Below are 72,089 nucleotides of genomic sequence, written 5' to 3'. Positions count from 1 at the left end.
CATTGTGTACAAACACCTACCAAAAACATGAAGTTGTGTAGGTCAAGTATAGAGAAAATGGAAGTTCTGTAAATACATATTACAGCAATTGTTTAATAGGCAGACCTGACATGTAGAATTTGCATGATATAACTTCCAGCTACTTTATCTAAATTAGAAGCAAATTGTTTGACGTTTACTTCTACCTAAATGGTAGAAAACACACCTATCTAGGTGATGGATAGGACAGCTTGAGGGGATATGGAGGAGGCTGTTTATTAGATAGGTGTAATTTAAACATTTTGCTAATTATGGAAAGTTTCATATTTTTCTAACTATTAGATGCACCTAAATTTAAAACACACCACAAGTTTCAACAGTAAAAAATTAAAAACACTTTTGCAACTAATTAAGATTTCCTGGAGGTGTAAATTTGTGGAGGATTTGACAACACTAACTTTAGTGCTGTAGAGTAGAATAGAGTGGATAAGGATAAGATATAGAAAACATAGATATAGATAAAATATAGATAAGATATAGATAAGATATAGATACTGTATAGATAACTTAAGATATAGATAAAATATAGATAAGATATAGATGAAATAAGGTTTATATAGGATATAGATAAGATAAGACATAGATAAGATATACATATGATATAGATAAGATATAGATACTGTATAGATAACTTAAGATATAGATAAAATATAGATAAGATATAGATGAAATAAGGTTTATATAGGATATAGATGAGATAAGATATAGATAAGATATAGATAAGATTATATAAGATATAGATAAGATAAAGTATAGATTAGATACAGATAATATATAGATAAGTTAAGATATAGATAAGATAGATATTGATAAGATATAGATAAGATATAAATATGATAAGACATAGATAACATATAGATATAAAAGATATAGATAAGATAACACATAAGCACTATATACATGATGACAAAGGTCCTTCAGCTACATAGGACATGCAGTATCCTAGCAGGTCCCTATATCTTTTTCTCCTGTACCACACCGATCAGATAGATCAGTGCGGGTCAGTCACAGAGAGAACAGGTCTCTCAGTGATCAGGAAGGATGGTGTCAGCATCTCTTCATTCAGAATAAGCTGCCTCCGGACAGTAAGACGCATACATTATTTAGCAAGATTTTTTGCTAAAAATGCATCTTATTGTCTAATTGATACTAGCGTTAAAGAGTACATTTGTTTACAGTGTATTTTTGCCTTGTATGTTGTCACAGGTCAAAACCAAGAGTTTTACCATGCTGGGTTCTTTTGTGGTGTCTTCATCACTGATAAGTTGTCACAGTCTTGCATATAATTTTAGTATTCTTCCAGTAAACTTTATAAGCCTGACAGCCTATTTAAAAGGCATATTGAGATGCACTTAAGTAATTTGGGCCTGTTAAATACCAATGATGGTGCCCAGTTCAGGAAATGGATGGCGCCTATAGATGAAAGGCCACGCCATTGTGTACAAACACCTACCAAAAACATGAAGTTGTGTAGGTCAAGTATAGAGAAAATGGAAGTTCTGTAAATACATATTACAGCAATTGTTTAATAGGCAGACCTGACATGTAGAATTTGCATGATATAACTTCCAGCTACTTTATCTAAATTAGAAGCAAATTGTTTGACGTTTACTTCTACCTAAATGGTAGAAAACACACCTATCTAGGTGATGGATAGGACAGCTTGAGGGGATATGGAGGAGGCTGTTTATTAGATAGGTGTAATTTAAACATTTTGCTAATTATGGAAAGTTTCATATTTTTCTAACTATTAGATGCACCTAAATTTAAAACACACCACAAGTTTCAACAGTAAAAAATTAAAAACAATTTTGCAACTAATTAAGATTTCCTGGAGGTGTAAATTTGTGGAGGATTTGACAACACTAACTTTAGTGCTGTAGAGTAGAATAGAGTGGATAAGGATAAGATATAGAAAACATAGATATAGATAAAATATAGATAAGATATAGATAAGATATAGATACTGTATAGATAACTTAAGATATAGATAAAATATAGATAAGATATAGATGAAATAAGGTTTATATAGGATATAGATAAGATAAGACATAGATAAGATATACATATGATATAGATAAGATATAGATACTGTATAGATAACGCAAGATATAGATAAAATATAGATAAGATATAGATGAAATAAGGTTTATATAGGATATAGATGAGATAAGATATAGATAAGATATAGATAAGATATATAAGATATAGATAAGATAAAGTATAGATTAGATACAGATAATATATAGATAAGTTAAGATATAGATAAGATAGATATTGATAAGATATAGACAAGATAAGATATAAATATGATAAGACATAGATAACATATAGATATAAAAGATATAGATAAGATAACACATAAGCACTATATACATGATGACAAAGGTCCTTCAGCTACATAGGACATGCAGTATCCTAGCAGGTCCCTATATCTTTTTCTCCTGTACCACACCGATCAGATAGATCAGTGCGGGTCAGTCACAGAGAGAACAGGTCTCTCAGTGATCAGGAAGGATGGTGTCAGCATCTCTTCATTCAGAATAAGCTGCCTCCGGACAGTAAGACGCATACATTATTTAGCAAGATTTTTTGCTAAAAATGCATCTTATTGTCTAATTGATACTAGCGTTAAAGAGTACATTTGTTTACAGTGTATTTTTGCCTTGTATGTTGTCACAGGTCAAAACCAAGAGTTTTACCATGCTGGGTTCTTTTGTGGTGTCTTCAGCACTGATAAGTTGTCACCGTCTTGCATATAATTTTAGTATTCTTCCAGTAAACTTTATAAGCCTGACAGCCTATTTAAAAGGCATATTGAGATGCACTTAAGTAATTTGGGCCTGTTAAATACCAATAATGGTGCCCAGTTCAGGAAATGGATGGCGCCTATAGATGAAAGGCCACGCCATTGTGTACAAACACCTACCAAAAACATGAAGTTGTGTAGGTCAAGTATAGAGAAAATGGAAGTTCTGTAAATACATATTACAGCAATTGTTTAATAGGCAGACCTGACATGTAGAGTTTGCATGATATAACTTCCAGCTACTTTATCTAAATTAGAAGCAAATTGTTTGACGTTTACTTCTACCTAAATGGTAGAAAACACACCTATCTAGGTGATGGATAGGACAGCTTGAGGGGATATGGAGGAGGCTGTTTTTAGATAGGTGTAATTTAAACATTTTGCTAATAAATTATGGAAAGTTTCACATTTTTCTAACTATTAGATGCACCTAAATTTAAAACACACAAGTTTCAACAGTAAAAAATTGAAAACACTTTTGCAACTAATTAAGATTTCCTGGAGGTGTAAATTTGTGGAGGATTTGATAACACTAACTTTAGTGCTGTAGAGTAGAATAGAGTGGATAAGGATAAGATATAGAAAACATAGATATAGATAAAATATAGATAAGATATAGATACTGTATAGATAACTTAAGATATAGATAAAATATAGATAAGATATAGATGAAATAAGGTTTATATAGGGTATAGATAAGATAAGATATAGATAAGATATACATATCATATAGATAAGATATAGACATATATAAGATATATACAAGATTTAATATATACGAGATAAGATATAGATAAGAAAGGATATGGATAAGCTAAGATATAGATAATAAATATAAGATAAGATATAGATAAGATAAATTATCAATTACATATAGATAAAGATAAGATATAGATAAGATATAGATATAATATATAGATAAGATATTGATAAAATAAGGTATAGATAAGTTACATATCTAGATAAGATAGATAAGATATAGATATTGATAAGATATAAATAAGATAATATATAGATAAGATATAGATATGATATATATATAGATAAAATAAGATATAGAAATAGCTAATATATAGAAAAGGTATAGATAAGATATAGATAAGAAAAGATATAGGTATGATATGGATAAGCTAAGATATCGATAAGATATAGTTAAGATATATAAGATATATAAGATATAGATAAGATAAAGTATAGATTAGATACAGATAAGATATTGATAAGATAAGGTATAGATAAGCTATTGATAAGTTAAGATATAGATAAGCTATAGATATTAATAAGATATAGACAAGATAAGATATAAATACGATAAGACATAGATAACATATAGATATAAAAGATATAGATAAGATAAAACATAAGCACTATATACATGATGACAAAGGTCCTTCAGCTACATAGGACATGCAGTATCCTAGCAGGTCCCTATATCTTTTTCTCCTGTACCACACCGATCAGATATATCAGTGTGGGTCAGTCACAGAGAGAACAGATCTCTCAGTAATCAGTAAGGATGGTGTCAGCATCTCTTCATTCAGAATTAGCTGCCTCCGGAAAGTAAGATGCATACATTTTTTAGCAAGATTTTTTGCTAAAAATGCATCTTATTGTCTAATTGATACTAGTGTTAAAGAGTACATTTGTTTACAGTGTATTTTTGCCTTGTATGTTGTCACGGGTCAAAACCAAGAGTTTTACCATGCTGGGTTCTTTTGTGGTGTCTTCAGCACTGATAAGTTGTCACAGTCTTGCCTATAATTTTAGTATTCTTCCAGTAAACTTTATAAGCCTGACAGCCTATTTAAAAGGCATATTGAGATGCACTTAAGTAATTTGGGCCTGTTAAATACCAATGATGGTGCCCAGTTCAGGAAATGGATGGCGCCTATAGATGAAAGGCCACGCCATTGTGTACAAACACCAACCAAAAACATGAAGTTGTGTAGGTCAAGTATAGAGAAACTGGAAGTTCTGTAAATACATATTACAGCAATTGTATAAAAGGCAGACCTTACATGTAGAGTTTGCATGATATAACTTCCAGCTACTTTATCTAAATTAGAAGCAAATTGTTTGACGTTTACTTCTACCTAAATGGTAGAAAACACACCTATCTAGGTGATGGATAGGACAGCTTGAGGGGATATGGAGGAGGCTGTTTTTTAGATAGGTGTAATTTAAACATTTTGCTAGTAATTTATGGAAAGTTTCATATTTTTCTAACTATTAGATGCACCTAAATTTAAAACACACCACAAGTTTCAACAGTAAAAAAGGAAAAACACTTTTGCAACTATTTAAGATTTCCTGGAGGTGTAAATTTGTGGAGGATTTGACAACACTAACTTTAGTGCTGTAGAGTAGAATAGAGTGGATAAGTATAAGATATAGAAAACATATAGATAAAATATAGATAAAATATAGATAAGATAGATACTGTATAGATAACTTAAGATATAGATAAAATATAGATAAGATATAGATGAAATAAGGTTTATATAGGATATAGATGAGATAAGATATACATATGATATAGATAAGATATAAATATATATAAGATATATACAAGATTTGATATATACAAGATAAGATATAGATAAGAAAGGATATGGATAAGCTAAGATATAGATAAGATATAGATAAGAAATATAAGATAAGATATAGATAAGATAAATTATCAATTACATATAGATAAAGATAAAATATAGATGAGATATAGATATTATATAGATAAGATAAGATATTGATAAGATAAGGTATATATAAGTTATATATCTAGATAAGAGAGATAAGATATAGATATTGATAAGATATAAATAAGATAAGATATAGCTAATATATAGATAAGATATAGATAAGAAAAGATATAGGTATGATATGGATAAGCTAAGATATAGATAAGATATAGTATAGATTAGATACAGATAAGATATAGATAAGCTATAGATAAGTTAAGATATAGATAAGATAGATATTGATAAGATATAGACAAGATAAGATATAAATACGATAAGACATAGATAACATAGATATAAAAGATATACATAAGATAACACATAAGCACTATATACATCACAAAGGTCCTTCAGCTACATAGGACATGCAGTATCCTAGCAGGTCCCTATATCTTTTTCTCCTGTACCACACCGATCAGATAGATCAGTGCGGGTCAGTCACAGAGAGAACAGGTCTCTCAGTGATCAGGAAGGATGGTGTCAGCATCTCTTCATTCAGAATAAGCTGCCTCCGGACAGTAAGACGCATACATTATTTAGCAAGATTTTTTGCTAAAAATGCATCTTATTGTCTAATTGATACTAGCGTTAAAGAGTACATTTGTTTACAGTGTATTTTTGCCTTGTATGTTGTCACAGGTCAAAACCAAGAGTTTTACCATGCTGGGTTCTTTTGTGGTGTCTTCATCACTGATAAGTTGTCACAGTCTTGCATATAATTTTAGTATTCTTCCAGTAAACTTTATAAGCCTGACAGCCTATTTAAAAGGCATATTGAGATGCACTTAAGTAATTTGGGCCTGTTAAATACCAATGATGGTGCCCAGTTCAGGAAATGGATGGCGCCTATAGATGAAAGGCCACGCCATTGTGTACAAACACCTACCAAAAACATGAAGTTGTGTAGGTCAAGTATAGAGAAAATGGAAGTTCTGTAAATACATATTACAGCAATTGTTTAATAGGCAGACCTGACATGTAGAATTTGCATGATATAACTTCCAGCTACTTTATCTAAATTAGAAGCAAATTGTTTGACGTTTACTTCTACCTAAATGGTAGAAAACACACCTATCTAGGTGATGGATAGGACAGCTTGAGGGGATATGGAGGAGGCTGTTTATTAGATAGGTGTAATTTAAACATTTTGCTAATTATGGAAAGTTTCATATTTTTCTATTAGATGCACCTAAATTTAAAACACACCACAAGTTTCAACAGTAAAAAATTAAAAACACTTTTGCAACTAATTAAGATTTCCTGGAGGTGTAAATTTGTGGAGGATTTGACAACACTAACTTTAGTGCTGTAGAGTAGAATAGAGTGGATAAGGATAAGATATAGAAAACATAGATATAGATAAAATATAGATAAGATATAGATAAGATATAGATACTGTATAGATAACTTAAGATATAGATAAAATATAGATAAGATATAGATGAAATAAGGTTTATATAGGATATAGATAAGATAAGACATAGATAAGATATACATATGATATAGATAAGATATAGATACTGTATAGATAACTTAAGATATAGATAAAATATAGATAAGATATAGATGAAATAATGTTTATATAGGATATAGATAAGATAAGATATAGATAAGATATAGATAAGATATATAAGATATAGATAAGATAAAGTATAGATTAGATACAGATAATATATAGATAAGTTAAGATATAGATAAGATAGATATTGATAAGATATAGACAAGATAAGATATAAATATGATAAGACATAGATAACATATAGATATAAAAGATATAGATAAGATAACACATAAGCACTATATATGATGACAAAGGTCCTTCAGCTACATAGGACATGCAGTATCCTAGCAGGTCCCTATATCTTTTTCTCCTGTACCACACCGATCAGATAGATCAGTGCGGGTCAGTCACAGAGAGAACAGGTCTCTCAGTGATCAGGAAGGATGGTGTCAGCATCTCTTCATTCAGAATAAGCTGCCTCCGGACAGTAAGACGCATACATTATTTAGCAAGATTTTTTGCTAAAAATGCATCTTATTGTCTAATTGATACTAGCGTTAAAGAGTACATTTGTTTACAGTGTATTTTTGCCTTGTATGTTGTCACAGGTCAAAACCAAGAGTTTTACCATGCTGGGTTCTTTTGTGGTGTCTTCAGCACTGATAAGTTGTCACCGTCTTGCATATAATTTTAGTATTCTTCCAGTAAACTTTATAAGCCTGACAGCCTATTTAAAAGGCATATTGAGATGCACTTAAGTAATTTGGGCCTGTTAAATACCAATAATGGTGCCCAGTTCAGGAAATGGATGGCGCCTATAGATGAAAGGCCATGCCATTGTGTACAAACACCTACCAAAAACATGAAGTTGTGTAGGTCAAGTATAGAGAAAATGGAAGTTCTGTAAATACATATTACAGCAATTGTTTAATAGGCAGACCTGACATGTAGAGTTTGCATGATATAACTTCCAGCTACTTTATCTAAATTAGAAGCAAATTGTTTGACGTTTACTTCTACCTAAATGGTAGAAAACACACCTATCTAGGTGATGGATAGGACAGCTTGAGGGGATATGGAGGAGGCTGTTTTTAGATAGGTGTAATTTAAACATTTTGCTAATAAATTATGGAAAGTTTCACATTTTTCTAACTATTAGATGCACCTAAATTTAAAACACACAAGTTTCAACAGTAAAAAATTAAAAACACTTTTGCAACTAATTAAGATTTCCTGGAGGTGTAAATTTGTGGAGGATTTGACAACACTAACTTTAGTGCTGTAGAGTAGAATAGAGTGGATAAGGATAAGATATAGAAAACATAGATATAGATAAAATATAGATAAGATATAGATACTGTATAGATAACTTAAGATATAGATAAAATATAGATAAGATATAGATGAAATAAGGTTTATATAGGGTATAGATAAGATAAGATATAGATAAGATATACATATGATATAGATAAGATATAGATACTGTATAGATAACTTAAGCTATAGATAAAATATAGATAAGATATAGCTGAAATAAGGTTTATATAGGATATAGATAAGATAAGATATAGATAAGATATACATATCATATAGATAAGATATAGACATATATAAGATATATACAAGATTTGATATATACAAGATAAGATATAGATAAGAAAGGATATGGATAAGCTAAGATATAGATAATAAATATAAGATAAGATATAGATAAGATAAATTATCAATTACATATAGATAAAGATAAAATATAGATAAGATATAGATATTATATAGATAATATATAGATAAGATATTGATAAAATAAGGTATAGATAAGTTATATATCTAGATAAGATAGATAAGATATAGATATTGATAAGATATAAATAAGATAAGATATAGATAAGATATAGATATGATATATATAGATAAAATAAGATATAGAAATAGCTAATATATAGAAAAGGTATAGATAAGATATAGATAAGAAAAGATATAGGTATGATATGGATAAGCTAAGATATCGATAAGATTTAGTTAAGATATATAAGATATATAAGATATAGATAAGATAAAGTATAGATTAGATACAGATAAGATATAGATAAGATATTGATAAGATAAGGTATAGATAAGCTATTGATAAGTTAAGATATAGATAAGCTATAGATATTAATAAGATATAGACAAGATAAGATATAAATACGATAAGACATAGATAACATATAGATATAAAAGATATAGATAAGATAAAACATAAGCACTATATACATGATGACAAAGGTCCTTCAGCTACATAGGACATGCAGTATCCTAGCAGGTCCCTATATCTTTTTCTCCTGTACCACACCGATCAGATATATCAGTGTGGGTCAGTCACAGAGAGAACAGATCTCTCAGTAATCAGTAAGGATGGTGTCAGCATCTCTTCATTCAGAATTAGCTGCCTCCGGAAAGTAAGATGCATACATTTTTTAGCAAGATTTTTTGCTAAAAATGCATCTTATTGTCTAATTGATACTAGTGTTAAAGAGTACATTTGTTTACAGTGTATTTTTGCCTTGTATGTTGTCACGGGTCAAAACCAAGAGTTTTACCATGCTGGGTTCTTTTGTGGTGTCTTCAGCACTGATAAGTTGTCACAGTCTTGCCTATAATTTTAGTATTCTTCCAGTAAACTTTATAAGCCTGACAGCCTATTTAAAAGGCATATTGAGATGCACTTAAGTAATTTGGGCCTGTTAAATACCAATAATGGTGCCCAGTTCAGGAAATGGATGGCGCCTATAGATGAAAGGCCACGCCATTGTGTACAAACACCTACCAAAAACATGAAGTTGTGTAGGTCAAGTATAGAGAAAATGGAAGTTCTGTAAATACATATTACAGCAATTGTTTAATAGGCAGACCTGACATGTAGAGTTTGCATGATATAACTTCCAGCTACTTTATCTAAATTAGAAGCAAATTGTTTGACGTTTACTTCTACCTAAATGGTAGAAAACACACCTATCTAGGTGATGGATAGGACAGCTTGAGGGGATATGGAGGAGGCTGTTTTTTAGATAGGTGTAATTTAAACATTTTGCTAATAATTTATGGAAAGTTTCATATTTTTCTAACTATTAGATGCACCTAAATTTAAAACACACCACAAGTTTCAACAGTAAAAAAGGAAAAACACTTTTGCATCTAATTAAGATTTCCTGGAGGTGTAAATTTGTGGAGGATTTGACATCACTAACTTTAGTGCTGTAGAGTAGAATAGAGTGGATAAGGATAAGATATAGAAAACATAGATATAGATAAAATATAGATAAGATATAGATGCTGAATAGATAACTTAAGATATAGATAAAATATAGATAAGATAAGGTTTATATAGGATATAGATAAGATAAGATATAGATAAGATATACATATGATATAGATAAGATATAGACATATATAAGATGTATTCAAGATTTGATATATGCAAGATAAGATATAGATAAGAAAGTATATGAATAAGCTAAGATATAGATAAGATATAGATAAGAAATATAAGATAAGATATAGATAAGATAAATTATCAATTACATATATAAAGATAAAATAAAGATAAGATATAGATATTATATAGATAATATATAGATAAGATAAGATATTGATAAAATAAGGTATAGATAAGTTATATATCTAGATAAGAGAGATAAGATATAGATATTGATAAGATATAGATAAGATAAGATATAGATATGATAATATATAGATAAAATAAGATATAGATATAGCTAATATATAGATAAGGTATAGATATAGATAATATATAGATAAGAAAAGATATAGGTATGATATGGATAAGCTAAGATATCGATAAGATATAGATAAGATATATAAGATATAGATAAGATAAAGTATAGATTAGATACAGATAAGATATAGGCAAGATATTGATAAGATAAGGTATAGATAAGCTATTGATAAGTTAAGATATAGATAAGCTATAGATATTGATAAGATATAGACAAGATAATATATAAATACGATAAGACATAGAAAACATATAGATATAAAAGATATAGATAAGATAAAACATAAGCACTATATACATGATGACAAAGGTCCTTCAGCTACATAGGACATGCAGTATCCTAGCAGGTCCCTATATCTTTTTCTCCTGTACCACACCGATCAGATAGATCAGTGCGGGTCAGTCACAGAGAGAACAGGTCTCTCAGTGATCAGGAAGGATGGTGTCAGCATCTCTTCATTCAGAATAAGCTGCCTCCGGACAGTAAGACGCATACATTATTTAGCAAGATTTTTTGCTAAAAATGCATCTTATTGTCTAATTGATACTAGCGTTAAAGAGTACATTTGTTTACAGTGTATTTTTGCCTTGTATGTTGTCACAGGTCAAAACCAAGAGTTTTACCATGCTGGGTTCTTTTGTGGTGTCTTCATCACTGATAAGTTGTCACAGTCTTGCATATAATTTTAGTATTCTTCCAGTAAACTTTATAAGCCTGACAGCCTATTTAAAAGGCATATTGAGATGCACTTAAGTAATTTGGGCCTGTTAAATACCAATGATGGTGCCCAGTTCAAGAAATGGATGGCGCCTATAGATGAAAGGCCACGCCATTGTGTACAAACACCTACCAAAAACATGAAGTTGTGTAGGTCAAGTATAGAGAAAATGGAAGTTCTGTAAATACATATTACAGCAATTGTTTAATAGGCAGACCTGACATGTAGAATTTGCATGATATAACTTCCAGCTACTTTATCTAAATTAGAAGCAAATTGTTTGACGTTTACTTCTACCTAAATGGTAGAAAACACACCTATCTAGGTGATGGATAGGACAGCTTGAGGGGATATGGAGGAGGCTGTTTATTAGATAGGTGTAATTTAAACATTTTGCTAATTATGGAAAGTTTCATATTTTTCTATTAGATGCACCTAAATTTAAAACACACCACAAGTTTCAACAGTAAAAAATTAAAAACACTTTTGCAACTAATTAAGATTTCCTGGAGGTGTAAATTTGTGGAGGATTTGACAACACTAACTTTAGTGCTGTAGAGTAGAATAGAGTGGATAAGGATAAGATATAGAAAACATAGATATAGATAAAATATAGATAAGATATAGATAAGATATAGATACTGTATAGATAACTTAAGATATAGATAAAATATAGATAAGATATAGATGAAATAAGGTTTATATAGGATATAGATAAGATAAGACATAGATAAGATATACATATGATATAGATAAGATATAGATACTGTATAGATAACTTAAGATATAGATAAAATATAGATAAGATATAGATGAAATAAGGTTTATATAGGATATAGATAAGATAAGATATAGATAAGATATAGATAAGATATATAAGATATAGATAAGATAAAGTATAGATTAGATACAGATAATATATAGATAAGTTAAGATATAGATAAGATAGATATTGATAAGATATAGACAAGATAAGATATAAATATGATAAGACATAGATAACATATAGATATAAAAGATATAGATAAGATAACACATAAGCACTATATATGATGACAAAGGTCCTTCAGCTACATAGGACATGCAGTATCCTAGCAGGTCCCTATATCTTTTTCTCCTGTACCACACCGATCAGATAGATCAGTGCGGGTCAGTCACAGAGAGAACAGGTCTCTCAGTGATCAGGAAGGATGGTGTCAGCATCTCTTCATTCAGAATAAGCTGCCTCCGGACAGTAAGACGCATACATTATTTAGCAAGATTTTTTGCTAAAAATGCATCTTATTGTCTAATTGATACTAGCGTTAAAGAGTACATTTGTTTACAGTGTATTTTTGCCTTGTATGTTGTCACAGGTCAAAACCAAGAGTTTTACCATGCTGGGTTCTTTTGTGGTGTCTTCAGCACTGATAAGTTGTCACCGTCTTGCATATAATTTTAGTATTCTTCCAGTAAACTTTATAAGCCTGACAGCCTATTTAAAAGGCATATTGAGATGCACTTAAGTAATTTGGGCCTGTTAAATACCAATAATGGTGCCCAGTTCAGGAAATGGATGGCGCCTATAGATGAAAGGCCATGCCATTGTGTACAAACACCTACCAAAAACATGAAGTTGTGTAGGTCAAGTATAGAGAAAATGGAAGTTCTGTAAATACATATTACAGCAATTGTTTAATAGGCAGACCTGACATGTAGAGTTTGCATGATATAACTTCCAGCTACTTTATCTAAATTAGAAGCAAATTGTTTGACGTTTACTTCTACCTAAATGGTAGAAAACACACCTATCTAGGTGATGGATAGGACAGCTTGAGGGGATATGGAGGAGGCTGTTTTTAGATAGGTGTAATTTAAACATTTTGCTAATAAATTATGGAAAGTTTCACATTTTTCTAACTATTAGATGCACCTAAATTTAAAACACACAAGTTTCAACAGTAAAAAATTAAAAACACTTTTGCAACTAATTAAGATTTCCTGGAGGTGTAAATTTGTGGAGGATTTGACAACACTAACTTTAGTGCTGTAGAGTAGAATAGAGTGGATAAGGATAAGATATAGAAAACATAGATATAGATAAAATATAGATAAGATATAGATACTGTATAGATAACTTAAGATATAGATAAAATATAGATAAGATATAGATGAAATAAGGTTTATATAGGGTATAGATAAGATAAGATATAGATAAGATATACATATGATATAGATAAGATATAGATACTGTATAGATAACTTAAGCTATAGATAAAATATAGATAAGATATAGCTGAAATAAGGTTTATATAGGATATAGATAAGATAAGATATAGATAAGATATACATATCATATAGATAAGATATAGACATATATAAGATATATACAAGATTTGATATATACAAGATAAGATATAGATAAGAAAGGATATGGATAAGCTAAGATATAGATAATAAATATAAGATAAGATATAGATAATATAAATTATCAATTACATATAGATAAAGATAAAATATAGATAAGATATAGATATTATATAGATAATATATAGATAAGATATTGATAAAATAAGGTATAGATAAGTTATATATCTAGATAAGATAGATAAGATATAGATATTGATAAGATATAAATAAGATAAGATATAGATAAGATATAGATATGATATATATATATAGATAAAATAAGATATAGAAATAGCTAATATATAGAAAAGGTATAGATAAGATATAGATAAGAAAAGATATAGGTATGATATGGATAAGCTAAGATATCGATAAGATATAGTTAAGATATATAAGATATATAAGATATAGATAAGATAAAGTATAGATTAGATACAGATAAGATATAGATAAGATATTGATAAGATAATGTATAGATAAGCTATTGATAAGTTAAGATATAGATAAGCTATAGATACTAATAAGATATAGACAAGATAAGATATAAATACGATAAGACATAGATAACATATAGATATAAAAGATATAGATAAGATAAAACATAAGCACTATATACATGATGACAAAGGTCCTTCAGCTACATAGGACATGCAGTATCCTAGCAGGTCCCTATATCTTTTTCTCCTGTACCACACCGATCAGATATATCAGTGTGGGTCAGTCACAGAGAGAACAGATCTCTCAGTAATCAGTAAGGATGGTGTCAGCATCTCTTCATTCAGAATTAGCTGCCTCCGGAAAGTAAGATGCATACATTTTTTAGCAAGATTTTTTGCTAAAAATGCATCTTATTGTCTAATTGATACTAGTGTTAAAGAGTACATTTGTTTACAGTGTATTTTTGCCTTGTATGTTGTCACGGGTCAAAACCAAGAGTTTTACCATGCTGGGTTCTTTTGTGGTGTCTTCAGCACTGATAAGTTGTCACAGTCTTGCCTATAATTTTAGTATTCTTCCAGTAAACTTTATAAGCCTGACAGCCTATTTAAAAGGCATATTGAGATGCACTTAAGTAATTTGGGCCTGTTAAATACCAATGATGGTGCCCAGTTCAGGAAATGGATGGCGCCTATAGATGAAAGGCCACGCCATTGTGTACAAACACCAACCAAAAACATGAAGTTGTGTAGGTCAAGTATAGAGAAACTGGAAGTTCTGTAAATACATATTACAGCAATTGTATAAAAGGCAGACCTTACATGTTGAGTTTGCATGATATAACTTCCAGCTACTTTATCTAAATTAGAAGCAAATTGTTTGACGTTTACTTCTACCTAAATGGTAGAAAACACACCTATCTAGGTGATGGATAGGACAGCTTGAGGGGATATGGAGGAGGCTGTTTTTTTTTAGATAGGTGTAATTTAAACATTTTGCTAGTAATTTATGGAAAGTTTCATATTTTTCTAACTATTAGATGCACCTAAATTTAAAACACACCACAAGTTTCAACAGTAAAAAAGGAAAAACACTTTTGCAACTATTTAAGATTTCCTGGAGGTGTAAATTTGTGGAGGATTTGACAACACTAACTTTAGTGCTGTAGAGTAGAATAGAGTGGATAAGGATAAGATATAGAAAACATATAGATAAAATATAGATAAAATATAGATAAGATAGATACTGTATAGATAACTTAAGATATAGATAAAATATAGATAAGATGTAGATGAAATAAGGTTTATATAGGATATAGATGAGATAAGATATACATATGATATAGATAAGATATAAATATATATAAGATCTATACAAGATTTGATATATACAAGATAAGATATAGATAAGAAAGGATATGGATAAGCTAAGATATAGATAAGATATAGATAAGAAATATAAGATAAGATATAGATAAGATAAATTATCAATTACATATAGATAAAGATAAAATATAGATGAGATATAGATATTATATAGATAAGATATCGATAAGATAAGATATTGATAAGATAAGGTATATATAAGTTATATATCTAGATAAGAGAGAAAAGATATAGATATTGATAAGATATAAATAAGATAAGATATAGATAAGATATAGATAAGAAAAGATATAGGTATGATATGGATAAGCTAAGATATCGATAAGATATAGATAAGATATAGATAAGATAAAGTATAGATTAGATACAGATAAGATATAGATAAGTTAAGATATAGATAAGATAGATATTTATAAGATATAGACAAGATAAGATATAAATACGATAAGACATAGATAACATAGATATAAAAGATATACATAAGATAACACATAAACACTATATACATCACAAAGGTCCTTCAGCTACATAGGACATGCAGTATCCTAGCAGGTCCCTATATCTTTTTCTCCTGTACCACACCGATCAGATAGATCAGTGCGGGTCAGTCACAGAGAGAACAGGTCTCTCAGTGATCAGGAAGGATGGTGTCAGCATCTCTTCATTCAGAATAAGCTGCCTCCGGACAGTAAGACGCATACATTATTTAGCAAGATTTTTTGCTAAAAATGCATCTTATTGTCTAATTGATACTAGCGTTAAAGAGTACATTTGTTTACAGTGTATTTTTGCCTTGTATGTTGTCACAGGTCAAAACCAAGAGTTTTACCATGCTGGGTTCTTTTGTGGTGTCTTCATCACTGATAAGTTGTCACAGTCTTGCATATAATTTTAGTATTCTTCCAGTAAACTTTATAAGCCTGACAGCCTATTTAAAAGGCATATTGAGATGCACTTAAGTAATTTGGGCCTGTTAAATACCAATGATGGTGCCCAGTTCAGGAAATGGATGGCACCTATAGAAGAAAGGACACGCCATTGTGTACGAACACCTACCAAAAACATGAAGTTGTGTAGGTCAAGTATAGAGAAAATGGAAGTTCTGTAAATACATATTACAGCAATTGTTTAATAGGCAGACCTGACATGTAGAGTTTGCATGATATAACTTCCAGCTACTTTATCTAAATTATAAGCAAATTGTTTGACGTTTACTTCTACCTAAATGGTAGAAAACACACCTATCTAGGTGATGGATAGGACAGCTTGAGGGGATATGGAGGAGGCTGTTTTTAGATAGGTGTAATTTAAACATTTTGCTAATAAATTATGGAAAGTTTCATATTTTTCTAACTATTAGATGCACCTAAATTTAAAACACACAAGTTTCAACAGTAAAAAATTAAAAACACTTTTGCAACTAATTAAGATTTCCTGGAGGTGTAAATTTGTGGAGGATTTGACAACACTAACTTTAGTGCTGTAGAGTAGAATAGAGTGGATAAGGATAAGATATAGAAAACATAGATATAGATAAAATATAGATAAGATATAGATACTGTATAGATAACTTAAGATATAGATAAAATATAGATAAGATATAGATGAAATAAGGTTTATATAGGGTATAGATAAGATAAGATATAGATAAGATATACATATCATATAGATAAGATATAGACATATATAAGATATATACAAGATTTGATATATACAAGATAAGATATAGATAAGAAAGGATATGGATAAGCTAAGATATAGATAATAAATATAAGATAAGATATAGATAAGATAAATTATCAATTACATATAGATAAAAATAAAATATAGATAAGATATAGATATTATATAGATAATATATAGATAAGATATTGATAAAATAAGGTATAGATAAGTTATACACTCACTGGCCACTTTATTAGGTACACCTGTCCAACTGTGTGTTAAGACTTAATTTCTAATCAGCCAATCACATGGCGGCAACTCAGTGCATTTAGGCATGTAGACATGGTCAAGACAATCTCCTGCAGTTCAAACCGAGCATCAGTATGGGGAAGAAAGGTGATTTGAGTGCCTTTGAACGTGGCATGATTGTTGGTGCCAGAAGGGCTGGTCTGAGTATTTCAGAAACTGCTGATCTACTGGGATTTTCACGCACAACCATCTCTAGGGTTTACAGAGAATGGTCCGAAAAAGAAAAAAAAACCAGTGAGCGGCAGTTCTGTGGCCGGAAATGCCTTGTTGATGCCAGAGGTCAGAGGAGAATGGGCATACTGGTTCGAGCTGATAGAAAGGCAACAGTGACTCAAATTGCCACCCGTTACAACCAAGGTAGGCAGAAGAGCATCTCTGAACGCACAGTGCGTCGAACTTTGAGGCAGATGGGCTACAGCAGCAGAAGACCACACTGGGTACCACTCCTCTCAGCTAAGAACAGGAAACTGAGGCTAAAATTTGCACAAGCTCATCGAAATTGGACAGTAGAAGATTGGAAAAACGTTGCCTGGTCTGATGAGTCTCGATTTCTGCTGCGACATTCGGATGGTAGGGTCAGAATTTGGCGTAAACAACATGAAAGCATGGATCCATCCTGCCTTGTATCAACGGTTCAGGCTGGTGGTGGTGGTGTCATGGTGTGGGGAATTTTTTCTTGGCACTCTTTGGGCCCCTTGGTACCAATTGAGCATCGTTGCAACGCCACAGCCTACCTGAGTATTGTTGCTGACCATGTCCATCCCTTTATGACCACAATGTACCCAACATCTGATGGCTACTTTCAGCAGGATAATGCGCCATGTCATAAAGCTCGAATCATCTCAGATTGGTTTCTTGAACATGACAATGAGTTCACTGTACTCAAATGGCCTCCTCAGTCACCAGATCTCAATCCAATAGAGCATCTTTGGGATGTGGTGGAACGGGAGATTCGCATCAGGGATGTGCAGCCGACAAATCTGCGCCAACTGTGTGATGCCATCATGTCAATATGGTCCAAAATCTCTGAGGAATGCTTCCAGCACCTTGTTGAATCTCTGCCACGAAGAATTGAGGCAGTTCTGAAGGCAAAAGGGGGTCCAACCCCTTACTAGCATGGTGTACCTAATAAAGTGGCCAGTGAGTGTATATCTAGATAAGATAGATAAGATATATATATTGATAAGATATAAATAAGATAAGATATAGATAAGATATAATAATAATAATAATAATCTTTATTTATATAGCGCCAACATATTCCGCAGCGCTTTACAGTTGAACAGTTTCAAACACAACAGTCATAAGTAACAACGTTAACAATACAATAATTAAAGCGAAATAAGACGACCCTGCTCGTGGAGCTTACAATCTACAATGAGGTGGGGGGGATACAAATCACAGGTTTGTATTTACAATGATGTATTTACAATGACGGTCCAGCCATCTTCAGGGGGTGGGGGTTAGATGGAGATAGTGAATGGGCTACACACACACAAACATGACTTTGATTACTGAATGTGATAGGCCGCTCTGAACAAATGTGTTTTGAGCGAGCGCCTAAAACTATGCAAATAGTGGATGGTCCTAATATTTTGGGGTAGAGCATTCCAGAGGATTGGCGCAGCACGGGAGAAGTCTTGGAGTCGGGAGTGGGAGGTACGGATTAGGGCAGAGGTTAGTCGAAAGTCTTTTGCAGAGCGCAGCGGTCGGTTAGGCCGATAGACAGAAATGAGGGAGGAGATGTAAGGGGGTGCCGCACTGTGGAGAGCTTTGTGGGTGAGAACAAGTACTTTGAATTGTACCCTGTAATGAATTGGTAGCCAGTGTAATGACTGGCGAAGAACGGACGCGTCTGAGAAACGATTAGCCAGATGGACAACCCTGGCTGCTGCATTAAGGATAGACTGGAGAGGGGAGAGTCGAGTGAGAGGGAGGCCAATTAATAGAGCATTACAGTAGTCTAGGCGGGAGTGGATCAGGGCGACAGTGAGAGTTTTTGTTGTTTCCATGGTGAGAAAAGGGCGGATTCTAGAGATGTTCTTTAGGTGTAAGCGCCATGAGCGGGCAAGAGATTGTATATGGGAGGTGAAGGAGAGATCGGAGTCGAACATAACACCCAGACAGCGCACCTGCTGTCGGGGTGTTATTATGGTGCCACCCACAGAGAGGGAAATGTCAGATTTAGGGAGGTTAGTAGATGGTGGGAGCAGAAGAAGTTCAGTTTTGGAGAGGTTGAGTTTCAGATAGAGAGCAGACATGATGTTGGAGACTGCAGACAGACAGTCAGTGGCGTTCTGTAGTACAGCGGAGGTAAGGTCAGGGGATGATGTGTACAGTTGTGTGTCATCAGCATAAAGATGGTACTGAAAGCCAAATCTGCTGATGGTCTGTCCAATTGGGGCTGTATAGAGAGAGAAGAGAAGGGGGCCAAGGACTGAGCCCTGAGGTACCCCAACAGTGAGAGGAAGAGGAGATGAAGTGGAGCCAGAAAACAGAACACTGAAGGAGCGGTCGGAAAGATAGGAGGAGAACCAGGAAAGAGCAGTGTCCTTAATGCCTAGTGACTGGAGCCTAGAGAGTAGGAGAGGATGGTCAACAGTGTCGAAAGCTGCAGAAAGGTCGAGAAGAATGAGCAGAGAATGGTCACCATTACGTTTTGCTGTCAGAAGGTCATTGGTCACTTTGAGTGCAGTTTCTGTCGAATGTAGGGGGCGGAAACCGGACTGTGAAGGGTCTAGGAGGGAGTGAGTGGAGAGGTAACGGGTAAGGCGTGAGTATATCAGGCGCTCCAAGAGTTTAGAGATGAAGGGGAGATTGGAGACTGGTCTGTAGTTGTTTGTGCAGGATGGGTCAAGGGTGGGTTTCTTTAGTAATGGAGTAATGATAGAGTGTTTGAAGGAGGAGGGGAAAATGCCAGAGGAGAGGGAGAGATTAAAGATTGTAGTTAGGTGAGTTGTGACGACTGGGGAGAGAGACTGGAGGAGATGTGAGGGAATGGGGTCGGTTGTGCATGTAGTTGGACGAGAAGAGGAGAGGAGCCTGGAGACTTCTTCTTCTGTGATGGGAGCAAATGTGGAGAGTGAGCCAGGGGAAATGCAGGGAGGGATGGGAGTCACTGAACTTGGTGATTGGGAGCGGATTTCCTGACGGATATTGTCTATTTTCTCTATAAAGTGGGAGGCCAGGTCATCAGCGCAAATGTCTGTGATAGGGGCTTGTGCTTTTGGCCTGAGGAGGGAGTGAAAGGTGTCAAAAAGTTTCTTGGGGTTGTTGGATAGTGAGGAGATCAGGGTGGTGAAGATATAGATATAGATATGATATATATATATATATAGATAAAATAAGATATAGAAATAGCTAATATATAGAAAAGGTATAGATAAGATATAGATAAGAAAAGATATAGGTATGATATGGATAAGCTAAGATATCGATAAGATATAGTTAAGATATATAAGATATAGATAAGATAAAGTATAGATTAGATACAGATAAGATATAGATAAGATATTGATAAGATAAGGTATAGATAAGCTATTGATAAGTTAAGATATAGATAAGCTATAGATATTAATAAGATATAGACAAGATAAGATATAAATACGATAAGACATAGATAACATATAGATATAAAAGATATAGATAAGATAAAACATAAGCACTATATACATGATGACAAAGGTCCTTCAGCTACATAGGACATGCAGTATCCTAGCAGGTCCCTATATCTTTTTCTCCTGTACCACACCGATCAGATATATCAGTGTGGGTCAGTCACAGAGAGAACAGATCTCTCAGTAATCAGTAAGGATGGTGTCAGCATCTCTTCATTCAGAATTAGCTGCCTCCGGAAAGTAAGATGCATACATTTTTTAGCAAGATTTTTTGCTAAAAATGCATCTTATTGTCTAATTGATACTAGTGTTAAAGAGTACATTTGTTTACAGTGTATTTTTGCCTTGTATGTTGTCACGGGTCAAAACCAAGAGTTTTACCATGCTGGGTTCTTTTGTGTTGTCTTCAGCACTGATAAGTTGTCACAGTCTTGCCTATAATTTTAGTATTCTTCCAGTAAACTTTATAAGCCTGACAGCCTATTTAAAAGGCATATTGAGATGCACTTAAGTAATTTGGGCCTGTTAAATACCAATGATGGTGCCCAGTTCAGGAAATGGATGGCGCCTATAGATGAAAGGCCACGCCATTGTGTACAAACACCAACCAAAAACATGAAGTTGTGTAGGTCAAGTATAGAGAAACTGGAAGTTCTGTAAATACATATTACAGCAATTGTATAAAAGGCAGACCTTACATGTAGAGTTTGCATGATATAACTTCCAGCTACTTTATCTAAATTAGAAGCAAATTGTTTGATGTTTACTTCTACCTAAATGGTAGAAAACACACCTATCTAGGTGATGGATAGGACAGCTTGAGGGGATATGGAGGAGGCTGTTTTTTTAGATAGGTGTAATTTAAACATTTTGCTAGTAATTTATGGAAAGTTTCATATTTTTCTAACTATTAGATGCACCTAAATTTAAAACACACCACCAGTTTCAACAGTAAAAAAGGAAAAACACTTTTGCAACTATTTAAGATTTCCTGGAGGTGTAAATTTGTGGAGGATTTGACAACACTAACTTTAGTGCTGTAGAGTAGAATAGAGTGGATAAGGATAAGATATAGAAAACATATAGATAAAATATAGATAAAATATAGATAAGATAGATACTGTATAGATAACTTAAGATATAGATAAAATATAGATAAGATATAGATGAAATAAGGTTTATATAGGATATAGATGAGATAAGATATACATATGATATAGATAAGATATAAACATATATAAGATATATACAAGATTTGATATATACAAGATAAGATATAGATAAGAAAGGATATGGATAAGCTAAGATATAGATAAGATATAGATAAGAAATATAAGATAAGATATAGATAAGATAAATTATCAATTACATATAGATAAAGATAAAATATAGATGAGATATAGATAAGATATAGATAAGATAAGATATTGATAAGATAAGGTATATAAAAGTTATATATCTAGATAAGATATAGATATTGATAAGATATAAATAAGATAAGATATAGCTAATATATAGATAAGAAAAGATATAGGTATGACATGGATAAGCTAAGATATCGATAAGATATAGATAAGATATAGATAAGATAAAGTATAGATTAGATACAGATAAGATATAGATAAGCGATAGATAAATTAAGATATAGATAAGATAGATATTGATAAGATATAGACAAGATAAGATATAAATACGATAAGACATAGATAACATAGATATAAAAGATAGACATAAGATAACACATAAGCACTATATACATGACAAAGGTCCTTCAGCTACATAGGGCATGCAGTATCCTAGCAGGTCCCTATATCTTTTTCTCCTGTACCACACCGATCAGATAGATCAGTGCGGGTCAGTCACAGAGAGAACAGGTCTCTCAGTGATCAGGAAGGATGGTGTCAGCATCTCTTCATTCAGAATAAGCTGCCTCCGGACAGTAAGACGCATACATTATTTAGCAAGATTTTTTGCTAAAAATGCATCTTATTGTCTAATTGATACTAGCGTTAAAGAGTACATTTGTTTACAGTGTATTTTTGCCTTGTATGTTGTCACAGGTCAAAACCAAGAGTTTTACCATGCTGGGTTCTTTTGTGGTGTCTTCATCACTGATAAGTTGTCACAGTCTTGCATATAATTTTAGTATTCTTCCAGTAAACTTTATAAGCCTGACAGCCTATTTAAAAGGCATATTGAGATGCACTTAAGTAATTTGGGCCTGTTAAATACCAATGATGGTGCCCAGTTCAGGAAATGGATGGCGCCTATAGATGAAAGGCCACGCCATTGTGTACAAACACCTACCAAAAACATGAAGTTGTGTAGGTCAAGTATAGAGAAAATGGAAGTTCTGTAAATACATATTACAGCAATTGTTTAATAGGCAGACCTGACATGTAGAATTTGCATGATATAACTTCCAGCTACTTTATCTAAATTAGAAGCAAATTGTTTGACGTTTACTTCTACCTAAATGGTAGAAAACACACCTATCTAGGTGATGGATAGGACAGCTTGAGGGGATATGGAGGAGGCTGTTTTTAGATAGGTGTAATTTAAACATTTTGCTAATAAATTATGGAAAGTTTCACATTTTTCTAACTATTAGATGCACCTAAATTTAAAACACACAAGTTTCAACAGTAAAAAATTAAAAACACTTTTGCAACTAATTAAGATTTCCTGGAGGTGTAAATTTGTGGAGGATTTGACAACACTAACTTTAGTGCTGTAGAGTAGAATAGAGTGGATAAGGATAAGATATAGAAAACATAGATATAGATAAAATATAGATAAGATATAGATACTGTATAGATAACTTAAGATATAGATAAAATATAGATAAGATATAGATGAAATAAGGCTTATATAGGGTATAGATAAGATAAGATATAGATAAGATATACATATGATATAGATAAGATATAGATACTGTATAGATAACTTAAGCTATAGATAAAATATAGATAAGATATAGCTGAAATAAGGTTTATATAGGATATAGATAAGATAAGATATAGATAAGATATACATATCATATAGATAAGATATAGACATATATAAGATATATACAAGATTTGATATATACAAGATAAGATATAGATAAGAAAGGATATGGATAAGCTAAGATATAGATAATAAATATAAGATAAGATATAGATAAGATAAATTATCAATTACATATAGATAAAGATAAGATATAGATATTATATAGATAATATATAGATAAGATATTGATAAAATAAGGTATAGATAAGTTATATATCTAGATAAGATAGATAAGATATAGATATTGATAAGATATAAATAAGATAAGATATAGATAAGATATAGATATGATATATATATATAGATAAAATAAGATATAGAAATAGCTAATATATAGAAAAGGTATAGATAAGATATAGATAAGAAAAGATATAGGTATGATATGGATAAGCTAAGATATCGATAAGATATAGTTAAGATATATAAGATATATAAGATATAGATAAGATAAAGTATAGATTAGATACAGATAAGATATAGATAAGATATTGATAAGGTATAGATAAGCTATTGATAAGTTAAGATATAGATAAGCTATAGATATTAATAAGATATAGACAAGATAAGATATAAATACGATAAGACATAGATAACATATAGATATAAAAGATATAGATAAGATAAAACATAAGCACTATATACATGATGACAAAGGTCCTTCAGCTACATAGGACATGCAGTATCCTAGCAGGTCCCTATATCTTTTTCTCCTGTACCACACCGATCAGATATATCAGTGTGGGTCAGTCACAGAGAGAACAGATCTCTCAGTAATCAGTAAGGATGGTGTCAGCATCTCTTCATTCAGAATTAGCTGCCTCCGGAAAGTAAGATGCATACATTTTTTAGCAAGATTTTTTGCTAAAAATGCATCTTATTGTCTAATTGATACTAGCGTTAAAGAGTACATTTGTTTACAGTGTATTTTTGCCTTGTATGTTGTCACGGGTCAAAACCAAGAGTTTTACCATGCTGGGTTCTTTTGTGGTGTCTTCAGCACTGATAAGTTGTCACAGTCTTGCCTATAATTTTAGTATTCTTCCAGTAAACTTTATAAGCCTGACAGCCTATTTAAAAGGCATATTGAGATGCACTTAAGTAATTTGGGCCTGTTAAATACCAATGATGGTGCCCAGTTCAGGAAATGGATGGCGCCTATAGATGAAAGGCCACGCCATTGTGTACAAACACCTACCAAAAACATGAAGTTGTGTAGGTCAAGTATAGAGAAAATGGAAGTTCTGTAAATACATATTACAGCAATTGTTTAATAGGCAGACCTGACATGTAGAGTTTGCATGATATAACTTCCAGCTACTTTATCTAAATTAGAAGCAAATTGTTTGACGTTTACTTCTACCTAAATGGTAGAAAACACACCTATCTAGGTGATGGATAGGACAGCTTGAGGGGATATGGAGGAGGCTGTTTTTTAGATAGGTGTAATTTAAACATTTTGCTAATAATTTATGGAAAGTTTCATATTTTTCTAACTATTAGATGCACCTAAATTTAAAACACCACAAGTTTCAACAGTAAAAAAGGAAAAACACTTTTGCATCTAATTAAGATTTCCTGGAGGTGTAAATTTGTGGAGGATTTGACATCACTAACTTTAGTGCTGTAGAGTAGAATAGAGTGGATAAGGATAAGATATAGAAAACATAGATATAGATAAAATATAGATAAGACATAGATGCTGAATAGATAACTTAAGATATAGATAAAATATAGATAAGATAAGGTTTATATAGGATATAGATAAGATATAGATAAGATATACATATGATATAGATAAGATATAGACATATATAAGATGTATTCAAGATTTGACATATGCAAGATAAGATATAGATAAGAAAGTATATGAATAAGCTACGATATAGATAAGATATAGATAAGAAATATAAGATAAGATATAGATAAGATAAATTATCAATTACATATATATAAAGATAAAATATAGATAAGATATAGATATTATATAGATAATATATAGATAAGATAAGATATTGATAAAATAAGGTATAGATAAGTTATATATCTAGATAAGAGAGATAAGATATAGATATTGATAAGATATAAATAAGATAAGATATAGATATGATAATATATAGATAAAATAAGATATAGATATAGCTAATATATAGATAAGGTATGGATATAGATAATATATAGATAAGAAAAGATATAGGTATGATATGGATAAGCTAAGATATCGATAAGATATAGATAAGATATATATAAGATATAGATAAGATAAAGTATAGATTAGATACAGATAAGATATAGGCAAGATATTGATAAGGTATAGATAAGCTATTGATAATTTAAGATATAGATAAGCTATAGATATTGATAAGAAATAGACAAGATAAGATATAAATACGATAAGACATAGATAACATATAGATATAAAAGATATTGATAAGATAAAACATAAGCACTATATACATGATGACAAAGGTCCTTCAGCTACATAGGACATGCAGTATCCTAGCAGGTCCCTATATCTTTTTCTCCTGTACCACACCGATCAGATAGATCAGTGCGGGTCAGTCACAGAGAGAACAGGTCTCTCAGTGATCAGGAAGGATGGTGTCAGCATCTCTTCATTCAGAATAAGCTGCCTCCGGACAGTAAGACGCATACATTATTTAGCAAGATTTTTTGCTAAAAATGCATCTTATTGTCTAATTGATACTAGCGTTAAAGAGTACATTTGTTTACAGTGTATTTTTGCCTTGTATGTTGTCACAGGTCAAAACCAAGAGTTTTGCCATGCTGGGTTCTTTTGTGGTGTCTTCAGCACTGATAAGTTGTCACAGTCTTGCATATAATTTTCGTATTCTTCCAGTAAACTTTATAATCCTGACAGCCTATTTAAAAGGCATATTGAGATGCACTTAAGTAATTTGGGCCTGTTAAATACCAATGATGGTGCCCAGTTCAGGAAATGGATGGCACCTATAGAAGAAAGGACACGCCATTGTGTACGAACACCTACCAAAAACATGAAGTTGTGTAGGTCAAGTATAGAGAAAATGGAAGTTCTGTAAATACATATTACAGCAATTGTTTAATAGGAAGACCTGACATGTAGAGTTTGCATGATATAACTTCCAGCTACTTTATCTAAATTAGAAGCAAATTGTTTGACGTTTACTTCTACCTAAATGGTAGAAAACACACCTATCTAGGTGATGGATAGGACAGCTTGAGGGGATATGGAGGAGGCTGTTTTTAGATAGGTGTAATTTAAACATTTTGCTAATAAATTATGGAAAGTTTCATATTTTTCTAACTATTAGATGCACCTAAATTTAAAACACACAAGTTTCAACAGTAAAAAATTAAAAACACTTTTGCAACTAATTAAGATTTCCTGGAGGTGTAAATTTGTGGAGGATTTGACAACACTAACTTTAGTGCTGTAGAGTAGAATAGAGTGGATAAGGATAAGATATAGAAAACATAGATATAGATAAAATATAGATAAGATATAGATACTGTATAGATAACTTAAGATATAGATAAAATATAGATAAGATATAGATGAAATAAGGTTTATATAGGGTATAGATAAGATAAGATATAGATAAGATATACATATGATATAGATAAGGTATAGATACTGTTTAGATAACTTAAGCTATAGATAAAATATAGATAAGATATAGCTGAAATAAGGTTTATATAGGATATAGATAAGATAAGATATAGATAAGATATACATATCATATAGATAAGATATAGACATATATAAGATATATACAAGATTTGATATATACAAGATAAGATATAGATAAGAAAGGATATGGATAAGCTAAGATATAGATAATAAATATAAGATAAGATATAGATAAGATAAATTATCAATTACATATAGATAAAGATAAAATATAGATAAGATATAGATATTATATAGATAATATATAGATAAGATATTAATAAAAATAAGGTATAGATAAGTTATATATCTAGATAAGATAGATAAGATATAGATATTGATAAGATATAAATAAGATAAGATATAGATATGGTATATATAGATAAAATAAGATATAGAAATAGCTAATATATAGAAAAGGTATAGATAAGATATAGATAAGAAAAGATATAGGTATGATATGGATAAGCTAAGATATCGATAAGATATAGTTAAGATATATATAAGATATATAAGATATAGATAAGATAAAGTACAGATTAGATACAGATAAGATATAGATAAGATATTGATAAGATAAGGTATAGATAAGCTATTGATAAGTTAAGATATAGATAAGCTATAGATATTAATAAGATATAGACAAGATAAGATATAAATACGGTAAGACATAGATAACATATAGATATAAAAGATATAGATAAGATAAAACATAAGCACTATATACATGATGACAAAGGTCCTTCAGCTACATAGGACATGCAGTATCCTAGCAGGTCCCTATATCTTTTTCTCCTGTACCACACCGATCAGATATATCAGTGTGGGTCAGTCACAGAGAGAACAGATCTCTCAGTAATCAGTAAGGATGGTGTCAGCATCTCTTCATTCAGAATTAGCTGCCTTCGGAAAGTAAGATGCATACATTTTTTAGCAAGGTTTTTTGCTAAAAATGCATCTTATTGTCTAATTGATACTAGTGTTAAAGAGTACATTTGTTTACAGTGTATTTTTGCCTTGTATGTTGTCACGGGTCAAAACCAAGAGTTTTACCATGCTGGGTTCTTTTGTGGTGTCTTCAGCACTGATAAGTTGTCACAGTCTTGCCTATAATTTTAGTATTCTTCCAGTAAACTTTATAAGCCTGACAGCCTATTTAAAAGGCATATTGAGATGCACTTAAGTAATTTGGGCCTGTTAAATACCAATGATGGTGCCCAGTTCAGGAAATGGATGGTGCCTATAGATGAAAGGCCACGCCATTGTGTACAAACACCAACCAAAAACATGAAGTTGTGTAGGTCAAGGATAGAGAAACTGGAAGTTCTGTAAATACATATTACAGCAATTGTATAAAAGGCAGACCTTACATGTAGAGTTTGCATGATATAACTTCCAGCTACTTTATCTAAATTAGAAGCAAATTGTTTGACGTTTACTTCTACCTAAATGGTAGAAAACACACCTATCTAGGTGATGGATAGGACAGCTTGAGGGGATATGGAGGAGGCTGTTATTTTAGATAGGTGTAATTTAAACATTTTGCTAGTAATTTATGGAAAGTTTCATATTTTTCTAACTATTAGATGCACCTAAATTTAAAACACACCACAAGTTTCAACAGTAAAAAAGGAAAAACACTTTTGCAACTATTTAAGATTTCCTGGAGGTGTAAATTTGTGGAGGATTTGACAACACTAACTTTAGTGCTGTAGAGTAGAATAGAGTGGATAAGGATAAGATATAGAAAACATATAGATAAAATATAGATAAAATATAGATAAGATAGATACTGTATAGATAACTTAAGATATAGATAAAATATAGATAAGATATAGATGAAATAAGGTTTATATAGGATATAGATGAGATAAGATATACATATGATATAGATAAGATATAAATATATATAAGATATATACAAGATTTGATATATACAAGATAAGATATAGATAAGAAAGGATATGGATAAGATAAGATATAGATAAGAAATATAAGATAAGATATAGATAAGATAAATTATCAATTACATATAGATAAAGATAAAATATAGATGAGATATAGATATTATATAGATAAGATAAGATATTGATAAGATAAGGTATATATAAGTTATATATCTAGATAAGAGAGATAATATATAGATATTGATAAGATATAAATAAGATAAGATATAGCTAATATATAGATAAGATATAGATAAGAAAAGATATAGGTATGATATGGATAAGCTAAGATATAGATAAGATATAGATAAGATAAAGTATAGATTAGATACAGATAAGATATAGATAAGCTATAGATAAGTTAAGATATAGATAAGATAAATATTGATAAGATATAGACAAGATAAGATATAAATACGATAAGACATAGATAACATAGATATAAAAGATATACATAAGATAACACATAAGCACTATATACATGACAAAGGTCCTTCAGCTACATAGGACATGCAGTATCCTAGCAGGTCCCTATATATTTTTCTCCTGTACCACACCGATCAGATAGATCAGTGCGGGTCAGTCACAGAGAGAACAGGTCTCTCAGTGATCAGGAAGGATGGTGTCAGCATCTCCATTCAGAATAAGCTGCCTCCGGACAGTAAGACGCATACATTATTTAGCAAGATTTTTTGCTAAAAATGCATCTTATTGTCTAATTGATACTAGCGTTAAAGAGTACATTTGTTTACAGTGTATTTTTGCCTTGTATGTTGTCACAGGTCAAAACCAAGAGTTTTACCATGCTGGGTTCTTTTGTGGTGTCTTCATCACTGACAAGTTGTCACAGTCTTGCATATAATTTTAGTATTCTTCCAGTAAACTTTATAAGCCTGACAGCCTATTTAAAAGGCATATTGAGATGCACTTAAGTAATTTGGGCCTGTTAAATACCAATGATGGTGCCCAGTTCAGGAAATGGATGGCGCCTATAGATGAAAGGCCACGCCATTGTGTACAAACACCTACCAAAAACATGAAGTTGTGTAGGTCAAGTATAGAGAAAATGGAAGTTCTGTAAATACATATTACAGCAATTGTTTAATAGGCAGACCTGACATGTAGAATTTGCATGATATAACTTCCAGCTACTTTATCTAAATTAGAAGCAAATTGTTTGACGTTTACTTCTACCTAAATGGTAGAAAACACACCTATCTAGGTGATGGATAGGACAGCTTGAGGGGATATGGAGGAGGCTGTTTATTAGATAGGTGTAATTTAAACATTTTGCTAATTATGGAAAGTTTCATATTTTTCTAACTATTAGATGCACCTAAATTTAAAACACACCACAAGTTTCAACAGTAAAAAATTAAAAACACTTTTGCAACTAATTAAGATTTCCTGGAGGTGTAAATTTGTGGAGGATTTGACAACACTAACTTTAGTGCTGTAGAGTAGAATAGAGTGGATAAGGATAAGATATAGAAAACATAGATATAGATAAAATATAGATAAGATATAGATAAGATATAGATACTGTATAGATAACTTAAGATATAGATAAAATATAGATAAGATATAGATGAAATAAGGTTTATATAGGATATAGATAAGATAAGACATAGATAAGATATACATATGATATAGATAAGATATAGATACTGTATAGATAACTTAAGATATAGATAAAATATAGATAAGATATAGATGAAATAAGGTTTATATAGGATATAGATGAGATAAGATATAGATAAGATATAGATAAGATTATATAAGATATAGATAAGATAAAGTATAGATTAGATACAGATAATATATAGATAAGTTAAGATATAGATAAGATAGATATTGATAAGATATAGATAAGATATAAATATGATAAGACATAGATAACATATAGATATAAAAGATATAGATAAGATAACACATAAGCACTATATACATGATGACAAAGGTCCTTCAGCTACATAGGACATGCAGTATCCTAGCAGGTCCCTATATCTTTTTCTCCTGTACCACACCGATCAGATAGATCAGTGCGGGTCAGTCACAGAGAGAACAGGTCTCTCAGTGATCAGGAAGGATGGTGTCAGCATCTCTTCATTCAGAATAAGCTGCCTCCGGACAGTAAGACGCATACATTATTTAGCAAGATTTTTTGCTAAAAATGCATCTTATTGTCTAATTGATACTAGCGTTAAAGAGTACATTTGTTTACAGTGTATTTTTGCCTTGTATGTTGTCACAGGTCAAAACCAAGAGTTTTACCATGCTGGGTTCTTTTGTGGTGTCTTCATCACTGATAAGTTGTCACAGTCTTGCATATAATTTTAGTATTCTTCCAGTAAACTTTATAAGCCTGACAGCCTATTTAAAAGGCATATTGAGATGCACTTAAGTAATTTGGGCCTGTTAAATACCAATGATGGTGCCCAGTTCAGGAAATGGATGGCGCCTATAGATGAAAGGCCACGCCATTGTGTACAAACACCTACCAAAAACATGAAGTTGTGTAGGTCAAGTATAGAGAAAATGGAAGTTCTGTAAATACATATTACAGCAATTGTTTAATAGGCAGACCTGACATGTAGAATTTGCATGATATAACTTCCAGCTACTTTATCTAAATTAGAAGCAAATTGTTTGACGTTTACTTCTACCTAAATGGTAGAAAACACACCTATCTAGGTGATGGATAGGACAGCTTGAGGGGATATGGAGGAGGCTGTTTATTAGATAGGTGTAATTTAAACATTTTGCTAATAATTTATGGAAAGTTTCATATTTTTCTAACTATTAGATGCACCTAAATTTAAAACACCACAAGTTTCAACAGTAAAAAAGGAAAAACACTTTTGCATCTAATTAAGATTTCCTGGAGGTGTAAATTTGTGGAGGATTTGACATCACTAACTTTAGTGCTGTAGAGTAGAATAGAGTGGATAAGGATAAGATATAGAAAACATAGATATAGATAAAATATAGATAAGACATAGATGCTGAATAGATAACTTAAGATATAGATAAAATATAGATAAGATAAGGTTTATATAGGATATAGATAAGATATAGATAAGATATACATATGATATAGATAAGATATAGACATATATAAGATGTATTCAAGATTTGACATATGCAAGATAAGATATAGATAAGAAAGTATATGAATAAGCTACGATATAGATAAGATATAGATAAGAAATATAAGATAAGATATAGATAAGATAAATTATCAATTACATATATATAAAGATAAAATATAGATAAGATATAGATATTATATAGATAATATATAGATAAGATAAGATATTGATAAAATAAGGTATAGATAAGTTATATATCTAGATAAGAGAGATAAGATATAGATATTGATAAGCTATAAATAAGATAAGATATAGATATGATAATATATAGATAAAATAAGATATAGATATAGCTAATATATAGATAAGGTATGGATATAGATAATATATAGATAAGAAAAGATATAGGTATGATATGGATAAGCTAAGATATCGATAAGATATAGATAAGATATATATAAGATATAGATAAGATAAAGTATAGATTAGATACAGATAAGATATAGGCAAGATATTGATAAGATAAGGTATAGATAAGCTATTGATAATTTAAGATATAGATAAGCTATAGATATTGATAAGATATAGACAAGATAAGATATAAATACGATAAGACATAGATAACATATAGATATAAAAGATATAGATAAGATAAAACATAAGCACTATATACATGATGACAAAGGTCCTTCAGCTACATAGGACATGCAGTATCCTAGCAGGTCCCTATATCTTTTTCTCCTGTACCACACCGATCAGATAGATCAGTGCGGGTCAGTCACAGAGAGAACAGGTCTCTCAGTGATCAGGAAGGATGGTGTCAGCATCTCTTCATTCAGAATAAGCTGCCTCCGGACAGTAAGACGCATACATTATTTAGCAAGATTTTTTGCTAAAAATGCATCTTATTGTCTAATTGATACTAGCGTTAAAGAGTACATTTGTTTACAGTGTATTTTTGCCTTGTATGTTGTCACAGGTCAAAACCAAGAGTTTTGCCATGCTGGGTTCTTTTGTGGTGTCTTCAGCACTGATAAGTTGTCACAGTCTTGCATATAATTTTCGTATTCTTCCAGTAAACTTTATAATCCTGACAGCCTATTTAAAAGGCATATTGAGATGCACTTAAGTAATTTGGGCCTGTTAAATACCAATGATGGTGCCCAGTTCAGGAAATGGATGGCACCTATAGAAGAAAGGACACGCCATTGTGTACGAACACCTACCAAAAACATGAAGTTGTGTAGGTCAAGTATAGAGAAAATGGAAGTTCTGTAAATACATATTACAGCAATTGTTTAATAGGAAGACCTGACATGTAGAGTTTGCATGATATAACTTCCAGCTACTTTATCTAAATTAGAAGCAAATTGTTTGACGTTTACTTCTACCTAAATGGTAGAAAACACACCTATCTAGGTGATGGATAGGACAGCTTGAGGGGATATGGAGGAGGCTGTTTTTAGATAGGTGTAATTTAAACATTTTGCTAATAAATTATGGAAAGTTTCATATTTTTCTAACTATTAGATGCACCTAAATTTAAAACACACAAGTTTCAACAGTAAAAAATTAAAAACACTTTTGCAACTAATTAAGATTTCCTGGAGGTGTAAATTTGTGGAGGATTTGACAACACTAACTTTAGTGCTGTAGAGTAGAATAGAGTGGATAAGGATAAGATATAGAAAACATAGATATAGATAAAATATAGATAAGATATAGATACTGTATAGATAACTTAAGATATAGATAAAATATAGATAAGATATAGATGAAATAAGGTTTATATAGGGTATAGATAAGATAAGATATAGATAAGATATACATATGATATAGATAAGGTATAGATACTGTTTAGATAACTTAAGCTATAGATAAAATATAGATAAGATATAGCTGAAATAAGGTTTATATAGGATATAGATAAGATAAGATATAGATAAGATATACATATCATATAGATAAGATATAGACATATATAAGATATATACAAGATTTGATATATACAAGATAAGATATAGATAAGAAAGGATATGGATAAGCTAAGATATAGATAATAAATATAAGATATAGATAAGATAAATTATCAATTACATATAGATAAAGATAAAATATAGATAAGATATAGATATTATATAGATAATATATAGATAAGATATTAATAAAAATAAGGTATAGATAAGTTATATATCTAGATAAGATAGATAAGATATAGATATTGATAAGATATAAATAAGATAAGATATAGATATGGTATATATAGATAAAATAAGATATAGAAATAGCTAATATATAGAAAAGGTATAGATAAGATATAGATAAGAAAAGATATAGGTATGATATGGATAAGCTAAGATATCGATAAGATATAGTTAAGATATATATAAGATATATAAGATATAGATAAGATAAAGTACAGATTAGATACAGATAAGATATAGATAAGATATTGATAAGATAAGGTATAGATAAGCTATTGATAAGTTAAGATATAGATAAGCTATAGATATTAATAAGATATAGACAAGATAAGATATAAATACGGTAAGACATAGATAACATATAGATATAAAAGATATAGATAAGATAAAACATAAGCACTATATACATGATGACAAAGGTCCTTCAGCTACATAGGACATGCAGTATCCTAGCAGGTCCCTATATCTTTTTCTCCTGTACCACACCGATCAGATATATCAGTGTGGGTCAGTCACAGAGAGAACAGATCTCTCAGTAATCAGTAAGGATGGTGTCAGCATCTCTTCATTCAGAATTAGCTGCCTTCGGAAAGTAAGATGCATACATTTTTTAGCAAGGTTTTTTGCTAAAAATGCATCTTATTGTCTAATTGATACTAGTGTTAAAGAGTACATTTGTTTACAGTGTATTTTTGCCTTGTATGTTGTCACGGGTCAAAACCAAGAGTTTTACCATGCTGGGTTCTTTTGTGGTGTCTTCAGCACTGATAAGTTGTCACAGTCTTGCCTATAATTTTAGTATTCTTCCAGTAAACTTTATAAGCCTGACAGCCTATTTAAAAGGCATATTGAGATGCACTTAAGTAATTTGGGCCTGTTAAATACCAATGATGGTGCCCAGTTCAGGAAATGGATGGTGCCTATAGATGAAAGGCCACGCCATTGTGTACAAACACCAACCAAAAACATGAAGTTGTGTAGGTCAAGGATAGAGAAACTGGAAGTTCTGTAAATACATATTACAGCAATTGTATAAAAGGCAGACCTTACATGTAGAGTTTGCATGATATAACTTCCAGCTACTTTATCTAAATTAGAAGCAAATTGTTTGACGTTTACTTCTACCTAAATGGTAGAAAACACACCTATCTAGGTGATGGATAGGACAGCTTGAGGGGATATGGAGGAGGCTGTTATTTTAGATAGGTGTAATTTAAACATTTTGCTAGTAATTTATGGAAAGTTTCATATTTTTCTAACTATTAGATGCACCTAAATTTAAAACACACCACAAGTTTCAACAGTAAAAAAGGAAAAACACTTTTGCAACTATTTAAGATTTCCTGGAGGTGTAAATTTGTGGAGGATTTGACAACACTAACTTTAGTGCTGTAGAGTAGAATAGAGTGGATAAGGATAAGATATAGAAAACATATAGATAAAATATAGATAAAATATAGATAAGATAGATACTGTATAGATAACTTAAGATATAGATAAAATATAGATAAGATATAGATGAAATAAGGTTTATATAGGATATAGATGAGATAAGATATACATATGATATAGATAAGATATAAATATATATAAGATATATACAAGATTTGATATATACAAGATAAGATATAGATAAGAAAGGATATGGATAAGATAAGATATAGATAAGAAATATAAGATAAGATATAGATAAGATAAATTATCAATTACATATAGATAAAGATAAAATATAGATGAGATATAGATATTATATAGATAAGATAAGATATTGATAAGATAAGGTATATATAAGTTATATATCTAGATAAGAGAGATAATATATAGATATTGATAAGATATAAATAAGATAAGATATAGCTAATATATAGATAAGATATAGATAAGAAAAGATATAGGTATGATATGGATAAGCTAAGATATAGATAAGATATAGATAAGATAAAGTATAGATTAGATACAGATAAGATATAGATAAGCTATAGATAAGTTAAGATATAGATAAGATAAATATTGATAAGATATAGACAAGATAAGATATAAATACGATAAGACATAGATAACATAGATATAAAAGATATACATAAGATAACACATAAGCACTATATACATGACAAAGGTCCTTCAGCTACATAGGACATGCAGTATCCTAGCAGGTCCCTATATATTTTTCTCCTGTACCACACCGATCAGATAGATCAGTGCGGGTCAGTCACAGAGAGAACAGGTCTCTCAGTGATCAGGAAGGATGGTGTCAGCATCTCCATTCAGAATAAGCTGCCTCCGGACAGTAAGACGCATACATTATTTAGCAAGATTTTTTGCTAAAAATGCATCTTATTGTCTAATTGATACTAGCGTTAAAGAGTACATTTGTTTACAGTGTATTTTTGCCTTGTATGTTGTCACAGGTCAAAACCAAGAGTTTTACCATGCTGGGTTCTTTTGTGGTGTCTTCATCACTGACAAGTTGTCACAGTCTTGCATATAATTTTAGTATTCTTCCAGTAAACTTTATAAGCCTGACAGCCTATTTAAAAGGCATATTGAGATGCACTTAAGTAATTTGGGCCTGTTAAATACCAATGATGGTGCCCAGTTCAGGAAATGGATGGCGCCTATAGATGAAAGGCCACGCCATTGTGTACAAACACCTACCAAAAACATGAAGTTGTGTAGGTCAAGTATAGAGAAAATGGAAGTTCTGTAAATACATATTACAGCAATTGTTTAATAGGCAGACCTGACATGTAGAATTTGCATGATATAACTTCCAGCTACTTTATCTAAATTAGAAGCAAATTGTTTGACGTTTACTTCTACCTAAATGGTAGAAAACACACCTATCTAGGTGATGGATAGGACAGCTTGAGGGGATATGGAGGAGGCTGTTTATTAGATAGGTGTAATTTAAACATTTTGCTAATTATGGAAAGTTTCATATTTTTCTAACTATTAGATGCACCTAAATTTAAAACACACCACAAGTTTCAACAGTAAAAAATTAAAAACACTTTTGCAACTAATTAAGATTTCCTGGAGGTGTAAATTTGTGGAGGATTTGACAACACTAACTTTAGTGCTGTAGAGTAGAATAGAGTGGATAAGGATAAGATATAGAAAACATAGATATAGATAAAATATAGATAAGATATAGATAAGATATAGATACTGTATAGATAACTTAAGATATAGATAAAATATAGATAAGATATAGATGAAATAAGGTTTATATAGGATATAGATAAGATAAGACATAGATAAGATATACATATGATATAGATAAGATATAGATACTGTATAGATAACTTAAGATATAGATAAAATATAGATAAGATATAGATGAAATAAGGTTTATATAGGATATAGATGAGATAAGATATAGATAAGATATAGATAAGATTATATAAGATATAGATAAGATAAAGTATAGATTAGATACAGATAATATATAGATAAGTTAAGATATAGATAAGATAGATATTGATAAGATATAGATAAGATATAAATATGATAAGACATAGATAACATATAGATATAAAAGATATAGATAAGATAACACATAAGCACTATATACATGATGACAAAGGTCCTTCAGCTACATAGGACATGCAGTATCCTAGCAGGTCCCTATATCTTTTTCTCCTGTACCACACCGATCAGATAGATCAGTGCGGGTCAGTCACAGAGAGAACAGGTCTCTCAGTGATCAGGAAGGATGGTGTCAGCATCTCTTCATTCAGAATAAGCTGCCTCCGGACAGTAAGACGCATACATTATTTAGCAAGATTTTTTGCTAAAAATGCATCTTATTGTCTAATTGATACTAGCGTTAAAGAGTACATTTGTTTACAGTGTATTTTTGCCTTGTATGTTGTCACAGGTCAAAACCAAGAGTTTTACCATGCTGGGTTCTTTTGTGGTGTCTTCATCACTGATAAGTTGTCACAGTCTTGCATATAATTTTAGTATTCTTCCAGTAAACTTTATAAGCCTGACAGCCTATTTAAAAGGCATATTGAGATGCACTTAAGTAATTTGGGCCTGTTAAATACCAATGATGGTGCCCAGTTCAGGAAATGGATGGCGCCTATAGATGAAAGGCCACGCCATTGTGTACAAACACCTACCAAAAACATGAAGTTGTGTAGGTCAAGTATAGAGAAAATGGAAGTTCTGTAAATACATATTACAGCAATTGTTTAATAGGCAGACCTGACATGTAGAATTTGCATGATATAACTTCCAGCTACTTTATCTAAATTAGAAGCAAATTGTTTGACGTTTACTTCTACCTAAATGGTAGAAAACACACCTATCTAGGTGATGGATAGGACAGCTTGAGGGGATATGGAGGAGGCTGTTTATTAGATAGGTGTAATTTAAACATTTTGCTAATAAATTATGGAAAGTTTCATATTTTTCTAACTATTAGATGCACCTAAATTTAAAACACCACAAGTTTCAACAGTAAAAAAGGAAAAACACTTTTGCATCTAATTAAGATTTCCTGGAGGTGTAAATTTGTGGAGGATTTGACATCACTAACTTTAGTGCTGTAGAGTAGAATAGAGTGGATAAGGATAAGATATAGAAAACATAGATATAGATAAAATATAGATAAGACATAGATGCTGAATAGATAACTTAAGATATAGATAAAATATAGATAAGATAAGGTTTATATAGGATATAGATAAGATATAGATAAGATATACATATGATATAGATAAGATATAGACATATATAAGATGTATTCAAGATTTGACATATGCAAGATAAGATATAGATAAGAAAGTATATGAATAAGCTACGATATAGATAAGATATAGATAAGAAATATAAGATAAGATATAGATAAGATAAATTATCAATTACATATATATAAAGATAAAATATAGATAAGATATAGATATTATATAGATAATATATAGATAAGATAAGATATTGATAAAATAAGGTATAGATAAGTTATATATCTAGATAAGAGAGATAAGATATAGATATTGATAAGCTATAAATAAGATAAGATATAGATATGATAATATATAGATAAAATAAGATATAGATATAGCTAATATATAGATAAGGTATGGATATAGATAATATATAGATAAGAAAAGATATAGGTATGATATGGATAAGCTAAGATATCGATAAGATATAGATAAGATATATATAAGATATAGATAAGATAAAGTATAGATTAGATACAGATAAGATATAGGCAAGATATTGATAAGATAAGGTATAGATAAGCTATTGATAATTTAAGATATAGATAAGCTATAGATATTGATAAGATATAGACAAGATAAGATATAAATACGATAAGACATAGATAACATATAGATATAAAAGATATAGATAAGATAAAACATAAGCACTATATACATGATGACAAAGGTCCTTCAGCTACATAGGACATGCAGTATCCTAGCAGGTCCCTATATCTTTTTCTCCTGTACCACACCGATCAGATAGATCAGTGCGGGTCAGTCACAGAGAGAACAGGTCTCTCAGTGATCAGGAAGGATGGTGTCAGCATCTCTTCATTCAGAATAAGCTGCCTCCGGACAGTAAGACGCATACATTATTTAGCAAGATTTTTTGCTAAAAATGCATCTTATTGTCTAATTGATACTAGCGTTAAAGAGTACATTTGTTTACAGTGTATTTTTGCCTTGTATGTTGTCACAGGTCAAAACCAAGAGTTTTGCCATGCTGGGTTCTTTTGTGGTGTCTTCAGCACTGATAAGTTGTCACAGTCTTGCATATAATTTTCGTATTCTTCCAGTAAACTTTATAATCCTGACAGCCTATTTAAAAGGCATATTGAGATGCACTTAAGTAATTTGGGCCTGTTAAATACCAATGATGGTGCCCAGTTCAGGAAATGGATGGCACCTATAGAAGAAAGGACACGCCATTGTGTACGAACACCTACCAAAAACATGAAGTTGTGTAGGTCAAGTATAGAGAAAATGGAAGTTCTGTAAATACATATTACAGCAATTGTTTAATAGGAAGACCTGACATGTAGAGTTTGCATGATATAACTTCCAGCTACTTTATCTAAATTAGAAGCAAATTGTTTGACGTTTACTTCTACCTAAATGGTAGAAAACACACCTATCTAGGTGATGGATAGGACAGCTTGAGGGGATATGGAGGAGGCTGTTTTTAGATAGGTGTAATTTAAACATTTTGCTAATAAATTATGGAAAGTTTCATATTTTTCTAACTATTAGATGCACCTAAATTTAAAACACACAAGTTTCAACAGTAAAAAATTAAAAACACTTTTGCAACTAATTAAGATTTCCTGGAGGTGTAAATTTGTGGAGGATTTGACAACACTAACTTTAGTGCTGTAGAGTAGAATAGAGTGGATAAGGATAAGATATAGAAAACATAGATATAGATAAAATATAGATAAGATATAGATACTGTATAGATAACTTAAGATATAGATAAAATATAGATAAGATATAGATGAAATAAGGTTTATATAGGGTATAGATAAGATAAGATATAGATAAGATATACATATGATATAGATAAGGTATAGATACTGTTTAGATAACTTAAGCTATAGATAAAATATAGATAAGATATAGCTGAAATAAGGTTTATATAGGATATAGATAAGATAAGATATAGATAAGATATACATATCATATAGATAAGATATAGACATATATAAGATATATACAAGATTTGATATATACAAGATAAGATATAGATAAGAAAGGATATGGATAAGCTAAGATATAGATAATAAATATAAGATAAGATATAGATAAGATAAATTATCAATTACATATAGATAAAGATAAAATATAGATAAGATATAGATATTATATAGATAATATATAGATAAGATATTAATAAAAATAAGGTATAGATAAGTTATATATCTAGATAAGATAGATAAGATATAGATATTGATAAGATATAAATAAGATAAGATATAGATATGGTATATATAGATAAAATAAGATATAGAAATAGCTAATATATAGAAAAGGTATAGATAAGATATAGATAAGAAAAGATATAGGTATGATATGGATAAGCTAAGATATCGATAAGATATAGTTAAGATATATATAAGATATATAAGATATAGATAAGATAAAGTACAGATTAGATACAGATAAGATATAGATAAGATATTGATAAGATAAGGTATAGATAAGCTATTGATAAGTTAAGATATAGATAAGCTATAGATATTAATAAGATATAGACAAGATAAGATATAAATACGGTAAGACATAGATAACATATAGATATAAAAGATATAGATAAGATAAAACATAAGCACTATATACATGATGACAAAGGTCCTTCAGCTACATAGGACATGCAGTATCCTAGCAGGTCCCTATATCTTTTTCTCCTGTACCACACCGATCAGATATATCAGTGTGGGTCAGTCACAGAGAGAACAGATCTCTCAGTAATCAGTAAGGATGGTGTCAGCATCTCTTCATTCAGAATTAGCTGCCTTCGGAAAGTAAGATGCATACATTTTTTAGCAAGGTTTTTTGCTAAAAATGCATCTTATTGTCTAATTGATACTAGTGTTAAAGAGTACATTTGTTTACAGTGTATTTTTGCCTTGTATGTTGTCACGGGTCAAAACCAAGAGTTTTACCATGCTGGGTTCTTTTGTGGTGTCTTCAGCACTGATAAGTTGTCACAGTCTTGCCTATAATTTTAGTATTCTTCCAGTAAACTTTATAAGCCTGACAGCCTATTTAAAAGGCATATTGAGATGCACTTAAGTAATTTGGGCCTGTTAAATACCAATGATGGTGCCCAGTTCAGGAAATGGATGGTGCCTATAGATGAAAGGCCACGCCATTGTGTACAAACACCAACCAAAAACATGAAGTTGTGTAGGTCAAGTATAGAGAAACTGGAAGTTCTGTAAATACATATTACAGCAATTGTATAAAAGGCAGACCTTACATGTAGAGTTTGCATGATATAACTTCCAGCTACTTTATCTAAATTAGAAGCAAATTGTTTGACGTTTACTTCTACCTAAATGGTAGAAAACACACCTATCTAGGTGATGGATAGGACAGCTTGAGGGGATATGGAGGAGGCTGTTATTTTAGATAGGTGTAATTTAAACATTTTGCTAGTAATTTATGGAAAGTTTCATATTTTTCTAACTATTAGATGCACCTAAATTTAAAACACACCACAAGTTTCAACAGTAAAAAAGGAAAAACACTTTTGCAACTATTTAAGATTTCCTGGAGGTGTAAATTTGTGGAGGATTTGACAACACTAACTTTAGTGCTGTAGAGTAGAATAGAGTGGATAAGGATAAGATATAGAAAACATATAGATAAAATATAGATAAGATAGATACTGTATAGATAACTTAAGATATAGATAAAATATAGATAAGATATAGATGAAATAAGGTTTATATAGGATATAGATGAGATAAGATATACATATGATATAGATAAGATATAAATGTATATAAGATATATACAAGATTTGATATATACAAGATAAGATATAGATAAGAAAGGATATGGATAAGATAAGATATAGATAAGAAATATAAGATAAGATATAGATAAGATAAATTATCAATTACATATAGATAAAGATAAAATATAGATGAGATATAGATATTATATAGATAAGATAAGATATTGATAAGATAAGGTATATATAAGTTATATATCTAGATAAGAGAGATAATATATAGATATTGATAAGATATAAATAAGATAAGATATAGCTAATATATAGATAAGATATAGATAAGAAAAGATATAGGTATGATATGGATAAGCTAAGATATAGATAAGATATAGATAAGATAAAGTATAGATTAGATACCGATAAGATATAGATAAGCTATAGATAAGTTAAGATATAGATAAGATAAATATTGATAAGATATAGACAAGATAAGATATAAATACGATAAGACATAGATAACATAGATATAAAAGATATACATAAGATAACACATAAGCACTATATACATGACAAAGGTCCTTCAGCTACATAGGACATGCAGTATCCTAGCAGGTCCCTATATATTTTTCTCCTGTACCACACCGATCAGATAGATCAGTGCGGGTCAGTCACAGAGAGAACAGGTCTCTCAGTGATCAGGAAGGATGGTGTCAGCATCTCCATTCAGAATAAGCTGCCTCCGGACAGTAAGACGCATACATTATTTAGCAAGATTTTTTGCTAAAAATGCATCTTATTGTCTAATTGATACTAGCGTTAAAGAGTACATTTGTTTACAGTGTATTTTTGCCTTGTATGTTGTCACAGGTCAAAACCAAGAGTTTTACCATGCTGGGTTCTTTTGTGGTGTCTTCATCACTGACAAGTTGTCACAGTCTTGCATATAATTTTAGTATTCTTCCAGTAAACTTTATAAGCCTGACAGCCTATTTAAAAGGCATATTGAGATGCACTTAAGTAATTTGGGCCTGTTAAATACCAATGATGGTGCCCAGTTCAGGAAATGGATGGCGCCTATAGATGAAAGGCCACGCCATTGTGTACAAACACCTACCAAAAACATGAAGTTGTGTAGGTCAAGTATAGAGAAAATGGAAGTTCTGTAAATACATATTACAGCAATTGTTTAATAGGCAGACCTGACATGTAGAATTTGCATGATATAACTTCCAGCTACTTTATCTAAATTAGAAGCAAATTGTTTGACGTTTACTTCTACCTAAATGGTAGAAAACACACCTATCTAGGTGATGGATAGGACAGCTTGAGGGGATATGGAGGAGGCTGTTTATTAGATAGGTGTAATTTAAACATTTTGCTAATTATGGAAAGTTTCATATTTTTCTAACTATTAGATGCACCTAAATTTAAAACACACCACAAGTTTCAACAGTAAAAAATTAAAAACACTTTTGCAACTAATTAAGATTTCCTGGAGGTGTAAATTTGTGGAGGATTTGACAACACTAACTTTAGTGCTGTAGAGTAGAATAGAGTGGATAAGGATAAGATATAGAAAACATAGATATAGATAAAATATAGATAAGATATAGATAAGATATAGATACTGTATAGATAACTTAAGATATAGATAAAATATAGATAAGATATAGATGAAATAAGGTTTATATAGGATATAGATAAGATAAGACATAGATAAGATATACATATGATATAGATAAGATATAGATACTGTATAGATTACGCAAGATATAGATAAAATATAGATAAGATATAGATGAAATAAGGTTTATATAGGATATAGATGAGATAAGATATAGATAAGATATAGATAAGATATATAAGATATAGATAAGATAAAGTATAGATTAGATACAGATAATATATAGATAAGTTAAGATATAGATAAGATAGATATTGATAAGATATAGACAAGATAAGATATAAATATGATAAGACATAGATAACATATAGATATAAAAGATATAGATAAGATAACACATAAGCACTATATACATGATGACAAAGGTCCTTCAGCTACATAGGACATGCAGTATCCTAGCAGGTCCCTATATCTTTTTCTCCTGTACCACACCGATCAGATAGATCAGTGCGGGTCAGTCACAGAGAGAACAGGTCTCTCAGTGATCAGGAAGGATGGTGTCAGCATCTCTTCATTCAGAATAAGCTGCCTCCGGACAGTAAGACGCATACATTATTTAGCAAGATTTTTTGCTAAAAATGCATCTTATTGTCTAATTGATACTAGCGTTAAAGAGTACATTTGTTTACAGTGTATTTTTGCCTTGTATGTTGTCACAGGTCAAAACCAAGAGTTTTACCATGCTGGGTTCTTTTGTGGTGTCTTCAGCACTGATAAGTTGTCACCGTCTTGCATATAATTTTAGTATTCTTCCAGTAAACTTTATAAGCCTGACAGCCTATTTAAAAGGCATATTGAGATGCACTTAAGTAATTTGGGCCTGTTAAATACCAATAATGGTGCCCAGTTCAGGAAATGGATGGCGCCTATAGATGAAAGGCCACGCCATTGTGTACAAACACCTACCAAAAACATGAAGTTGTGTAGGTCAAGTATAGAGAAAATGGAAGTTCTGTAAATACATATTACAGCAATTGTTTAATAGGCAGACCTGACATGTAGAGTTTGCATGATATAACTTCCAGCTACTTTATCTAAATTAGAAGCAAATTGTTTGACGTTTACTTCTACCTAAATGGTAGAAAACACACCTATCTAGGTGATGGATAGGACAGCTTGAGGGGATATGGAGGAGGCTGTTTTTAGATAGGTGTAATTTAAACATTTTGCTAATAAATTATGGAAAGTTTCACATTTTTCTAACTATTAGATGCACCTAAATTTAAAACACACAAGTTTCAACAGTAAAAAATTAAAAACACTTTTGCAACTAATTAAGATTTCCTGGAGGTGTAAATTTGTGGAGGATTTGATAACACTAACTTTAGTGCTGTAGAGTAGAATAGAGTGGATAAGGATAAGATATAGAAAACATAGATATAGATAAAATATAGATAAGATATAGATACTGTATAGATAACTTAAGATATAGATAAAATATAGATAAGATATAGATGAAATAAGGTTTATATAGGGTATAGATAAGATAAGATATAGATAAGATATACATATCATATAGATAAGATATAGACATATATAAGATATATACAAGATTTAATATATACGAGATAAGATATAGATAAGAAAGGATATGGATAAGCTAAGATATAGATAATAAATATAAGATAAGATATAGATAAGATAAATTATCAATTACATATAGATAAAGATAAAATATAGATAAGATATAGATATAATATATAGATAAGATATTGATAAAATAAGGTATAGATAAGTTACATATCTAGATAAGATAGATAAGATATAGATATTGATAAGATATAAATAAGATAATATATAGATAAGATATAGATATGATATATATATAGATAAAATAAGATATAGAAATAGCTAATATATAGAAAAGGTATAGATAAGATATAGATAAGAAAAGATATAGGTATGATATGGATAAGCTAAGATATCGATAAGATATAGTTAAGATATATAAGATATATAAGATATAGATAAGATAAAGTATAGATTAGATACAGATAAGATATTGATAAGATAAGGTATAGATAAGCTATTGATAAGTTAAGATATAGATAAGCTATAGATATTAATAAGATATAGACAAGATAAGATATAAATACGATAAGACATAGATAACATATAGATATAAAAGATATAGATAAGATAAAACATAAGCACTATATACATGATGACAAAGGTCCTTCAGCTACATAGGACATGCAGTATCCTAGCAGGTCCCTATATCTTTTTCTCCTGTACCACACCGATCAGATATATCAGTGTGGGTCAGTCACAGAGAGAACAGATCTCTCAGTAATCAGTAAGGATGGTGTCAGCATCTCTTCATTCAGAATTAGCTGCCTCCGGAAAGTAAGATGCATACATTTTTTAGCAAGATTTTTTGCTAAAAATGCATCTTATTGTCTAATTGATACTAGTGTTAAAGAGTACATTTGTTTACAGTGTATTTTTGCCTTGTATGTTGTCACGGGTCAAAACCAAGAGTTTTACCATGCTGGGTTCTTTTGTGGTGTCTTCAGCACTGATAAGTTGTCACAGTCTTGCCTATAATTTTAGTATTCTTCCAGTAAACTTTATAAGCCTGACAGCCTATTTAAAAGGCATATTGAGATGCACTTAAGTAATTTGGGCCTGTTAAATACCAATGATGGTGCCCAGTTCAGGAAATGGATGGCGCCTATAGATGAAAGGCCACGCCATTGTGTACAAACACCAACCAAAAACATGAAGTTGTGTAGGTCAAGTATAGAGAAACTGGAAGTTCTGTAAATACATATTACAGCAATTGTATAAAAGGCAGACCTTACATGTAGAGTTTGCATGATATAACTTCCAGCTACTTTATCTAAATTAGAAGCAAATTGTTTGACGTTTACTTCTACCTAAATGGTAGAAAACACACCTATCTAGGTGATGGATAGGACAGCTTGAGGGGATATGGAGGAGGCTGTTTTTTAGATAGGTGTAATTTAAACATTTTGCTAGTAATTTATGGAAAGTTTCATATTTTTCTAACTATTAGATGCACCTAAATTTAAAACACACCACAAGTTTCAACAGTAAAAAAGGAAAAACACTTTTGCAACTATTTAAGATTTCCTGGAGGTGTAAATTTGTGGAGGATTTGACAACACTAACTTTAGTGCTGTAGAGTAGAATAGAGTGGATAAGTATAAGATATAGAAAACATATAGATAAAATATAGATAAAATATAGATAAGATAGATACTGTATAGATAACTTAAGATATAGATAAAATATAGATAAGATATAGATGAAATAAGGTTTATATAGGATATAGATGAGATAAGATATACATATGATATAGATAAGATATAAATATATATAAGATATATACAAGATTTGATATATACAAGATAAGATATAGATAAGAAAGGATATGGATAAGCTAAGATATAGATAAGATATAGATAAGAAATATAAGATAAGATATAGATAAGATAAATTATCAATTACATATAGATAAAGATAAAATATAGATGAGATATAGATATTATATAGATAAGATAAGATATTGATAAGATAAGGTATATATAAGTTATATATCTAGATAAGAGAGATAAGATATAGATATTGATAAGATATAAATAAGATAAGATATAGCTAATATATAGATAAGATATAGATAAGAAAAGATATAGGTATGATATGGATAAGCTAAGATATAGATAAGATATAGTATAGATTAGATACAGATAAGATATAGATAAGCTATAGATAAGTTAAGATATAGATAAGATAGATATTGATAAGATATAGACAAGATAAGATATAAATACGATAAGACATAGATAACATAGATATAAAAGATATACATAAGATAACACATAAGCACTATATACATCACAAAGGTCCTTCAGCTACATAGGACATGCAGTATCCTAGCAGGTCCCTATATCTTTTTCTCCTGTACCACACCGATCAGATAGATCAGTGCGGGTCAGTCACAGAGAGAACAGGTCTCTCAGTGATCAGGAAGGATGGTGTCAGCATCTCTTCATTCAGAATAAGCTGCCTCCGGACAGTAAGACGCATACATTATTTAGCAAGATTTTTTGCTAAAAATGCATCTTATTGTCTAATTGATACTAGCGTTAAAGAGTACATTTGTTTACAGTGTATTTTTGCCTTGTATGTTGTCACAGGTCAAAACCAAGAGTTTTACCATGCTGGGTTCTTTTGTGGTGTCTTCATCACTGATAAGTTGTCACAGTCTTGCATATAATTTTAGTATTCTTCCAGTAAACTTTATAAGCCTGACAGCCTATTTAAAAGGCATATTGAGATGCACTTAAGTAATTTGGGCCTGTTAAATACCAATGATGGTGCCCAGTTCAGGAAATGGATGGCGCCTATAGATGAAAGGCCACGCCATTGTGTACAAACACCTACCAAAAACATGAAGTTGTGTAGGTCAAGTATAGAGAAAATGGAAGTTCTGTAAATACATATTACAGCAATTGTTTAATAGGCAGACCTGACATGTAGAATTTGCATGATATAACTTCCAGCTACTTTATCTAAATTAGAAGCAAATTGTTTGACGTTTACTTCTACCTAAATGGTAGAAAACACACCTATCTAGGTGATGGATAGGACAGCTTGAGGGGATATGGAGGAGGCTGTTTATTAGATAGGTGTAATTTAAACATTTTGCTAATTATGGAAAGTTTCATATTTTTCTATTAGATGCACCTAAATTTAAAACACACCACAAGTTTCAACAGTAAAAAATTAAAAACACTTTTGCAACTAATTAAGATTTCCTGGAGGTGTAAATTTGTGGAGGATTTGACAACACTAACTTTAGTGCTGTAGAGTAGAATAGAGTGGATAAGGATAAGATATAGAAAACATAGATATAGATAAAATATAGATAAGATATAGATAAGATATAGATACTGTATAGATAACTTAAGATATAGATAAAATATAGATAAGATATAGATGAAATAAGGTTTATATAGGATATAGATAAGATAAGACATAGATAAGATATACATATGATATAGATAAGATATAGATACTGTATAGATAACTTAAGATATAGATAAAATATAGATAAGATATAGATGAAATAATGTTTATATAGGATATAGATAAGATAAGATATAGATAAGATATAGATAAGATATATAAGATATAGATAAGATAAAGTATAGATTAGATACAGATAATATATAGATAAGTTAAGATATAGATAAGATAGATATTGATAAGATATAGACAAGATAAGATATAAATATGATAAGACATAGATAACATATAGATATAAAAGATATAGATAAGATAACACATAAGCACTATATATGATGACAAAGGTCCTTCAGCTACATAGGACATGCAGTATCCTAGCAGGTCCCTATATCTTTTTCTCCTGTACCACACCGATCAGATAGATCAGTGCGGGTCAGTCACAGAGAGAACAGGTCTCTCAGTGATCAGGAAGGATGGTGTCAGCATCTCTTCATTCAGAATAAGCTGCCTCCGGACAGTAAGACGCATACATTATTTAGCAAGATTTTTTGCTAAAAATGCATCTTATTGTCTAATTGATACTAGCGTTAAAGAGTACATTTGTTTACAGTGTATTTTTGCCTTGTATGTTGTCACAGGTCAAAACCAAGAGTTTTACCATGCTGGGTTCTTTTGTGGTGTCTTCAGCACTGATAAGTTGTCACCGTCTTGCATATAATTTTAGTATTCTTCCAGTAAACTTTATAAGCCTGACAGCCTATTTAAAAGGCATATTGAGATGCACTTAAGTAATTTGGGCCTGTTAAATACCAATAATGGTGCCCAGTTCAGGAAATGGATGGCGCCTATAGATGAAAGGCCATGCCATTGTGTACAAACACCTACCAAAAACATGAAGTTGTGTAGGTCAAGTATAGAGAAAATGGAAGTTCTGTAAATACATATTACAGCAATTGTTTAATAGGCAGACCTGACATGTAGAGTTTGCATGATATAACTTCCAGCTACTTTATCTAAATTAGAAGCAAATTGTTTGACGTTTACTTCTACCTAAATGGTAGAAAACACACCTATCTAGGTGATGGATAGGACAGCTTGAGGGGATATGGAGGAGGCTGTTTTTAGATAGGTGTAATTTAAACATTTTGCTAATAAATTATGGAAAGTTTCACATTTTTCTAACTATTAGATGCACCTAAATTTAAAACACACAAGTTTCAACAGTAAAAAATTAAAAACACTTTTGCAACTAATTAAGATTTCCTGGAGGTGTAAATTTGTGGAGGATTTGACAACACTAACTTTAGTGCTGTAGAGTAGAATAGAGTGGATAAGGATAAGATATAGAAAACATAGATATAGATAAAATATAGATAAGATATAGATACTGTATAGATAACTTAAGATATAGATAAAATATAGATAAGATATAGATGAAATAAGGTTTATATAGGGTATAGATAAGATAAGATATAGATAAGATATACATATGATATAGATAAGATATAGATACTGTATAGATAACTTAAGCTATAGATAAAATATAGATAAGATATAGCTGAAATAAGGTTTATATAGGATATAGATAAGATAAGATATAGATAAGATATACATATCATATAGATAAGATATAGACATATATAAGATATATACAAGATTTGATATATACAAGATAAGATATAGATAAGAAAGGATATGGATAAGCTAAGATATAGATAATAAATATAAGATAAGATATAGATAAGATAAATTATCAATTACATATAGATAAAGATAAAATATAGATAAGATATAGATATTATATAGATAATATATAGATAAGATATTGATAAAATAAGGTATAGATAAGTTATATATCTAGATAAGATAGATAAGATATAGATATTGATAAGATATAAATAAGATAAGATATAGATAAGATATAGATATGATATATATAGATAAAATAAGATATAGAAATAGCTAATATATAGAAAAGGTATAGATAAGATATAGATAAGAAAAGATATAGGTATGATATGGATAAGCTAAGATATCGATAAGATTTAGTTAAGATATATAAGATATATAAGATATAGATAAGATAAAGTATAGATTAGATACAGATAAGATATAGATAAGATATTGATAAGATAAGGTATAGATAAGCTATTGATAAGTTAAGATATAGATAAGCTATAGATATTAATAAGATATAGACAAGATAAGATATAAATACGATAAGACATAGATAACATATAGATATAAAAGATATAGATAAGATAAAACATAAGCACTATATACATGATGACAAAGGTCCTTCAGCTACATAGGACATGCAGTATCCTAGCAGGTCCCTATATCTTTTTCTCCTGTACCACACCGATCAGATATATCAGTGTGGGTCAGTCACAGAGAGAACAGATCTCTCAGTAATCAGTAAGGATGGTGTCAGCATCTCTTCATTCAGAATTAGCTGCCTCCGGAAAGTAAGATGCATACATTTTTTAGCAAGATTTTTTGCTAAAAATGCATCTTATTGTCTAATTGATACTAGTGTTAAAGAGTACATTTGTTTACAGTGTATTTTTGCCTTGTATGTTGTCACGGGTCAAAACCAAGAGTTTTACCATGCTGGGTTCTTTTGTGGTGTCTTCAGCACTGATAAGTTGTCACAGTCTTGCCTATAATTTTAGTATTCTTCCAGTAAACTTTATAAGCCTGACAGCCTATTTAAAAGGCATATTGAGATGCACTTAAGTAATTTGGGCCTGTTAAATACCAATAATGGTGCCCAGTTCAGGAAATGGATGGCGCCTATAGATGAAAGGCCACGCCATTGTGTACAAACACCTACCAAAAACATGAAGTTGTGTAGGTCAAGTATAGAGAAAATGGAAGTTCTGTAAATACATATTACAGCAATTGTTTAATAGGCAGACCTGACATGTAGAGTTTGCATGATATAACTTCCAGCTACTTTATCTAAATTAGAAGCAAATTGTTTGACGTTTACTTCTACCTAAATGGTAGAAAACACACCTATCTAGGTGATGGATAGGACAGCTTGAGGGGATATGGAGGAGGCTGTTTTTTAGATAGGTGTAATTTAAACATTTTGCTAATAATTTATGGAAAGTTTCATATTTTTCTAACTATTAGATGCACCTAAATTTAAAACACACCACAAGTTTCAACAGTAAAAAAGGAAAAACACTTTTGCATCTAATTAAGATTTCCTGGAGGTGTAAATTTGTGGAGGATTTGACATCACTAACTTTAGTGCTGTAGAGTAGAATAGAGTGGATAAGGATAAGATATAGAAAACATAGATATAGATAAAATATAGATAAGATATAGATGCTGAATAGATAACTTAAGATATAGATAAAATATAGATAAGATAAGGTTTATATAGGATATAGATAAGATAAGATATAGATAAGATATACATATGATATAGATAAGATATAGACATATATAAGATGTATTCAAGATTTGATATATGCAAGATAAGATATAGATAAGAAAGTATATGAATAAGCTAAGATATAGATAAGATATAGATAAGAAATATAAGATAAGATATAGATAAGATAAATTATCAATTACATATATAAAGATAAAATAAAGATAAGATATAGATATTATATAGATAATATATAGATAAGATAAGATATTGATAAAATAAGGTATAGATAAGTTATATATCTAGATAAGAGAGATAAGATATAGATATTGATAAGATATAGATAAGATAAGATATAGATATGATAATATATAGATAAAATAAGATATAGATATAGCTAATATATAGATAAGGTATAGATATAGATAATATATAGATAAGAAAAGATATAGGTATGATATGGATAAGCTAAGATATCGATAAGATATAGATAAGATATATAAGATATAGATAAGATAAAGTATAGATTAGATACAGATAAGATATAGGCAAGATATTGATAAGATAAGGTATAGATAAGCTATTGATAAGTTAAGATATAGATAAGCTATAGATATTGATAAGATATAGACAAGATAATATATAAATACGATAAGACATAGAAAACATATAGATATAAAAGATATAGATAAGATAAAACATAAGCACTATATACATGATGACAAAGGTCCTTCAGCTACATAGGACATGCAGTATCCTAGCAGGTCCCTATATCTTTTTCTCCTGTACCACACCGATCAGATAGATCAGTGCGGGTCAGTCACAGAGAGAACAGGTCTCTCAGTGATCAGGAAGGATGGTGTCAGCATCTCTTCATTCAGAATAAGCTGCCTCCGGACAGTAAGACGCATACATTATTTAGCAAGATTTTTTGCTAAAAATGCATCTTATTGTCTAATTGATACTAGCGTTAAAGAGTACATTTGTTTACAGTGTATTTTTGCCTTGTATGTTGTCACAGGTCAAAACCAAGAGTTTTACCATGCTGGGTTCTTTTGTGGTGTCTTCATCACTGATAAGTTGTCACAGTCTTGCATATAATTTTAGTATTCTTCCAGTAAACTTTATAAGCCTGACAGCCTATTTAAAAGGCATATTGAGATGCACTTAAGTAATTTGGGCCTGTTAAATACCAATGATGGTGCCCAGTTCAAGAAATGGATGGCGCCTATAGATGAAAGGCCACGCCATTGTGTACAAACACCTACCAAAAACATGAAGTTGTGTAGGTCAAGTATAGAGAAAATGGAAGTTCTGTAAATACATATTACAGCAATTGTTTAATAGGCAGACCTGACATGTAGAATTTGCATGATATAACTTCCAGCTACTTTATCTAAATTAGAAGCAAATTGTTTGACGTTTACTTCTACCTAAATGGTAGAAAACACACCTATCTAGGTGATGGATAGGACAGCTTGAGGGGATATGGAGGAGGCTGTTTATTAGATAGGTGTAATTTAAACATTTTGCTAATTATGGAAAGTTTCATATTTTTCTATTAGATGCACCTAAATTTAAAACACACCACAAGTTTCAACAGTAAAAAATTAAAAACACTTTTGCAACTAATTAAGATTTCCTGGAGGTGTAAATTTGTGGAGGATTTGACAACACTAACTTTAGTGCTGTAGAGTAGAATAGAGTGGATAAGGATAAGATATAGAAAACATAGATATAGATAAAATATAGATAAGATATAGATAAGATATAGATACTGTATAGATAACTTAAGATATAGATAAAATATAGATAAGATATAGATGAAATAAGGTTTATATAGGATATAGATAAGATAAGACATAGATAAGATATACATATGATATAGATAAGATATAGATACTGTATAGATAACTTAAGATATAGATAAAATATAGATAAGATATAGATGAAATAAGGTTTATATAGGATATAGATAAGATAAGATATAGATAAGATATAGATAAGATATATAAGATATAGATAAGATAAAGTATAGATTAGATACAGATAATATATAGATAAGTTAAGATATAGATAAGATAGATATTGATAAGATATAGACAAGATAAGATATAAATATGATAAGACATAGATAACATATAGATATAAAAGATATAGATAAGATAACACATAAGCACTATATATGATGACAAAGGTCCTTCAGCTACATAGGACATGCAGTATCCTAGCAGGTCCCTATATCTTTTTCTCCTGTACCACACCGATCAGATAGATCAGTGCGGGTCAGTCACAGAGAGAACAGGTCTCTCAGTGATCAGGAAGGATGGTGTCAGCATCTCTTCATTCAGAATAAGCTGCCTCCGGACAGTAAGACGCATACATTATTTAGCAAGATTTTTTGCTAAAAATGCATCTTATTGTCTAATTGATACTAGCGTTAAAGAGTACATTTGTTTACAGTGTATTTTTGCCTTGTATGTTGTCACAGGTCAAAACCAAGAGTTTTACCATGCTGGGTTCTTTTGTGGTGTCTTCAGCACTGATAAGTTGTCACCGTCTTGCATATAATTTTAGTATTCTTCCAGTAAACTTTATAAGCCTGACAGCCTATTTAAAAGGCATATTGAGATGCACTTAAGTAATTTGGGCCTGTTAAATACCAATAATGGTGCCCAGTTCAGGAAATGGATGGCGCCTATAGATGAAAGGCCATGCCATTGTGTACAAACACCTACCAAAAACATGAAGTTGTGTAGGTCAAGTATAGAGAAAATGGAAGTTCTGTAAATACATATTACAGCAATTGTTTAATAGGCAGACCTGACATGTAGAGTTTGCATGATATAACTTCCAGCTACTTTATCTAAATTAGAAGCAAATTGTTTGACGTTTACTTCTACCTAAATGGTAGAAAACACACCTATCTAGGTGATGGATAGGACAGCTTGAGGGGATATGGAGGAGGCTGTTTTTAGATAGGTGTAATTTAAACATTTTGCTAATAAATTATGGAAAGTTTCACATTTTTCTAACTATTAGATGCACCTAAATTTAAAACACACAAGTTTCAACAGTAAAAAATTAAAAACACTTTTGCAACTAATTAAGATTTCCTGGAGGTGTAAATTTGTGGAGGATTTGACAACACTAACTTTAGTGCTGTAGAGTAGAATAGAGTGGATAAGGATAAGATATAGAAAACATAGATATAGATAAAATATAGATAAGATATAGATACTGTATAGATAACTTAAGATATAGATAAAATATAGATAAGATATAGATGAAATAAGGTTTATATAGGGTATAGATAAGATAAGATATAGATAAGATATACATATGATATAGATAAGATATAGATACTGTATAGATAACTTAAGCTATAGATAAAATATAGATAAGATATAGCTGAAATAAGGTTTATATAGGATATAGATAAGATAAGATATAGATAAGATATACATATCATATAGATAAGATATAGACATATATAAGATATATACAAGATTTGATATATACAAGATAAGATATAGATAAGAAAGGATATGGATAAGCTAAGATATAGATAATAAATATAAGATAAGATATAGATAATATAAATTATCAATTACATATAGATAAAGATAAAATATAGATAAGATATAGATATTATATAGATAATATATAGATAAGATATTGATAAAATAAGGTATAGATAAGTTATATATCTAGATAAGATAGATAAGATATAGATATTGATAAGATATAAATAAGATAAGATATAGATAAGATATAGATATGATATATATATATATATAGATAAAATAAGATATAGAAATAGCTAATATATAGAAAAGGTATAGATAAGATATAGATAAGAAAAGATATAGGTATGATATGGATAAGCTAAGATATCGATAAGATATAGTTAAGATATATAAGATATATAAGATATAGATAAGATAAAGTATAGATTAGATACAGATAAGATATAGATAAGATATTGATAAGATAATGTATAGATAAGCTATTGATAAGTTAAGATATAGATAAGCTATAGATACTAATAAGATATAGACAAGATAAGATATAAATACGATAAGACATAGATAACATATAGATATAAAAGATATAGATAAGATAAAACATAAGCACTATATACATGATGACAAAGGTCCTTCAGCTACATAGGACATGCAGTATCCTAGCAGGTCCCTATATCTTTTTCTCCTGTACCACACCGATCAGATATATCAGTGTGGGTCAGTCACAGAGAGAACAGATCTCTCAGTAATCAGTAAGGATGGTGTCAGCATCTCTTCATTCAGAATTAGCTGCCTCCGGAAAGTAAGATGCATACATTTTTTAGCAAGATTTTTTGCTAAAAATGCATCTTATTGTCTAATTGATACTAGTGTTAAAGAGTACATTTGTTTACAGTGTATTTTTGCCTTGTATGTTGTCACGGGTCAAAACCAAGAGTTTTACCATGCTGGGTTCTTTTGTGGTGTCTTCAGCACTGATAAGTTGTCACAGTCTTGCCTATAATTTTAGTATTCTTCCAGTAAACTTTATAAGCCTGACAGCCTATTTAAAAGGCATATTGAGATGCACTTAAGTAATTTGGGCCTGTTAAATACCAATGATGGTGCCCAGTTCAGGAAATGGATGGCGCCTATAGATGAAAGGCCACGCCATTGTGTACAAACACCAACCAAAAACATGAAGTTGTGTAGGTCAAGTATAGAGAAACTGGAAGTTCTGTAAATACATATTACAGCAATTGTATAAAAGGCAGACCTTACATGTTGAGTTTGCATGATATAACTTCCAGCTACTTTATCTAAATTAGAAGCAAATTGTTTGACGTTTACTTCTACCTAAATGGTAGAAAACACACCTATCTAGGTGATGGATAGGACAGCTTGAGGGGATATGGAGGAGGCTGTTTTTTTTTAGATAGGTGTAATTTAAACATTTTGCTAGTAATTTATGGAAAGTTTCATATTTTTCTAACTATTAGATGCACCTAAATTTAAAACACACCACAAGTTTCAACAGTAAAAAAGGAAAAACACTTTTGCAACTATTTAAGATTTCCTGGAGGTGTAAATTTGTGGAGGATTTGACAACACTAACTTTAGTGCTGTAGAGTAGAATAGAGTGGATAAGGATAAGATATAGAAAACATATAGATAAAATATAGATAAAATATAGATAAGATAGATACTGTATAGATAACTTAAGATATAGATAAAATATAGATAAGATGTAGATGAAATAAGGTTTATATAGGATATAGATGAGATAAGATATACATATGATATAGATAAGATATAAATATATATAAGATCTATACAAGATTTGATATATACAAGATAAGATATAGATAAGAAAGGATATGGATAAGCTAAGATATAGATAAGATATAGATAAGAAATATAAGATAAGATATAGATAAGATAAATTATCAATTACATATAGATAAAGATAAAATATAGATGAGATATAGATATTATATAGATAAGATATCGATAAGATAAGATATTGATAAGATAAGGTATATATAAGTTATATATCTAGATAAGAGAGAAAAGATATAGATATTGATAAGATATAAATAAGATAAGATATAGATAAGATATAGATAAGAAAAGATATAGGTATGATATGGATAAGCTAAGATATCGATAAGATATAGATAAGATATAGATAAGATAAAGTATAGATTAGATACAGATAAGATATAGATAAGTTAAGATATAGATAAGATAGATATTTATAAGATATAGACAAGATAAGATATAAATACGATAAGACATAGATAACATAGATATAAAAGATATACATAAGATAACACATAAACACTATATACATCACAAAGGTCCTTCAGCTACATAGGACATGCAGTATCCTAGCAGGTCCCTATATCTTTTTCTCCTGTACCACACCGATCAGATAGATCAGTGCGGGTCAGTCACAGAGAGAACAGGTCTCTCAGTGATCAGGAAGGATGGTGTCAGCATCTCTTCATTCAGAATAAGCTGCCTCCGGACAGTAAGACGCATACATTATTTAGCAAGATTTTTTGCTAAAAATGCATCTTATTGTCTAATTGATACTAGCGTTAAAGAGTACATTTGTTTACAGTGTATTTTTGCCTTGTATGTTGTCACAGGTCAAAACCAAGAGTTTTACCATGCTGGGTTCTTTTGTGGTGTCTTCATCACTGATAAGTTGTCACAGTCTTGCATATAATTTTAGTATTCTTCCAGTAAACTTTATAAGCCTGACAGCCTATTTAAAAGGCATATTGAGATGCACTTAAGTAATTTGGGCCTGTTAAATACCAATGATGGTGCCCAGTTCAGGAAATGGATGGCACCTATAGAAGAAAGGACACGCCATTGTGTACGAACACCTACCAAAAACATGAAGTTGTGTAGGTCAAGTATAGAGAAAATGGAAGTTCTGTAAATACATATTACAGCAATTGTTTAATAGGCAGACCTGACATGTAGAGTTTGCATGATATAACTTCCAGCTACTTTATCTAAATTATAAGCAAATTGTTTGACGTTTACTTCTACCTAAATGGTAGAAAACACACCTATCTAGGTGATGGATAGGACAGCTTGAGGGGATATGGAGGAGGCTGTTTTTAGATAGGTGTAATTTAAACATTTTGCTAATAAATTATGGAAAGTTTCATATTTTTCTAACTATTAGATGCACCTAAATTTAAAACACACAAGTTTCAACAGTAAAAAATTAAAAACACTTTTGCAACTAATTAAGATTTCCTGGAGGTGTAAATTTGTGGAGGATTTGACAACACTAACTTTAGTGCTGTAGAGTAGAATAGAGTGGATAAGGATAAGATATAGAAAACATAGATATAGATAAAATATAGATAAGATATAGATACTGTATAGATAACTTAAGATATAGATAAAATATAGATAAGATATAGATGAAATAAGGTTTATATAGGGTATAGATAAGATAAGATATAGATAAGATATACATATCATATAGATAAGATATAGACATATATAAGATATATACAAGATTTGATATATACAAGATAAGATATAGATAAGAAAGGATATGGATAAGCTAAGATATAGATAATAAATATAAGATAAGATATAGATAAGATAAATTATCAATTACATATAGATAAAGATAAAATATAGATAAGATATAGATATTATATAGATAATATATAGATAAGATATTGATAAAATAAGGTATAGATAAGTTATACACTCACTGGCCACTTTATTAGGTACACCTGTCCAACTGTGTGTTAAGACTTAATTTCTAATCAGCCAATCACATGGCGGCAACTCAGTGCATTTAGGCATGTAGACATGGTCAAGACAATCTCCTGCAGTTCAAACCGAGCATCAGTATGGGGAAGAAAGGTGATTTGAGTGCCTTTGAACGTGGCATGATTGTTGGTGCCAGAAGGGCTGGTCTGAGTATTTCAGAAACTGCTGATCTACTGGGATTTTCACGCACAACCATCTCTAGGGTTTACAGAGAATGGTCCGAAAAAGAAAAAAAAACCAGTGAGCGGCAGTTCTGTGGCCGGAAATGCCTTGTTGATGCCAGAGGTCAGAGGAGAATGGGCATACTGGTTCGAGCTGATAGAAAGGCAACAGTGACTCAAATTGCCACCCGTTACAACCAAGGTAGGCAGAAGAGCATCTCTGAACGCACAGTGCGTCGAACTTTGAGGCAGATGGGCTACAGCAGCAGAAGACCACACTGGGTACCACTCCTCTCAGCTAAGAACAGGAAACTGAGGCTAAAATTTGCACAAGCTCATCGAAATTGGACAGTAGAAGATTGGAAAAACGTTGCCTGGTCTGATGAGTCTCGATTTCTGCTGCGACATTCGGATGGTAGGGTCAGAATTTGGCGTAAACAACATGAAAGCATGGATCCATCCTGCCTTGTATCAACGGTTCAGGCTGGTGGTGGTGGTGTCATGGTGTGGGGAATTTTTTCTTGGCACTCTTTGGGCCCCTTGGTACCAATTGAGCATCGTTGCAACGCCACAGCCTACCTGAGTATTGTTGCTGACCATGTCCATCCCTTTATGACCACAATGTACCCAACATCTGATGGCTACTTTCAGCAGGATAATGCGCCATGTCATAAAGCTCGAATCATCTCAGATTGGTTTCTTGAACATGACAATGAGTTCACTGTACTCAAATGGCCTCCTCAGTCACCAGATCTCAATCCAATAGAGCATCTTTGGGATGTGGTGGAACGGGAGATTCGCATCAGGGATGTGCAGCCGACAAATCTGCGCCAACTGTGTGATGCCATCATGTCAATATGGTCCAAAATCTCTGAGGAATGCTTCCAGCACCTTGTTGAATCTCTGCCACGAAGAATTGAGGCAGTTCTGAAGGCAAAAGGGGGTCCAACCCCTTACTAGCATGGTGTACCTAATAAAGTGGCCAGTGAGTGTATATCTAGATAAGATAGATAAGATATATATATTGATAAGATATAAATAAGATAAGATATAGATAAGATATAATAATAATAATAATAATCTTTATTTATATAGCGCCAACATATTCCGCAGCGCTTTACAGTTGAACAGTTTCAAACACAACAGTCATAAGTAACAACGTTAACAATACAATAATTAAAGCGAAATAAGACGACCCTGCTCGTGGAGCTTACAATCTACAATGAGGTGGGGGGGATACAAATCACAGGTTTGTATTTACAATGATGTATTTACAATGACGGTCCAGCCATCTTCAGGGGGTGGGGGTTAGATGGAGATAGTGAATGGGCTACACACACACAAACATGACTTTGATTACTGAATGTGATAGGCCGCTCTGAACAAATGTGTTTTGAGCGAGCGCCTAAAACTATGCAAATAGTGGATGGTCCTAATATTTTGGGGTAGAGCATTCCAGAGGATTGGCGCAGCACGGGAGAAGTCTTGGAGTCGGGAGTGGGAGGTACGGATTAGGGCAGAGGTTAGTCGAAAGTCTTTTGCAGAGCGCAGCGGTCGGTTAGGCCGATAGACAGAAATGAGGGAGGAGATGTAAGGGGGTGCCGCACTGTGGAGAGCTTTGTGGGTGAGAACAAGTACTTTGAATTGTACCCTGTAATGAATTGGTAGCCAGTGTAATGACTGGCGAAGAGCGGACACGTCTGAGAAACGATTAGCCAGATGGACAACCCTGGCTGCTGCATTAAGGATAGACTGGAGAGGGGAGAGTCGAGTGAGAGGGAGGCCAATTAATAGAGCATTACAGTAGTCTAGGCGGGAGTGGATCAGGGCGACAGTGAGAGTTTTTGTTGTTTCCATGGTGAGAAAAGGGCGGATTCTAGAGATGTTCTTTAGGTGTAAGCGCCATGAGCGGGCAAGAGATTGTATATGGGAGGTGAAGGAGAGATCGGAGTCGAACATAACACCCAGACAGCGCACCTGCTGTCGGGGTGTTATTATGGTGCCACCCACAGAGAGGGAAATGTCAGATTTAGGGAGGTTAGTAGATGGTGGGAGCAGAAGAAGTTCAGTTTTGGAGAGGTTGAGTTTCAGATAGAGAGCAGACATGATGTTGGAGACTGCAGACAGACAGTCAGTGGCGTTCTGTAGTACAGCGGAGGTAAGGTCAGGGGATGATGTGTACAGTTGTGTGTCATCAGCATAAAGATGGTACTGAAAGCCAAATCTGCTGATGGTCTGTCCAATTGGGGCTGTATAGAGAGAGAAGAGAAGGGGGCCAAGGACTGAGCCCTGAGGTACCCCAACAGTGAGAGGAAGAGGAGATGAAGTGGAGCCAGAAAACAGAACACTGAAGGAGCGGTCGGAAAGATAGGAGGAGAACCAGGAAAGAGCAGTGTCCTTAATGCCTAGTGACTGGAGCCTAGAGAGTAGGAGAGGATGGTCAACAGTGTCGAAAGCTGCAGAAAGGTCGAGAAGAATGAGCAGAGAATGGTCACCATTACGTTTTGCTGTCAGAAGGTCATTGGTCACTTTGAGTGCAGTTTCTGTCGAATGTAGGGGGCGGAAACCGGACTGTGAAGGGTCTAGGAGGGAGTGAGTGGAGAGGTAACGGGTAAGGCGTGAGTATATCAGGCGCTCCAAGAGTTTAGAGATGAAGGGGAGATTGGAGACTGGTCTGTAGTTGTTTGTGCAGGATGGGTCAAGGGTGGGTTTCTTTAGTAATGGAGTAATGATAGAGTGTTTGAAGGAGGAGGGGAAAATGCCAGAGGAGAGGGAGAGATTAAAGATTGTAGTTAGGTGAGTTGTGACGACTGGGGAGAGAGACTGGAGGAGATGTGAGGGAATGGGGTCGGTTGTGCATGTAGTTGGACGAGAAGAGGAGAGGAGCCTGGAGACTTCTTCTTCTGTGATGGGAGCAAATGTGGAGAGTGAGCCAGGGGAAATGCAGGGAGGGATGGGAGTCACTGAACTTGGTGATTGGGAGCGGATTTCCTGACGGATATTGTCTATTTTCTCTATAAAGTGGGAGGCCAGGTCATCAGCGCAAATGTCTGTGATAGGGGCTTGTGCTTTTGGCCTGAGGAGGGAGTGAAAGGTGTCAAAAAGTTTCTTGGGGTTGTTGGATAGTGAGGAGATCAGGGTGGTGAAGATATAGATATAGATATGATATATATATATATATAGATAAAATAAGATATAGAAATAGCTAATATATAGAAAAGGTATAGATAAGATATAGATAAGAAAAGATATAGGTATGATATGGATAAGCTAAGATATCGATAAGATATAGTTAAGATATATAAGATATAGATAAGATAAAGTATAGATTAGATACAGATAAGATATAGATAAGATATTGATAAGATAAGGTATAGATAAGCTATTGATAAGTTAAGATATAGATAAGCTATAGATATTAATAAGATATAGACAAGATAAGATATAAATACGATAAGACATAGATAACATATAGATATAAAAGATATAGATAAGATAAAACATAAGCACTATATACATGATGACAAAGGTCCTTCAGCTACATAGGACATGCAGTATCCTAGCAGGTCCCTATATCTTTTTCTCCTGTACCACACCGATCAGATATATCAGTGTGGGTCAGTCACAGAGAGAACAGATCTCTCAGTAATCAGTAAGGATGGTGTCAGCATCTCTTCATTCAGAATTAGCTGCCTCCGGAAAGTAAGATGCATACATTTTTTAGCAAGATTTTTTGCTAAAAATGCATCTTATTGTCTAATTGATACTAGTGTTAAAGAGTACATTTGTTTACAGTGTATTTTTGCCTTGTATGTTGTCACGGGTCAAAACCAAGAGTTTTACCATGCTGGGTTCTTTTGTGGTGTCTTCAGCACTGATAAGTTGTCACAGTCTTGCCTATAATTTTAGTATTCTTCCAGTAAACTTTATAAGCCTGACAGCCTATTTAAAAGGCATATTGAGATGCACTTAAGTAATTTGGGCCTGTTAAATACCAATGATGGTGCCCAGTTCAGGAAATGGATGGCGCCTATAGATGAAAGGCCACGCCATTGTGTACAAACACCAACCAAAAACATGAAGTTGTGTAGGTCAAGTATAGAGAAACTGGAAGTTCTGTAAATACATATTACAGCAATTGTATAAAAGGCAGACCTTACATGTAGAGTTTGCATGATATAACTTCCAGCTACTTTATCTAAATTAGAAGCAAATTGTTTGATGTTTACTTCTACCTAAATGGTAGAAAACACACCTATCTAGGTGATGGATAGGACAGCTTGAGGGGATATGGAGGATGCTGTTTTTTTAGATAGGTGTAATTTAAACATTTTGCTAGTAATTTATGGAAAGTTTCATATTTTTCTAACTATTAGATGCACCTAAATTTAAAACACACCACCAGTTTCAACAGTAAAAAAGGAAAAACACTTTTGCAACTATTTAAGATTTCCTGGAGGTGTAAATTTGTGGAGGATTTGACAACACTAACTTTAGTGCTGTAGAGTAGAATAGAGTGGATAAGGATAAGATATAGAAAACATATAGATAAAATATAGATAAAATATAGATAAGATAGATACTGTATAGATAACTTAAGATATAGATAAAATATAGATAAGATATAGATGAAATAAGGTTTATATAGGATATAGATGAGATAAGATATACATATGATATAGATAAGATATAAACATATATAAGATATATACAAGATTTGATATATACAAGATAAGATATAGATAAGAAAGGATATGGATAAGCTAAGATATAGATAAGATATAGATAAGAAATATAAGATAAGATATAGATAAGATAAATTATCAATTACATATAGATAAAGATAAAATATAGATGAGATATAGATATTATATAGATAAGATATAGATAAGATAAGATATTGATAAGATAAGGTATACAAAAGTTATATATCTAGATAAGATATAGATATTGATAAGATATAAATAAGATAAGATATAGCTAATATATAGATAAGAAAAGATATAGGTATGACATGGATAAGCTAAGATATCGATAAGATATAGATAAGATATAGATAAGATAAAGTATAGATTAGATACAGATAAGATATAGATAAGCTATAGATAAATTAAGATATAGATAAGATAGATATTGATAAGATATAGACAAGATAAGATATAAATACGATAAGACATAGATAACATAGATATAAAAGATAGACATAAGATAACACATAAGCACTATATACATGACAAAGGTCCTTCAGCTACATAGGGCATGCAGTATCCTAGCAGGTCCCTATATCTTTTTCTCCTGTACCACACCGATCAGATAGATCAGTGCGGGTCAGTCACAGAGAGAACAGGTCTCTCAGTGATCAGGAAGGATGGTGTCAGCATCTCTTCATTCAGAATAAGCTGCCTCCGGACAGTAAGACGCATACATTATTTAGCAAGATTTTTTGCTAAAAATGCATCTTATTGTCTAATTGATACTAGCGTTAAAGAGTACATTTGTTTACAGTGTATTTTTGCCTTGTATGTTGTCACAGGTCAAAACCAAGAGTTTTACCATGCTGGGTTCTTTTGTGGTGTCTTCATCACTGATAAGTTGTCACAGTCTTGCATATAATTTTAGTATTCTTCCAGTAAACTTTATAAGCCTGACAGCCTATTTAAAAGGCATATTGAGATGCACTTAAGTAATTTGGGCCTGTTAAATACCAATGATGGTGCCCAGTTCAGGAAATGGATGGCGCCTATAGATGAAAGGCCACGCCATTGTGTACAAACACCTACCAAAAACATGAAGTTGTGTAGGTCAAGTATAGAGAAAATGGAAGTTCTGTAAATACATATTACAGCAATTGTTTAATAGGCAGACCTGACATGTAGAATTTGCATGATATAACTTCCAGCTACTTTATCTAAATTAGAAGCAAATTGTTTGACGTTTACTTCTACCTAAATGGTAGAAAACACACCTATCTAGGTGATGGATAGGACAGCTTGAGGGGATATGGAGGAGGCTGTTTTTAGATAGGTGTAATTTAAACATTTTGCTAATAAATTATGGAAAGTTTCACATTTTTCTAACTATTAGATGCACCTAAATTTAAAACACACAAGTTTCAACAGTAAAAAATTAAAAACACTTTTGCAACTAATTAAGATTTCCTGGAGGTGTAAATTTGTGGAGGATTTGACAACACTAACTTTAGTGCTGTAGAGTAGAATAGAGTGGATAAGGATAAGATATAGAAAACATAGATATAGATAAAATATAGATAAGATATAGATACTGTATAGATAACTTAAGATATAGATAAAATATAGATAAGATATAGATGAAATAAGGCTTATATAGGGTATAGATAAGATAAGATATAGATAAGATATACATATGATATAGATAAGATATAGATACTGTATAGATAACTTAAGCTATAGATAAAATATAGATAAGATATAGCTGAAATAAGGTTTATATAGGATATAGATAAGATAAGATATAGATAAGATATACATATCATATAGATAAGATATAGACATATATAAGATATATACAAGATTTGATATATACAAGATAAGATATAGATAAGAAAGGATATGGATAAGCTAAGATATAGATAATAAATATAAGATAAGATATATATAAGATAAATTATCAATTACATATAGATAAAGATGAAATATAGATAAGATATAGATATTATATAGATAATATATAGATAAGATATTGATAAAATAAGGTATAGATAAGTTATATATCTAGATAAGATAGATAAGATATAGATATTGATAAGATATAAATAAGATAAGATATAGATATGATATATATATATATATAGATAAAATAAGATATAGAAATAGCTAATATATAGAAAAGGTATAGATAAGATATAGATAAGAAAAGATATAGGTATGATATGGATAAGCTAAGATATCGATAAGATATAGTTAAGATATATAAGATATATAAGATATAGATAAGATAAAGTATAGATTAGATACAGATAAGATATAGATAAGATATTGATAAGGTATAGATAAGCTATTGATAAGTTAAGATATAGATAAGCTATAGATATTAATAAGATATAGACAAGATAAGATATAAATACGATAAGACATAGATAACATATAGATATAAAAGATATAGATAAGATAAAACATAAGCACTATATACATGATGACAAAGGTCCTTCAGCTACATAGGACATGCAGTATCCTAGCAGGTCCCTATATCTTTTTCTCCTGTACCACACCGATCAGATATATCAGTGTGGGTCAGTCACAGAGAGAACAGATCTCTCAGTAATCAGTAAGGATGGTGTCAGCATCTCTTCATTCAGAATTAGCTGCCTCCGGAAAGTAAGATGCATACATTTTTTAGCAAGATTTTTTGCTAAAAATGCATCTTATTGTCTAATTGATACTAGCGTTAAAGAGTACATTTGTTTACAGTGTATTTTTGCCTTGTATGTTGTCACGGGTCAAAACCAAGAGTTTTACCATGCTGGGTTCTTTTGTGGTGTCTTCAGCACTGATAAGTTGTCACAGTCTTGCCTATAATTTTAGTATTCTTCCAGTAAACTTTATAAGCCTGACAGCCTATTTAAAAGGCATATTGAGATGCACTTAAGTAATTTGGGCCTGTTAAATACCAATGATGGTGCCCAGTTCAGGAAATGGATGGCGCCTATAGATGAAAGGCCACGCCATTGTGTACAAACACCTACCAAAAACATGAAGTTGTGTAGGTCAAGTATAGAGAAAATGGAAGTTCTGTAAATACATATTACAGCAATTGTTTAATAGGCAGACCTGACATGTAGAGTTTGCATGATATAACTTCCAGCTACTTTATCTAAATTAGAAGCAAATTGTTTGACGTTTACTTCTACCTAAATGGTAGAAAACACACCTATCTAGGTGATGGATAGGACAGCTTGAGGGGATATGGAGGAGGCTGTTTTTTAGATAGGTGTAATTTAAACATTTTGCTAATAATTTATGGAAAGTTTCATATTTTTCTAACTATTAGATGCACCTAAATTTAAAACACCACAAGTTTCAACAGTAAAAAAGGAAAAACACTTTTGCATCTAATTAAGATTTCCTGGAGGTGTAAATTTGTGGAGGATTTGACATCACTAACTTTAGTGCTGTAGAGTAGAATAGAGTGGATAAGGATAAGATATAGAAAACATAGATATAGATAAAATATAGATAAGACATAGATGCTGAATAGATAACTTAAGATATAGATAAAATATAGATAAGATAAGGTTTATATAGGATATAGATAAGATATAGATAAGATATACATATGATATAGATAAGATATAGACATATATAAGATGTATTCAAGATTTGACATATGCAAGATAAGATATAGATAAGAAAGTATATGAATAAGCTACGATATAGATAAGATATAGATAAGAAATATAAGATAAGATATAGATAAGATAAATTATCAATTACATATATATAAAGATAAAATATAGATAAGATATAGATATTATATAGATAATATATAGATAAGATAAGATATTGATAAAATAAGGTATAGATAAGTTATATATCTAGATAAGAGAGATAAGATATAGATATTGATAAGATATAAATAAGATAAGATATAGATATGATAATATATAGATAAAATAAGATATAGATATAGCTAATATATAGATAAGGTATGGATATAGATAATATATAGATAAGAAAAGATATAGGTATGATATGGATAAGCTAAGATATCGATAAGATATAGATAAGATATATATAAGATATAGATAAGATAAAGTATAGATTAGATACAGATAAGATTTAGGCACGATATTGATAAGATAAGGTATAGATAAGCTATTGATAATTTAAGATATAGATAAGCTATAGATATTGATAAGATATAGACAAGATAAGATATAAATACGATAAGACATAGATAACATATAGATATAAAAGATATAGATAAGATAAAACATAAGCACTATATACATGATGACAAAGGTCCTTCAGCTACATAGGACATGCAGTATCCTAGCAGGTCCCTATATCTTTTTCTCCTGTACCACACCGATCAGATAGATCAGTGCGGGTCAGTCACAGAGAGAACAGGTCTCTCAGTGATCAGGAAGGATGGTGTCAGCATCTCTTCATTCAGAATAAGCTGCCTCCGGACAGTAAGACGCATACATTATTTAGCAAGATTTTTTGCTAAAAATGCATCTTATTGTCTAATTGATACTAGCGTTAAAGAGTACATTTGTTTACAGTGTATTTTTGCCTTGTATGTTGTCACAGGTCAAAACCAAGAGTTTTGCCATGCTGGGTTCTTTTGTGGTGTCTTCAGCACTGATAAGTTGTCACAGTCTTGCATATAATTTTCGTATTCTTCCAGTAAACTTTATAATCCTGACAGCCTATTTAAAAGGCATATTGAGATGCACTTAAGTAATTTGGGCCTGTTAAATACCAATGATGGTGCCCAGTTCAGGAAATGGATGGCACCTATAGAAGAAAGGACACGCCATTGTGTACGAACACCTACCAAAAACATGAAGTTGTGTAGGTCAAGTATAGAGAAAATGGAAGTTCTGTAAATACATATTACAGCAATTGTTTAATAGGAAGACCTGACATGTAGAGTTTGCATGATATAACTTCCAGCTACTTTATCTAAATTAGAAGCAAATTGTTTGACGTTTACTTCTACCTAAATGGTAGAAAACACACCTATCTAGGTGATGGATAGGACAGCTTGAGGGGATATGGAGGAGGCTGTTTTTAGATAGGTGTAATTTAAACATTTTGCTAATAAATTATGGAAAGTTTCATATTTTTCTAACTATTAGATGCACCTAAATTTAAAACACACAAGTTTCAACAGTAAAAAATTAAAAACACTTTTGCAACTAATTAAGATTTCCTGGAGGTGTAAATTTGTGGAGGATTTGACAACACTAACTTTAGTGCTGTAGAGTAGAATAGAGTGGATAAGGATAAGATATAGAAAACATAGATATAGATAAAATATAGATAAGATATAGATACTGTATAGATAACTTAAGATATAGATAAAATATAGATAAGATATAGATGAAATAAGGTTTATATAGGGTATAGATAAGATAAGATATAGATAAGATATACATATGATATAGATAAGGTATAGATACTGTTTAGATAACTTAAGCTATAGATAAAATATAGATAAGATATAGCTGAAATAAGGTTTATATAGGATATAGATAAGATAAGATATAGATAAGATATACATATCATATAGATAAGATATAGACATATATAAGATATATACAAGATTTGATATATACAAGATAAGATATAGATAAGAAAGGATATGGATAAGCTAAGATATAGATAATAAATATAAGATAAGATATAGATAAGATAAATTATCAATTACATATAGATAAAGATAAAATATAGATAAGATATAGATATTATATAGATAATATATAGATAAGATATTAATAAAAATAAGGTATAGATAAGTTATATATCTAGATAAGATAGATAAGATATAGATATTGATAAGATATAAATAAGATAAGATATAGATATGGTATATATAGATAAAATAAGATATAGAAATAGCTAATATATAGAAAAGGTATAGATAAGATATAGATAAGAAAAGATATAGGTATGATATGGATAAGCTAAGATATCGATAAGATATAGTTAAGATATATATAAGATATATAAGATATAGATAAGATAAAGTAC

This window comes from Dendrobates tinctorius, unplaced genomic scaffold (assembly GCF_039654945.1).
Source record: "Dendrobates tinctorius isolate UK_male_01 unplaced genomic scaffold, ASM3965494v1 ptg000020l, whole genome shotgun sequence".
Lineage (NCBI taxonomy): Eukaryota > Metazoa > Chordata > Amphibia > Anura > Dendrobatidae > Dendrobates > Dendrobates tinctorius.
This window is presented reverse-complemented; position numbering follows the sequence as displayed.